The sequence below is a fragment of the Cetorhinus maximus genome, chromosome 19 (genome assembly GCF_964194155.1).
Source record: "Cetorhinus maximus chromosome 19, sCetMax3.hap1.1, whole genome shotgun sequence".
In the NCBI taxonomy this organism is placed as follows: domain Eukaryota; kingdom Metazoa; phylum Chordata; class Chondrichthyes; order Lamniformes; family Cetorhinidae; genus Cetorhinus; species Cetorhinus maximus.
The window spans coordinates 79,618,116-79,690,204 of record NC_135897.1 but is presented as its reverse complement, the minus strand read 5'-3'; the positions used below and the strand labels follow the sequence as shown (position 1 = coordinate 79,690,204).

Below are 72,089 nucleotides of genomic sequence, written 5' to 3'. Positions count from 1 at the left end.
TTTGAGGAGAGAATCCCAAAGGTCAGGGATATAGTAACTGAAAGATCATCTTTTGATGGTGAGCAGAGAATAGAATCTTCCAGCACAGAAGGAGACCAGCAGTTCATTGTACCTATGCTGGCTGTTTGAAAGCTGTCCAATTACTTCCACTCCCTGCATTTTCCCTATAGACCTGCAATTCCACACCCACCCATGTATTTATCCAATTCCCTTTTGAAAGTTATTATTAAATCTGCTTCCACCGTCCTTTCAGGCAGCGCACTCCAGATCTCACTTTAGAGGGAGCCCATATATACCATATACTGACAGCTGGAGAAGATGGTCAAAATGTATGGAGTGAGAACATACATGGATTTCAAAACGAGGATGTAAAATTTGAAATTCACATCAACTGCAATGCTGTTACATTCGACAAACAAACCTTTATTTAACCACTTACGATTACATAATTAAAATTAATTCTGTAGTTGTAAGAGGAAAGACTGAATTAACTGAATTATAACTAATTGGAAAATCAGTTCCTTGAAATGTAAATAACTGCAATTTTTAATATTGTTACAGCCATTTACTCTCAGTAACACAATGGCCATCTCCTCAATCACATTTCTCTGAGACATTTTCAGTGCTTTGCTTGGATATTCATATATTCTAACATTTCAATAATGCATTGTCAAACTATTGAAAATTGCTGTTTAAATGTTAGACTTGACTCAGTGTTTACTCTCACATCTGAGCCAGATGGCTCGTGGGTTTAATCCTATTCCAGAGATTTGGGCACATAATCTAGGCTGACACTTCAGAGCAGTACAGAGGAAGTGCTGCACTGTCGGAGGTGTCAGCTTTTGGATGAGATGTTAAACTGAGGCCTGGCCTGCGCCTCCAGATGGGCATAAAAAATCCCGTGGCACTTCTTGAAGCAAAGCAAAGGAGTTCTAATGTTCTCCATCAATATCACCAAAAACAGATTATTATATTACTGTTTGTAAGATGATTAAGGAAACCCTGTACAATATTGAAGGATCAATACAATGAGGTACACAGCACGGACTCTAATGAAGTAAACATTTGGTCTCCTTAAGAAATTTGAGAGGAGTGACAGCTTGGCTCAGTTGGTAGTATAGACACGTTGGAGTCAGCTGGGTGGGTGCAATGCCACTTGAGATTTGAGCACATTATCTAGGCTAATGCTTCAGTTCAGATATGAGGAAATGCTGCACTGTCAGAGCTGAAATGTTAAACAAAGCCCACATCTACTCGACATTATTCAAGGAAGAACATTGGAGTCCTTCTAGTGTCCTGGATAGCATTTCTCCTTTAGTCAACACCACCAACAACAGATATCATTTGTTGTTTGTGGGAGCTGCTGTTTGCAAATTTTCTGCCACATTTGTCTACATAACAACAGTGATGGCATGTCAAAAGTAACCCTTTGATTGTGAGATGCTTTTGGGTACCCTGATGACATGGTAAGGTGCTACATAAATGGAAGTTCTTTTTTCTGCTGCCTTGAATGCATCTAAATGTATTGCCATGTTTTCAGGACCAGTTGCATTTTCTGTGACATACAAGATGCACGCTCAAGTGCTTCACCCTAGCAATTGGATGTGAGGAGGAAAAAGCTGAGGATGTGCAAGAGGCAGCAGTTATCAATGAAGTTCAGCTTGTGCAAGAATGCTCTCAAGGATTTTTTGCAAATGAATGAATGGAATATTTCTATATATGCTCAACGAGCAGTTAGCCTGCAATACTTAGCTGCCATTAACTGTTGCAAATCTTTAATCTGAAACTTCCATGCAATACAGTTTTTAGTTCCTGACATCAAGCTTCTTCAGCAGCTCAAGTGCATTGTGATTGATTCCTCATGTGTGCATGTATTATGAGGAATGCAAGATTGAATGGAAAAGCAGTGAGTTCGTGCTTTCTCAGCTGTGGGTTATAACTCAACAAGACTATCTCCCAACAGGTGCATGCTAAAAGGAACATATAATAACCAACCCCTGTCACAAGTGAAACAGAAAACTGTCTAGTATCTGAATTTTTCAAAGCCATGTGAACATAATCAGCCATTTTCAATTGAGAAATCTGAGCAATCGGTTTATGGGTCAGTTTTCAGAATTTGTGGTCAAATATCAACATCTTGGATATCGAGCAAACCTACCTTGGACACCAATGTGATTTTCTAGGTTTTATTTTCCTCTATGGTAATACTAACAATATCACAACAGAAAAAAGATCAGGTGTGTTGCAAACATGAAGCAGTAGCTTTTGGAAAAGTTAATACAATTTAGATTTAAATAGCTAAACCTCAGATACTCAATCTATATTGGTCAGATTTCCCAGATCACATGGGGCTGCACAAGTTATAAATGAATACCATTACCGTCCAGAAGAAGTGCTTTATGACTATAAGAAACTGCAAAAAGTTCCAGGTTCAACCCCTGATCTGACTATCCTGCAGAGATAACTGAGCTCAAATGGGCCAAAGGTGGGAGCGGGGAAGGGCACTTGAGTTAACCTCAGTGTTTATAGAACAGTAAGGGGAGAAACAATCAGCCGAGGTTCCTGCTTCTTAGCAATATTCAGCGATCCCCCCTTTCCCTACTGAAAAGTGCTACTGTGTCGGTAAAGACAGAATAAGGTTCAATTGTGATACCCTCACTATCAAATACACTGCCTAGTCTCACAGAACAACAGTGTTTTGGGCAAGTTGCAAAGGAACTGGTGCCACTGAAAGTTTCCCCTGTCTGGGGAGATGTGGGAAGGGCAGGGAGAAAATTCAAAAGTCCTGCTAATCCTGTCACTAGATACCATTGTTCAAAGACTTCCTAAGCTTGTGTGAAATTCCTCTCTCCAGGTCTTCATTGATTCACTGACTCATTTATTTTAAAATGGTTTCTATCAGCAATAAAACATCAATAAAACATCAGAGGCATTTCAGATAAATATATGAAGTGTTTGTACAATCTACCTCTGTGACCAAGCTTTTGGTCACCTGAAAAAGTTTTGTTTCATAATGTTCCTGTGAAGTCACTGGGGATATCATACTACATTAAAGGTGCTGTATAAATGCAAATTGTTGTTATTGTTGTGTGCCTATGCCCAGGGAATAGTTTCAAGCTCCATTTTGAAAGGCCAATTAGTGGAAATTCAACTCATAGATATGCATATTCCGAAATATATTTGAATTAGCCAATGCTTGATCCATTATGATGCTTAGGGTCAGATTTTGGCTACCAAGATGGGGACCTCGAGCTGGGAAACTTCCCAATTCGTCAGACCTGCCTAAAAAGTGTCTGAATTGCGAAATTTTTGCTTGTGGGAGGATAGGGGGGGTAGTGGGGTAGGTGCAGTTGTGGGATGAAGTGGGGCCAACCAACCCCACAAGCAGATGATAGGAGGACATGAGGGCAGACAAGTGTCAAGGTGGGCTGGTTAGAAGGCCCAACTCAGTTCTCTGGGGCTTGGTCCCAGTTGTTTTAGAAGATTTTAGGCCCTCTAGCCCTTCACACCCCCTCACTCCCTCCCACTTACCCGCATACCCTCTCATAGCTTTCCATGTCAACTCATGCCCCCACTCACCCCCATGACCCCTCATATCCCCCATACCAACTCAATGCCAACTCATGTTTCCCACTCACTCCTCATGGCCTCTCATGCTCTGCAGGCCAATTCAATGACAACTCAGGCCCACCACCCACACCACATGCTCCCTCATGCCCTATGCCAACTCACTGCCAACTCACCCAGTATCCACCATGGACAGACCTCAGAAGCCATGTGAAAATGAAAAAACATCTCCAAAAATCTAATACAGCTCTCACTAAAAAGACTTGATAGTGGAAATAAAACTCAAGCTTTTAAATCTCCACAAGTGGTTAATCTATTGTAAAAACAAACAAACTTTTGTTCATACCCCTAATCCTTTAACAGCCTCTTTAAGCTGTCAATCAATCTGTGAACTCAGAACCCACTGTTGAGATAGTTGTAGCTTATGAAACTCGTCAAGCACCTATAATGAATAGCCCTTAAGGAAAGATCAATAAATAACTCTATTGAAATGGCTCGAACAGATGCTACACCGGCTGGCCTGTTAATCAAAGCAGTCCAGCAGATATGTTGTTTTAACAATCACTGACAGCTGCAGCCAGTTTTTTTTTTCAGTTTAAGGAGCACGGATTTAAAAAACATCAGATCGTGATAGTTAATTAGAATTTATCCACCCTTCAAGAGCATTTATGTCTGCTCCATCAATTTATGACTCCCTCACTGCTGGCTAAAGCCCTTGCAAGAGCCAAAATGGGATCTGTTTGGACTCCACGCTAAGTTCAAATGGTCCTGAGTTCGGGTTTCGCGCCTGTGTGAGTCCCCAGCAGCAAAAATGGGATCTGTTGGAAACGGGGGCGGGACTTCCACATCTGGGTTCTGCCCACCATTTTTATAGGTCTATGGAGTATTTCCAACTCCACGAAAATCCAGCCCTCGATATTAGTTTGCTGCTCATTCTAAATTGATAGATTGATGTGCCTGTTTTGAGAGTCTGATTTGAGCCTATGACTTCAGTAGGGTAAACTGACTGTGCTGGATTTTCTGCTGGTGTGGGAAACAGAAGTTGGGATTATTTCCGGGTCCTGAATCCAACCCCAAGAGAAACAGCCATTCACAGATGCGCCCCCTTAATTGGCATGGGGGGGCAGGTTCATAAATGAATTGAACTCGTTATTAAAGAGGAGCACTGGATTGGGGAAAAACATCTTTCAATTCAATGTACCCTTTTGTACCTCTCATATTGAATTTTAAATGACTTCTTTGTGAGGGAAAAATCTCCAACTGGCCAACAACTCTGTGAGCTCAGTATATGTGCTGCCGAAGTGAACCCTTTTTTTGGTGGGATGGTTACAACATAGCTGCCTCCCTGCGGGTAATTGAACCTCGGTCTCCTGCGTGACAGGCGGGGATACTGAATTAGAGGTTAAATGATTGCCCCAGATCAGAATCCAGGAATGCCAATCCTCATTCTTTGTGTGAAATAATAAAGTCACCCCTTGGCTGACCCAATCTCAAGATCGTGACTGCGCTTGAAATATTAGATCTGTAAGGTGTCAGAATCGAAAACTTAATGGATCTAAGCATTTTTAAAATAAATAAACTACATTCAGGGGCCATAAAAATGACAGGAGTACTTTAGCATCAGTAATGTCCAAATATTGAACCCTTCCACCTTACTGTAACTAGTATAAGAGTAGATTTTTAATATGTTAGAACCATTGAATGATGGAAGCCAGGAGCCTGTTTGGCTCATCGCGCTGCTGAAAGAGTTATCCAATTAGTCTCCCTGCCCTTTCCCCATAGCCCTGGAAATTTTTCCCCTTCAAGTATTTATATAACTCCCTTTTGAAAATTATTACTGAACATGCTTCCACCACTGTCTCAGGCACAGTATTCCAGATGATAACTCACTGTATAGAAAAACTTTCCTTTTCTCGGTCCTAGTGCTTATGCTAATTAAATTAAATCTGTGTCTTTTAATTACCGCCTGTTTTGTCACCGGATACAGTTTCTCCTTATTACTCTATCAAAACCCTAAATAATTTTAAACACCTCTATTAAATCTCCCTTCACCCTCTCTGCTCTAGAATAATCCCAGCTCCTCTTATCTACATAATTGAAGTCATCCATCCCCCATTCTCCTCAATCTCCTCTGCACCCTTTCTAAGGCCTTAACGTTCTTTCTAAAGTGTTGTGCCCAGAATCGGACACAGCACTCAAGTTAAGCCTAACCAATGATTTATAACGGTTCAACATAACTTCCTTGTTTTTGTCCTCTATGCCTCCGTTTACACTTTTTTTTTAAACAGATTGCTTAAATTGTACTGCCACCTTCAAAGGTTTGTGTGCATCTCAGGCATCTCCAATTCTCAATCCCCTTTAAGATTGTGCCATTTTGTTTATATTGCCTCTCCTCATTCTTTCTACCAAGATTCATCTCCTCACTCTTCACTGCATTAAATTACATCCACCATGTGACTGCCTATTTCAACAGTCTGCCCGTGTCTTATTGAAGTCAGTCAATAACTTCACTGTTTATACATTATTGGCCTGAATTTTTCAGTTGGTGGGCGGGCTTGGTGGGAGCGGGCGGGGGCGTCATGGAGCCGCCCGCCGCCCGCGATCCGGTCCGCACCGCCATTTTATGTGGGTGGGCCAATTAAGGCCCGCCCAGCGTACTATGTGAGCGGTAGCGCTCCTGTGCAGGGAGGGGGAGGAGGGAGAGTCAGGGCCAGCACGGAGCTGACTCAGGGGGATTGAAGCGCTTTTGAAATGATTAAATAAATGGATTAGAAATGTAATTAAACATGTCCCCTCCTGTGACTGTGTCACACGAGATGGGACACGTTTTGATGTTTCAGAAAAATTTTTTATTTAATTAATAAAAGCTTTAGGAAACCTCACCCCGCTCGTGGATGAGATTTCCTAAAGAACGTGAAGGCCGCTTGGCCTTTTCGTCAGCCCGCCAACCTTAAGGTTGGACGGGCAGCATTAACAATGACATTCATTACTTCCTTAATGGCCTTAATAGGCCGTTTGAATATCGGCCGGCGTGCAGCCGACTCCGGCGTGCACCCACCGAATGAAACATCGCGAGACTGTGCAATGACGTCAGGACCCACGCCCAACGTCATCGCGCGTCATTTTACATGCTGGTGTGTCGGGCCCGCCCCCACCACCAACTGAAAAATTCAGGCCACTGAGTTTCATGAAATCTGCACACTTGGAAATTATGCCCTGCATGCTCAAGTCCAGGTCATAAGAGTAATGGTCTTGATACTGGCCCCTAGGAAACACCACTGTGTATTTTCCTCTAGTCTGAAAAACAACCTTTTACAATTATTCTCTGCTTCTGTTTCTTAGCCCATTTCGTATCCACACAGCCAGTACCCCTTTAATCCCACGAGCTTCAGTTTTATTAAAAAGTCTATTATATGGCACTTTTTTGGATGCTTTTTGAAAGTGCATATATGCAACATCGACATCTCTTATCCCTCTCTGTTGCTTTATCAAAGAAACCAAGTAAGTTAGTGAAACAAGGTATACCTTTTAACAAATCTGTGCTGGCTGTCATTTATTAAGCCATATTTTTTCCAAATGATAGTTCTGTCTTAGACTGTCGCTTCTAAAAGTTGTCTCACCACCGAGGTTAGGCTGACTGAGCTGTAGTTGCCAGGTTTGTCCTGCTCTCCTTCTTTGACCAAGATGTAACATTTGCAATCCTCCAGCCCTCCCACCACTGCCATATAAGGAGGATTCGGAGATTATGGCCAGAACCTCTGCTATCTCCACCCTTACTTCCTTCAGCAGCCTAGGATGCATTCCATTCGGAGCAGGTTTTCTGATTCCGCAACTGAAAATGGTGATTCACGTCTTGGAAGTAGGATCAGGAAAGTAAGTTTTTGGGCTCCTACACCCCAGCTGAGCCAATGAAAATCATCTCCTTAATCAGCATGAGCAGTGATTCCAATGGCTTTCCTTCCAACTTGCACCCCCTGTATACTTGAGCCATCACCCCTGTGCTTGCTGGTCTATTTTGAGTTGTGGTCTGACACCATCTCAATTTTAATATTCTTATCCTTATTTTCAAATCTCCCCATGGCTTCAGCCCTTCCTATCCTTGTAACCTCCTTCAGCTCTACAATCCTCTGATCTCTCTGTTCTACAAGTCTGGCCTCTTGCTTATCCCCAATTTTCATCATGCCATGATTGGCTTCAGCTGCCTCGACCCTATGTTCTGAAATTCTCTCCATAAACCTCTCTACCTCCCTTCTCCCCCTTTTAGACACCCTTTAAAACCTACTTCGTTCACTAAGGCTTTGTTCACCAGTCCTGATAATCTCCTTATGTGGCTCAGTGTTATTTTGGTTGATAATGCTCCTGGGAAGTGCCTTGAGATGTTTTTAGTATGGTGAAGGATCTACATTAATGAAAGTTGTTGCTGACAGGCAGTTTCTTTCTAAGGAAATGTCCTTCTCCAATCTGCAGGGGAATGTAAATTGGGAATGTAAAAATGACTAAAAGCATTCAGACGATAGTAATGCTAGAATGGTCAGGTTTACAATTTGGATAGAAGCATATTTTTTTCAGTTACAACTTTAACAGAGTTTTACTAATATAACAAAGCTAAAACAGTTCAGGTGATTCAGTCAGCACTGAGGTGAAAATGAAAAGGTAAATTCTGGATTTAAAAATGACTCTATTATAGATTGGATATAGATTGGTAGTTGCAGTAATGTTAATGGCAGACAACAGTGTAAGCACCCTTAGTATTTACCAGTTTATCAGGTAAATCAGGAAATCTGTCATTTGCAGGGGATCTCGGTGACAGAGATTTGACTGTGGGGAGAATTCTCCCCCCATTGGGGGGGGGTTGTGCGGGGGTGGGCAGGAGCGAGCGCAAACCTGATCAGCGCCCCCAATCGGGTGCGTGCTGCCATTTTACGTGGACAGGCTAATTAACGCCCGCCCAGCGTAACGCACAGCTGGAAGCGCTGAGTGGTCCCTGTGCGGAAGAACGCAGAGATCTCCACGAGGTATGGGGGTGCCTCAGGGAGATTGGTTTCAGTGCTAAAGTTTGAAATGAAGGTTTGTAACACTTTTAAAACATGTCCCCTCATGTGACACTATCACCATGAGCTGGGACATGTCAAAGAATAAAAGTATAAATTGTAATTACATTTTAAAAACACTTCATGAAACCTCATCCCGCCCGTGGATGAAGTTTCATGAAAAACGTGAAGCCGCCCAGGCTCTTCACCTGCCCGCCAACCTTAAGGTTGGACAGGCAGCATTCTTAATGACTTTAATGACTTTCTTAAGGGCCTTAATAGGCCTTTAACAGTTCGGCGGGCGTGCAGCTGACACTGACAATCTAAATGATGCATGGTGACGTCTTCCCCGTGTGTGTGGATAATGTAACTGGCACAGTATTTGTACCTTGCATGGAGAAATAATCAAGCCATATGTGATTGTCGTAACCCAGGCCCTGTGCCCATTGGGATAGTGGGAGGCCAATAAAGTTTGCCAGGAGAGATTGCTTTTATATTGAACAATTAAATAGTTTCCACATTATTGATTCATTTGGGGTGCACAGGAAAATGACACATGAATATTGAAAAAATGCAGTGCAGCCTTTAGGAGATGTCATCATTTGGAACCCCAGGCCATTGAGCAAGGTTAAGAACATAAGGACATAAAAAAATAGGAAAAGGAGTAGACCATATGGCCCCAAGATCAATACGATCATATCTGATCTTCTGCCTCAACTCCACTTTCCCACCTGCTCCCCATCTCCTTTGATTCCCTGAGAGGTCAAAGATCTATCTATCTCAGCCCTGAATATACTCAATGATGGAACATTCACAACCCCCAGGAAAAGAGAGTTCCAAAGATTCACAACCCCTGAGTGAAGAAATTTCTCTTCATCTTAGTCAGTTAGTGGTTTTCAATGGTAAAGGTGGCGTACACCATACTCTGATTTGTGAGTAGGACTGATGCAAAATATTATTCTAGATTTGTATTAAAATCAACTTCCTGAGGGGATTGAAAGTGTGGTCAGCCTTGGTGAAAGAGTGGTGATGCTGGTATGGTCTAAGTTTCCACTGAGAAAACCATAAGTGAGCTAGATTTTTGACGAAAACTGAATCTGGTGAATCTGGTGCTCATTATAGAAACCACCCAAATTTCACTTCCACTCATTTTCATTTCAGCAGAGGCAGAATTGGTCCCGGAATGGTTTTGCCAGGAACATGTGATATCTGAAGCTGTCAATGCATTCTGGCAAAGCCAGGTAAACCACTGATGTTGCCTCACTGGCTATTTCTGTCTGAAACAAAGAGTAGTGATGACACCATTGGAAGGACCTACGTCTGAGGTGTTCCATTGTGCAAGGGAAGCTTATTATCTAAATAAGGGAGAGACGTTCATAGAACAGGACCAATTAACCCAGAGTACACTGGTGTTGTGTCATTTCAGCTGTGTGTGTTAATTCAAGTTCCTCACATTCAGTCACTCCCCTGAAGGCAATTCAATGTGATGACGTCATCAGCATTCACTGTATAAACAAAAGTATCCTGGAAGAGAAAAGATCAACAAAGACAAAACAAGAGTATGATACTGCTCCTCAAAAACTGTCTGATCAAACACTGTTTACCAATACGATAATTGCAACTCCAGGTCAAAGGTAGCTCATTTGATGCAAAGCATTTTGGGGCCCCTTGACGATGGGATGTGGTGCTATATAGATGCAAGTTCTATCTTTCTAAAAGATTTTTCGAAGCGCTCCTGTGTCAAGACGCTTTTTTGAAAAGGGCTTTTATTACAAAGGGCGGGGAGGTGGGGTACGGTGGGAGAAGTGAGTGGTGGCTGGGTGGGAAAAATATCCAACATGGCATCTTTTAGTACATCCAAATGCATAATTACTGTGAAACTAGTCGTGGATTCAGTATTCAACGTGAGATTGTGTTTGTTGAATTTTTTTCGGAGCGAATAGGATCCTTTAACCATGAAATTTATAATTTTTGCAATGGTTTAATATCCAAATATTTCAATAATTAATAGAATATTCAATTATTAAAAGATTCAGCTGACACAGCTGTACATCATGCATTCAGTGGGACTAATACGAAATATTAATCCAGATTTGTAATAAAACCCCTTTTTTTTGTTCTAACCATGCGCGGTTCTGTTTTAAAAAAAAAATCCCTGATTCTCAATGTCACTGTGAATTTATATTTTGCGTGTTTTGTTTAACTATTAGGATTAACTATAGTTGTGGAGCTGCCCTTCGCATCAGTCTTGAAGGATTGCTAGGTTTTGAAATCTTTGATGACTTCAAAACAGAACATCTTTTGAAGTTGTACTCAGTTCCATTACAAAGCAAAGCTCTAATCAGCCCTATACATTTATGTCACACGCTCGCACACAAACAGCTCTTGAAATTAGACATAATGCAAAGATTTTATAAGTTTCACGCCTCTTTTGCAATTAGACAGCACGTGGGCACTTGCTGTGTGCGTATTTACTGCTCCATATTCTCGGCGTCTACTTTGATGTGCTGCAGTGGAAAGCAAACTCTTTTCTTGCACTGCCTTCCTCCTGGGTCTTTATGCTGCTTAGCAGCTGAGTCCAGTCTTTGAGCCACAGCCTAATTTAAAGGCAGATGCTGCAGCTGCTGCTGTCATTTCAGCTGATTCTCTCCTTTGATGTCAGCTTGGAATACTTGGTGTTGCAGTAGTTCAGCAACCCCCTCTGTTCAGAACTAGCAGAGAAAAAAAAAATACCCTTCCATTTCAGATTGTTTTTTGCCACTTGCAAGCTGCCTTCCAATTACTAAAATTAAAGCTTTGATAGAGAAATAACAGAAATGACTTGTTTGTGTTGCTGCCCGAGTTAATTAACCATTTATATGCATATATGGGTGGCTTCATTAATGCAGAGTATCATTGCGTCGAACGATAGAACAAGCATCTTTAGCTTTCCTATGGTGCAGGCCAGTGCACGGCCTCCACAGTGCAATGTATGCTGCATTGTCTTAATAGGTACTTAGCGACTCCACCTTGCACTGCAGTCTGGAGTCAGCAGCAGTGGTCTCCAAGTAGAGAGATAAAATCCACATAATGGGGCATTCGGTGCACTGCTCAAAGTATTATATTTTTCGATGTCTAGTTTAGTAAGTAGATTGCTGGCAGCTAAACCTGCCATTTTTATGGCTTAAGACAAACCTTTGCAATGTTATAACAAAAGCTCATCGAACCACATCTAGATGTTATATTCTGTAACCCGCTAACTGATCTATGAACATACGAATCAGGAGCAGGAGTGTAGGCTACTCGGCCCCTCGAGCCTGCTCCACCATTCAATACGAATGTAACCTCAACCCCACATCCCTGCCTACCCCCGATAACCTTTCACCCCCTTGTTAACCAAGAATCTATCTAGTTCTGCCTGAAAAATATACAAAGACTCTGCTACCACTGTATTTTGAGGAAGAGAGTTCCAAAGGCTCATAACCACCAGAAAGAAAAAAATTCTCCTCATCTCTGTCTTAAATGAGTGACCCCTTATTTTTAAACAGTGACCCCCTAGTTCTAGATTCTCTCACAAGAGGAAACATCATCTCCGCGTCCACCCTGTCAAGACCCCTCAGGGTCTTAAAGGTTTCAATTAAGTTGCCTCTTATTCCTCTAAATTCCAGTGGATACAAGCATAACCTCTCCAGCCTTTCCTCATAAGACAACCCACCCATTCCTGGTATTAGTCTAGTAAACCCTCTCTGAACTGCTTCTAACGCATTTACATCTTTCTTTAAATAAGGAGACCAGTACTGTACACCATACTCTAGATCTGATCTCACCAATGCCCTGTACAACTGAAGCATAACCTCCCTGCTTTTGTAATTAATTCCCCTCACAATAAATGATAACATTCTATTAGCTTTCCTAATTACCTTCTGTACCTGCATACTAACCTTTTGTGATTCATGCACTAGGACACCCAGATCCCTCTGAATCTCAGAGCTCTGCAATCTTTCATCATTTAGATAATAAGCTTCTTTCTTATTCTTCCTGCCAAATTGAACAATTTCATATTTGCCCACATTATAATCCATTTGCCAGATCTTTGCCCACTCATTTAACCTATCTATGTCACTTTATAGCTTCCTTACACCCTCTTCACAATTTACTTTCATACCTATCTTTGTGTCGTCAGCAAATTTAGCCACCATTCCTTCGGCCCCTTCATCCAAGTCATGTATATAAACTGTAAAATGTTGAGGCCCCAGCACTGATCCTGTGGCACACCACTCGTCACATCCTGCCAACCAAAAAAAGACCCATTATTGCCAACTCTCTGCTTCCTTTTAGTTAGCCAATCTTCTATACATGCCAATATGTTACCTCTTACACCATGAGCTTTTATTTTCTGCAATAACCTTTGATGTGGCACTTTATCAAATACCTTCTTGAAATCTAAGTACAGTACATCGGCTGGTCCCCCTTTATCCCCAACATATGGGACTCCTTCAAAGAACTCCACTAAATTGGTTAGACATGATTTCCATTTTACAAAACCATGTTGACTCTGCCTGATTGCCTTGCATTTGTCTAAGGGTCCTGCTATTGCATTTTTAATAATAGCTTCTAACATTTTCCCCATGACAGATGTTAGGCTAACTGGCCTATACTTTCCTGCTTTCCGTCTCCCTCCCTTTCTGAATGATGAGTTATATTTGCTATTTCCCAATCAAATGGAATCTTCTTCGAATCTAGGGAATTTTGGAAAATTAAAACCAGTGCATCAACTATCTCACTAGCCATTCCTCTCAAGACCTTAGGGTGAAGTCCTTCCGGACCTGGGGATTTGTCAGCCCACAGCCCCAACAATTTGCTCAATACCACTTCCCTGGTGATTGTAATTTCCCTGAGTTCCTCCCTCCCTTCCATTTCCTGATTTACAGCTATTTCCGGGATGTTACGTGTGTCCTCTATAGCGACAACTGAAGCAAAATACTTGTTTAATTCATCTGCCACCTCCCTACTTTCCATTATCAATTCCCCGGATGCACTTTCTATAGGACCAATGCTCACTTTGTTAATTCTCTTCTTATTTAAACATCTAATTAAACTCTTAGGGCAGTATTTTCCCCCCCATCGGTGGGGTTGTGCAGGAGCGGGCACGAGCGGGCGGGTTCCCAGTCCCAGTCGGGAGCGCGCCGCTATTTTACGTGAGCATGACGTCTGCCCAGAAGCGCTATGCGCTCCCTGTATGGGCGGGGGGGGATTCCCGGAGCCAGGAGTGCACTGTTTTGCGCATATGTGTGAAAGAACGCACAGATCTCCCTGAGGCAAAGTGCTGCCTCAGGGAGATCAGTGTTACTTTTAAAAACCTAATTAAAGACGGAAAAAAATTGAAGGACGTGTCCCCTCATGTGAAACTTTCACATGAGATGGGACATGTCCCTTACTTTTATTAAAATATTTTCCTGAAATTTTAAATCTTACATGAAACCTCATCCCGCCGGTGGATGAGGTTTCATGCATTATCTGAAAGCTGCCTGGTTTCCTCGCCTGCCCGCCAACCTTAAGGTTGGATGGGCAGGCCCGTTAAGCTCATTAATTAGTTTTTTAATGGCCATAATAGGCTGTTGACAGAACTGAAAATCTAAATGACGTGCAGTGACGTCGGGACGCACATCCAATGTCACCCCGCATCATTTTATGTGTCGGCGAGTGGGCCCTGCCCCTGCTCACCAGCCAGAAAACGTTGCCCTTGCTATCCATCTTTATATTACTAGCTAGCTTTCTCTCATACTCTAATTTTTCCCTTCTTATTAACCTTTTTGTCATTCTTTGCTGTTCTTTATATTCTTTCCAATCCAATCTTCTGACCTGCGACCCACCTTTGTGTAATTATGGGGAGAATTTTTCCCACATCGGGTGGGCTGGTCAAGAGCGGGCACGGGCGGGCGCAGAGCCGATCGCCACCTGCAATCGGCTCTGTGCCGCCATTTTACATGGGCGAGCCAATTAAGGCCCTCCCAGCATGATGCATGGCCACTGGCGCTCAGCGCCACCTGTGTGGGCAGTGGGGAGAGGGAAAGTCGGAGAGAGTCGGCGCAGAGATCTCCCTGAGTCGTGGAGCTGCCTCAGGGAGATAAAGAACACAGTGTCACGTGAGCTGGGACATATTTATGAATTGTGTAAAAAATATTTATTTATTTAATAAAACCTTCAGGAAGCCTCATCCCACCCGCGGATGATGTTTCCTGAAAAACACGAAGGCCACTTGGGGCTCTTCGCCTGCCCGCCAACCTTAAGTTTGGACAGGCAGCCCTGTGAATTATCTAAATGAGTCTCCTAATGGCCTTAACAGGCCTTTGTCAGTCCGGTGGGCGCGCAGATGCCTCCAGCCTGCACCCGCTGAGCAAAAGATCGGAATGATGTGCGGTGACGTTGGGACGCACGCCTAACATCACCGCGCATCGTTTTACATGTCGGCGTGCAGGGCCCGTCCCCACATGCTGACGTGAAAATTCTAGCCTATATGTTTTTTCTTTAAGTTTAATACCATCTTTAACTTTTTTAGTTAACCACGGATAGTGGGCCCTCCCCTTGGGATTTTTCTTTCTCGTTGGAATGTATCTATTCTATGTATTCTGAAATATGTGCCACTTTTAATGTCTGCCACTTACCCCAATAACCTCATTTGCCAGTTCACTTTAGCTAGCTCTGCTTTCATGCCCTCACAATTGCCCTTATTTAAGTTTAAAATACTAGTCTTGGACACATTTGTTTCTCCCTCAAAATGACTGTAAAATTCAATCATATTATGATCACTGCTAACTAGGGGTTCCTTCACTAGGAGGTTATCAATTAATCCTATCTCGTTGCTCAATACCAGGTCTAGTATAGCCTGCTCACTGGTTGGCTCCAGAACATGCTGTTCTAAGAAACTATCCCGAAAACATTCTATGAACTCCTCATCTACGCTACCTTTGCCCATCTGATTGTTCTAATTGTAAATCAGACTCTAGTTTCCCTTATTGACCCAGTGTTTTTTTTTAATGTTTTGTTTGGGATATTATGTGGCTGCAAGGAGGGGTTGGGGGATATCGCAAGTGCCTGGTCATGATGCTCTAGGACCATGAGTGTGGAGCAGGCTTGGTGGACCGATATTTTCGCATGTTTCATGTGTTTGGATGTCCCAGTGGAACTTGCACAAAGTACAGGACAGGCAATTTCAGGCATACAACCTTTAATCTTCCATCATTCAATGTTACTGATTAAAAGTTAGTCTGCATGCCACCAATCTTACACCATGATCTCCACCCAATCACTGCTCTCCATCAGAAGGATCAGGATGTGAAATCAGTATTCCCTCAGAATACATTTACACAAGTTTAGTAGTTTGGTTTTTGCATCAGCACCAAACCTTTGGTGTAAATTGCTCATGAGGGCAATAGCTATCACCAGGATACTGTTCAGCAGATCATGATCCCCTTCTTGTAGTTCATTCATTATTTGTCTGTGAATCTAGACACGGAGAGCTAAACTTTCTACCTGCTACACCACGCATTATCGGACATCACAGTAATGATGAGCAGGTTACTGCCAGAATCTGACACCCCAAGCACTAGAAAATTTTCTCCTTTGTTCCAGTGGGATCTGTAGTATAAAGGGTTAACAGATGGGATATGCTAATACATGATGTAGATGACAATGTATCACTGACATCAGTCAATCATGTGTTGGACTCTCAAGAGAGAGAGGTTGGAACACCTTGCCTGGAGAAACATGCCTACTCTGTAAACTGTTTAGATGTAGTACCAATAAACAAGTGTTAAGCAGGTACCAGAGTATGATTACAGCCTGTCTAGCAATCAAGTACAACACCTAGGGCAGGATTTTCCCCACCTCGGGGGGATAATGAAGTGCGGGCGTGCAACTCTGATCGGCGCTCCCGATCGGAGGCGCGCCGCCATTTTACGTGGGTGGGCCAATTAAGGCCCTCCCAGCGTGACGTCCACATGGAAGCCCTGTGCTCTCCCTGTGCGGGCGGGGAGAATCCCAAAACCTGAGTGTGCGCTCTTTCGCGCATACGCACGAAAGAGCGCAGTCATCTCCCTGAGGCTAAGTGCTGCCTCAGGGAGATTGGCTCTACTGTCAAAAATAGAAAAAAAAATCCCTGACATGTCCCCTCATGTGGCACTATCACATGAGTTGGGACATGTCCACAACTTTTTAAAAAACTTTAATTAAATTTTTTAAAACCTACATGAAACCTCATCCCGCCCGTGGATGAGGTTTCATGCTTTTTCTGAAGCCTGCCAGGGATACCGGCCTGCCCACCAACCTTAAGGTTGGACGGGCAGGTCCATTAATTACTTCAATGACTCTGTCGATGGCCTCAATTGGCCATTGACAGGTCAGTGGGCGCACAGCTGATTTTGCTGCGCCCCCGCCTACCGGAAAATTTAAATGGAGCGTGGTGATGTCGGGAGTTCCGCCCGATGTCACCGCATGTCATTTTATGCATCAGCAAGTGGGCCCCGCCCCCCACTGGGAAAATCCTGCCCCTAGAGTCCACAGATAAGAGGGATCATCTCAGGACAGGATCCACATCTGCCCCTCTGGAGTCTGATAGGTCTCAACTTGAGGAGTGGGAACTGCTGGTATAGGGAATACCCGCTTCTGTGCACCCTTGCTATCATTTGCCTTGTAAGGTAGCAGATGCATGTTTAAATCCTTACAAAGGAACCTGGGAACAACTGGTTATGGTGGGCTATTGATGTGAAAACAGAGGAATTTCAGGGTCATTGTTTTAAAAACATAGTCCGGATCTTTCTGGTCCCCCGGTAATCAACGGACCTTCGGCTGGTCTGTCAAGTTTTCTGCCCCACCGGTGACGATTCCCACCATAGGTGGGACCAGAAAATCCCAGCCAAAGTGTAACTGGTACAGTTTCTGCTGTTGATATGATTGACTACCCTTTCAGGTTAATGGATGATCAACCACCTGAGCTCCGAAATGCGCTGATCACCTGTGTGGTCAGATTCCAATATGTGCTCCTGTCACTCAAGGCTTTGAAACAGGTATTCTAAAGTATAAAATTTAGCCTCAAATTACTCGGTTTAGTAAAAGAGCTATGCTTTGAGAACGTATAACACGGGACATTTCAGTTGTCTTCAAGGTAATCCGTTAAAAGATCACTGGAATATTTTTATGAATGAAAACCAACTACAGGCCATAAATTAGTACCCAAGTTTAGCTACAGTAAAATCTAATTAAAAACTGAGCTTTACATTTGGAATCAAAAACGAGTAGTCAGGGGTACACAGAATTCTGGAAACTCCGTTACAAAGAACTAGCCAGCTGAACTTAAATAGGTCAACACCTTTATTAAAATGACATTCAAAGGACTTTCAATCAAATGCATTTGTTACTGGTATGCTCAGCGAAATCTCAACTGCTATTATTCAGGGTTATATTAATGCCTTTTGTGATAGGCCTTGCATGAAGAAATTGAACATTGAACAGTTTAAAGCACATACTGCCCTGAACATTAGTCAAGCTCTCTACATAACTGCCAAATCACCCAACTAAACTATCCCTCAATCATTTTTTTTTAATATTCTTTGGGCAACACCATATGTTTCTAGTGATGTGCTCGAATCAGATTCTGGACACAGGAGCTCATCTAAAAGCAGCTATTCCCAGCGATTTTTTATTTTATTTTTGTAGTTCTATGGGAGAGATGAGGGCTGAACTGGATTAAAAAGGTGAAGTAGACCAAATTTACCTGCATGAGAAAATAGGAAGTCTGAAATCAGTAGGTAGAAATATCTGTCAAAAGTCCTGCGACATTAATCGATCTATTCTCATTACAGATGCTGATGAGTATGCTCTGTATTTCCAGCAGCTGCTATAAATTTGCCTGTTATTGGGTTCATCTAAAAAAGACCTGCCTCTCAAACAAGTCTGTGACATACTTTTCAGGTATGACTGGACTACAATCGATAGCTGTTTCGCTGCTGCTGGCCATGTGGTGCTGGAGTCAATCATTTCTTGGCTGCGGTTTTGGTGAGTTATGCTTCTGATTTGTGGTGACAGAGGAATGAGGAATATAGTTCTAAATTGGCAGGCACATATGTAACTTGGCAGTGTCGGAATAGTACCTCAGGTTTCCAATAGGGCTTAGCATCCTGTATAGGTCAGACTTCACAGGAGCAAACCACATTATAGCACAGCAAATGGAAAACACAAAACAGTGAGAACTTGTTGAAAAACATGGTTGCACAGCACATGCATTGAACAGAGTGTCATATTGCTCTCTCCAACAGTGGTATCTTCCATCACTGTTAGAATACTCTGCCTGCAGTGTCACACAGCTAATATAATTATTGTTAGCATCACCAAAGAGGTAAGTATTTGGAAAGAAAGAGTGGGCAAGGTGTATGGTGATCTGTTATACCTTGCCAAAGTAGAATTTCACCAACATATTGTGTAATTATAGAGGGGGGGGGGGTGCGGGGGGCTGGTTAGTGTGTGGATCAGAATACTAACAGTGCGGGTTCAATTCCTGTTCCAGCTGACGTAGACTTGGGACCTGCCTCCTTGCCTTGCCTCTGTGAGTCAAAGGCAATGGCAAACCACCACTGACAAAAACTGCCAAGGAAAATGGCTCAGAATGAAGCATCAGCAGACAATGAGCCAAGGGTCTACCATCCGGCAGAGTACCCATGGAATGGAATTGTGTTATTATTCTATAATATATATTGTGTTTATCGTACTTGTGCTTTATTTTCTAAACAGAGCATGTTATATGAACAGTGTACAATTTTAGGAACAAATAGAGCCCTTTTTTGGAGAAAAAGAGAGTGTGCCTTTATCAACTAGGTGGGACCTTTGAGAACCAGACATTCCCTGGTTCATTCCCCATGGCTATGCCTTGGCCAATCTGTGGCAACCTGCCTGGTTTGAATTTAACCAAAAGAATCATAACTGAAAAGTTAACTGCTCCCTGGTGCATTCTTCATGGCAATGCCTCTACCCATCAGAGTCCACTTGCTAACCATTCAGTAACCTCATATCATGCAGTATAAATTGTTGTTCCCTTTGAGATTTGGTATTCTTGCAAATCTGTCCTGGTGAATGCAAGATGAAAAGTTTTGATAGCATGTCTCTATTTACAGCAATACTGGAAAAAATAGCATTAATAAACCTCTCTTCTTTGGATGGTGGGACTATTGTGATTAAGCCTAGCCATGATGCAGTGATAATACTCCCAGCTGTGAATCAGGAAGATCATGTGTTCTAGGGCTCTAGGACTTGTGCATAATATAGACTGACACTTCAGTGCAGCGCTGTCTTAGGTGTCCATCTTTCAGAGGAAACAGTAAATGAAGTTCTCTCTGCCCTCTCAATGTTGACATGGTCACATATGGCACGGTTTGAAGAAAAGCAATGGCAATCTCCTGACCAATATTTATCTCTCAGTTAAAAAATCCAAATACAATTTGATAGGTCATTCATTTCTTTCATTGCTTTTTGTGAGATCATGCTGTGTGCAAATTGGCTACTGTGTTTATCTACAAGACAATAATTACGACAGCAATTTATTAGCCGTAAAGTGCTTTGGAAGATCCTTAAGATGTGAGTGCTCAGTAGCAGGCATTGGCTCAGTGGTAGTACTTTTACCCCTGAGTCAGAAGGTTGTTGGCTAAAGCCTTACTGCAGGCTTGCATCACATATTTTCGGCTGCAACTCCAGGTTGCGGCACTTACAGAATTTTGCAATGTCAGTGATGCAGTCTTTTAGATGGGATGATAAACCAAGGTCCTATTTGGCTCCCCACGCGGTCATAAATGATCTCGTAGTACTATTTGAAAAGGAGCAGGTGAGTTATCCCAGTCTTCTGTCCAAAATTTATCTCTCAACCAACAGCACCAAAAGTTTGCTTATCTTGCTGCGTATGGGTTTTGCTGTGTACAAGCTATTTAAAAGCAGTCACTGCACTTCAAAAGCAAACTATTTGCTATGAAGTGCTTTGGGACATCTTGAGGCCTTTAAAGAAGCTATATAAATGCAAGTTTTTTTTTCCCTTTCACTTTGTGAATAGAAATTCTTTATTTATATTAGAAGTGAGAACAAAGACAACTGAATTAAAATATAGATTGAATGCAAATTCCCATCAATTGATGTCAATCCCACATGTGCAGCCATTTGATTCTTTTTGATAGTTCTGTCGCATGCTTCTAATATTTTTCACATTGCTAGGTGGGGATGGGGTGGGAGGAGAAGTCAGTGCTATTTCGCCAAGCAAAACAGGCTTAAAACAGAAATAAATCACAGATTGCTTAAAAATGTGTGGTGTGAATGCAGGTGATGTGAAGATGTTATTGGTGAACATGAAAAACTCTGATTGTAAGAAAAGAAAATTTTCATTTAGCAACGCTGTCACATAACACAAACATTTTTTTTAAAATAGTAAAGGTATGAGCCTTAGTTTGAGAAATAATTCGCTGTGGGGAGGCAGTGGCGTAGTGGTATTGTCACTGGACTAATAATCCAGAGAGCCAGGGTAATGCTCTGGGGAGCAGGGTTTGAATCCCACCACGGCAGATGGTGGAATTTGAATTCAAAAAATATCTGGAATTAAAAGTTTGATGATAACCATTGTCATTTTTCATAAAAACCTATCTGGTTCACGAAGGAAGTCTGCCATTTTTACCTGGTCTTACCTACGTGTGACTCCAGACCCACAGCAATGTGGCTGAATCTCAAATGCCCTCTGAACAAGGGCAGTTAGGGATGGGCAATAAATGCTGTCCTAGCCAGCAATGTCCACATCCCATGAATGGATTAAAAAAATAAGCTGGCTTTGAAAAATCTAGTTCTAGGACAAGATCCGCTAGGCTACAGGCAGATATTGAAGTTACAGCGAGGATGGAGCTGCAAGATTATTCCTTGCCATCCTAGATGCTGTTAACTAAGTTTAACTTTAGTTCTGTAAAATTCATTTACATTACACTACAACATGTCGTCACTGAAATTTTGACAATTGTAAAAATCACTTGGCAGTTCAGGCAAGGACCTCCAAATAAAAAAGGATGATTAAAAACATGCAAAGAGCCCCTTGCCCCACTCCCCCAAAATCCCATAATAATGATGAAGTATAATTTTTAATTAATTTCTGCACAACACATAGCAAGATGATTTTTGCTGGTCGCTCTGTGAGAGTCATTGTAAACATTAGTAGGGAAATGTCCCCAAGATGATTTCTAGCAAAGTCATAAAAGTATCGGAAAAGAACAATGAATCTAACGTCACAAAATTTCATGGGCAAGGTTAGACCACACCAGAGATTTTTGCTGTTACATTTTATGCTGTCACATGACACAACGTTCTGGAAACACAATTAAGATTGCTGTTTTACTTCCTTAAAAGTCTTAAATGAGAGCAAAGCGTGAGGAAACACTTTAGATTCAAAGTACCCTCCCCTTTGATGGAAGAAAAAATTAGAATCACCTCATAATTATTCAACATTAAAAAAAAAATCAGTTTTAGCATCATTGTGGAGCCACTGATCGAAGGATGGGGCTTCGTTCCTGCAAGACTCTCAAGTAGCATCACTTACAGGGAGTGTCTCAGAGCAAATGTATTGCCAACCATTCATGTTACCCCAAGTCAACCCAGAGAAACAACACCGTAGACCACGATTGCTGTGAAAATGGACAAATAATGAAAAATCACTTGTGACGGTGGTGGTGGTGGTGTGTGGGGCCTGGGGTGGGGGATGTGGTGTGGTTGGAGACCAGGGTTGGAGACATGGGTATTTAAATTAACAACTTAGAATAAGCAGAAAAGGAAAGAGCTCTCAGAGCAGGCAGAGAGAGAGAGAGAGAGAGTGATCTGAAAGGGAGAGAGAAAGAGCACTGTGAGAGGCTGGAGAGGAGAGAACTATAGCAGATCTGTAATGAGACCTAGAAGGTGGCACGTGCCCACATTCAAGGGAAATGCTGACAATTTACCTTTATCAGATGATAAAGACATTCTTGCAGGTACAATGCCGGACGGTTGAAACCTGGAACTAAGATAATGAGGGGTACTGAGTGATAAAATTATGTAAGTACGTATGATATTCTCTGAAGTAAGTTTTACTCTCAGAGGCTGAGAGCACAGATTTTCACTGAAACCTAGCCTAAGGATCCACTTGCAGAATATCGGTCAACAGAGGTTAGGAATGCAGATTGCCATATTGCGTGACCAGAAGTGCCCTGGGGCAGAACTGTTGCCTTTTGCTTTGATCTCATAGTTTTACCCTAAACCCATGGGAATGGGAATAGAGGCAGGCACCCACACCAGGAATGGTCCATCTGCTATCCCTACACTGGAATTCTGCCCCCAAGAAGTGCCAGAATTTCTGGTCATTGTTCTTTAATATTGTTCTCGACCAGGCGATGCTAAAGTTTAATAATATGCAAGTATGGGAATTCCAGTCAATTAAAAGGTTACAAAGCTCATTGATAAATAGCATGGATTTACATTCTCATGGTTTACGATGCTGTATAAATCCCTCAATTATTTTCTAATTTAATAACATATTCCATCACAGCATTTATTCAATATACGTGTCTTTATGTACAACATGATTGCAGGTTGACCACGCAACCTACTACAACTCAACCTCCAAGTGCGAGAAGAAAAAGACTCAGGGACAGGAGCAAAGGAGTTGTTAGGTAATACTGTGGAACCAAAAACTCCTCCAGTTGTACCCTGGAAGCATATAATATCATTTGATGTACTGACACATTGTGATACGCTCTCGATTATTTGTCATCAGGAAATAGTCCCAAACATCACCGTTTAAGAACTGAGGTACACCCAGCCAGGACTACCAACGTTTGCCAGGTCAAGTGAGGTCTTTGCTTTTGCAAGGAACTATCAGGTTCCCACAGCACTGAGTGGCACATCTAGGGCAACCACCATTGCCCTCAAAAGCAGCAGCATGCCTGCCAGGGAGGCGGTATGAAGTCTGCACCGGAGATTCAGGTTGAGGTAACAGGGCTATTCATTCCACTTGTGATTTTCAAGGAACAAGGCCTTCACCGACAAAAGCAGGGCTAAATATAAGCCCTGTGACATGTTTCCTTTAAAATTTGTTATTGTGCGTGGTCAGTATTTTCAATGCACAGGACCTTTAAAATGCTTTACACAGCCACACATTGTGGTATTTATCAGGTAACATGGCCTCCAGCCCATTGTGCAGACGGGCATATATGCAGCTTAGGGGGAATCATTGCCTCAGGGTACAAATTCACCTTGGGTGATGGTGCAAAGCAGGCAATAGCAAACTGGCAGCCTGTTTCTCACGCTGTCCAATTTCCCATCAAAGTCAGAAGCTGCTTTTCTGTAAGGAGGCTGCAAGTAAAAATATTGTGGTCTCTTTAAGGTAACCAGGTCAGTATCTCAACCTTGACCCCCCAGGTATTTTGTTCAGTGGCTTGGCATGCCTGGCTTCACCAGGTGCACAAGCTTCTGATCCTGCATATCAATACCTATGCACGACTGCATCATTATTCCTATTAATATTGTTAAATATTTAGCTCACCGTAGGATAGAAAATGAAAGCAAAGACTTTGAATATTTTAACGCCTTGTCTCATCTCTCACACACAATGAAGTACTTTGAAGTGCAATGGCTATTGATATGCAGGCAAACACAGCTGTCACCTTTCACACAGCAAGATCTCACAAATGGTTGTATTAATTAAGGGAAAAATATTGACCAAAATATCGGGAGAAATCTCTACTATTCTTTTGAATGTTGCTATGAGACACTTAAAGTGCATTGATTCGCTAGAAAAGGTAAATGTTGCCTCTCATGGAGGGCATCTCCAACAATGTAGCACTCTCTCAGTACTGCACTGGGCTGTCAACCTAGATGACTTGCTAGGTTCTGCAATAAGGCCAGTGTTTCAACAGCACTGGAATAGTAGTTAGCCTGCTGTAACTTTAGTGGGAGTAATGGGTAAGGGCTGGAATCTAGGCCAGGGACCTGGGCACTCTGGATCCCAGCCCTATGTAGGATATACCTGCACAACTTTGTAAGGGTAGTAGTTTCAGAGGCAACAGGACTGGGTCTCCAAACATTGCAGTTCCTCAACTTCTCAGCGAGTGGCAATGGATCGGCAGCTGGTGAACCTGGTGAAGGTCAACTGAAAGTAAAATCAGACAGTAGATTCCATCCCATCAGTTTTCCCCCTCGGGGCAGGAGCGGAGGGGCTTAGATTAAAATGACTGCCCCCAATTAAGTAATTTTGAATATATGAAATTGACAGGCAGGGAAACATCTATTGATCCATCAAGCCTGTCCCACACCAGAAAGCCTTGCTCTCTGGAAGGAATAGGACAGTAGCAAAGCGCTTTGCTGTGAGGAATGAACACTGTTCAAATGGTGATTGTGATGAATGTGCCTCCAGTCCAACAGTCCTTGAGTAATCATTAAATTTCTTCAGAAACTGAGTATTCCCATGAAGGAAGCTGAACATTTATTGCCAATAATGACTGACAGCCACTGTTGCCATTGAAAACAAGTTGCAATCAATCTTTTCCACAAGGCTGTTTGCTTTCAGCATAATTGTGGGCCTCTTGAACTGATTCAGACCTCAAAAGAAGTTCAGTATCAGTTATGTTGCTAATCCCCACTAAATAATAGACTAGTAACTGTGAATGCTGTTTCCTAAAGAAAAGGAAAATGACAATATTTCCCATTTGTCAATTTTTCCTTTGTAAAGTGTAAATAGGTCATTACCAATGACACTAATAATAAATTACTCTTATTAAACTCACAACCTGATGTAGCTCTAGGCCCAGAAATCTGGCACTGGACACAGCCGACTGCAGCCAGTGATGGAGGGCTCTTCAAATCAAGGTTAAATGATGATGAAATGGCATGACCTCCTTGACAAAAAGCAACCCGACCAGAAGTGTGGCGTGTGCGTGTTGTGTGGGGGCTGGGTGACAGGCTAAGGATCACTGCAACAAAATTAAGCTTTCAATGTCAGCTGAAAGGTAGTTACAGAAAAAAAAATGCTCAGCTTTGATTTATGCCTTTCAGAAAACTAACTAAGGAATGGATTCTTCAGTTGCTTAATTCCAGCGATTAATATTTAAAGTGGATGGACTTGTTTTTGCAAATTGCACTGAATTGTAGGGATTGCAATGTATCTGAATTATTTCCTTCTCTCTTGTTTTCCAGTTGCCCTGATTTTTGCTCTACATTTTTTTTTATTGATTACTGAATAAAGAAGAACCCTTCAGAGAAAGGAAATCAAAGGCAACCCAAGGACTTCATAGCATTTGAATTTCAGTTTTTTTGTAACACAGTATTTCTGCACATACTGAACCCTTTCTCCTTATCTGATTTTGTTTATAGAATTATTCCTTTTATCCAGTATTCTACACATCATATCGACCTCGTTAAGGTTTTGAAGTGTTCCTCTAATTCAAACAAAACATCAAGGAGTCTATATCCTGAGTATCGGTAATTTTTATGCTGACTTACTGCCCTGAGGAAAATGGAAGTCCAGGCATTGAGGCTATTTTAGACAGGATTAACACCAGTTCATATACTCCAATATAGGTTTAACACATTACCACCAGCAAGCTGAAAATACCAATTCAGCCAGTTATTAGGATCCAAAGAATTTAGTAACACTATATGTACTGAATTTTAAAATGGAACATTTATCCAGTATTGTATCTGGCAGTATTTGCAATACAGGATGAACGGTGTCTATCGTGGAGATGTTATGCGGCAATATATTAAGTTATTATTATTATTATTGAGTGGTGCAGTATGTACAAAGAACATCTGGGTATTGTGTTGTATTAGTGCATTATTCTGAATGAATATTTGAATACAGAACTCCTCTAGCACCCTAGGGGAGACTGTCTGCAGGGCCTGCGCATGTGTGTGATTCTTTTAAATGTTGTGAGATTGGGAAGCTCAGGCTCTTCAGTCAAGGGTAAATGTTGCCTGACCCTTCAATCAGGAAAATCAATCTCCACATCGTCGAACTTCACAAAGCTGTACATGTTGCGTCACCCAGAGCTGTTTTTGCATAGGAAGGCTCTGAGGTCCTTATTTCTTGGTTGATGCTTCAAAGGGAGAGGGTTCATGGCAGTTCGTGGGATGCTGTATTGGTAGGATGTGAAGCTGAAGGCCTGGCTGCTCTTCCTTATTTTCTATTGATTCCTAGGGCTCTGGTTCAAGAGAAGAGGAAAAGAGTTTCCAATTATATTCATAAGAGTTGGCTTGAACTTGGAGAAATACTGCTTTGGAGGACAACTATGGAAACAGATGGAAGTGCAGCAGAATGTGAAGACAACCCTTCAGCTGAAAGTTGCCCTCATACTTGTCCATCTCCAATAACTTTAACAATGGCCTTTCCAGAAGTTCCAAATGATCCTCCCCATGGCGAGTCAGAGGTCAGATCTACCTGCAGCACACCACCAGTGGCTTTTCCCTCCCTCATTTTCTGTAAATGCAGAGATAAACACTAATTGACATGCTGAGTATAAAAAGGTTATGACTGATGCTCAAAACACAGACATGCTTTCAGAGGGAGTATGTGGGTCAGCCCAACCATCTTCAGCTGCTTCATCAATGATCTTCCTTCCATCATAAGGTCAGAAGTGGGGATGTTCGCTGATGATTGCACAATGTTCAGCACCATTCACGACTCCTCAGATGCTGAAGCAGTCCATGTCCAAATGCAGCAAGACCTGGACAATATCCAGGCTTGGGCTGCCCAGGGGCAAGTAATGTTTGCACCACACAAGTGTCAAGCAATGACCAGCTCCAAAAATAAAGAATCTAACCATCTCCCCATGACGTTCAATGACGTTACCATCACTGAATCCCCCACTATTAACATCCTGGGGGCTACCATTGACCAGAAACTGAACTGGACTAGCCATATAAATACTGTGGCTACAAGAGCAGGTCAGAGGTTAGGAATCCTGCAACCAGTAACTCACCTCCTGACTCCCCAAAGCCTGTCCATCATCTACAAGGCACAAGTTAGGAGTGTGATGGAATGCTCCCCGCTTGCCTGGATGAGTGCAGCTCCTACAACACTCAAGAAGATTGACACTGTCCAGGACAAAGCAACCCACTTGATTGGCACCACATCCACAAACATTCACTTGCCCTCCGCCACTGACACACAGAGGCAGCAGTGTGTACCATTTACAGGATGCACTGCAGGAATTCACCAAGACAGTATCCTTAGACAGCACCTTCCAAACCCACAATCACTACCATCTAAAAGGACAAGGGCAGCAGATAGATGGGAACATCACCACTTGGAAGTTCCCCTCCAAGTAACTCGCCATCCTGACTTGGAAATATATTTCCATTCCTTCACTCTCACTGGGTCAAAATCCTGGAACTCCCTTCCTAACAGCACTGTGGGTGTACCTACACCACATGGGCTGCAGCGGTTCAAGAAGACAGCTCACCACCACTTTCTCAAGGGCAACTAGGAATGGGCAATAAATGCTGGCCCAGCCAGCGAAGCCCACGTACCGTGAATAAAAAAAGGGCCGTGTGCTCTAGCAGGATGGGGTGACAGGTGATAGTGAATTTGGGAAAACACAGGTAGCTCACCAGGAAGTCTGGAGTACACTGTGGGTTAGTAGTAAGGAGACACATATTTCATGATCCAAATGCTTCTGGCAAGCTGCAGGTGAATCCCCTCTCCTTGCCCATTCTTATCAGATCATTAAACTTTTTCTGTCATTGCACTGCTGATTGCACAGTTGTAGAAATTAATCCTCCTCCTCCTCACATCTTCCAGAAACACTTTCAGCTTTGCATTATTGAAATTGGCCAATGTCACCCAGTCTCTGCCCTTTGCTGCTAGGAGCACTCAAGACCCGGTCTTCTCTCCATCTTACCGTCTAGCCCTCTCATGTCTTTCTAATTACTAATTTGATCCTGTAAACAATGAAAGTATGATTAATTTACCTTTAAATTCCTTACTTGTCTCTTTTGTGAAGAGAGGAATCACTTCAGTCCTCTAGCATATTTTTTTGTTTTCCATGGAGTTTTGGACAATTATAGTCAATTAAAAACTAAAGAGTTTTTGTAGTGAGGATTCCTGATTTTGGTTCAAAATCCATGTTACTGTAGGAAAAACACCAATAGTGGACCCATATTTCTTGTTGCTAATTTGCATAAGGGCTACTTTCAGAGGCCAGATTCAATGTTGTTAGAATGTAATCAGCATGAGAATATTTTGGATACATCAGCTCGATTTTCTGATCTGTATACTACAAATTCAGGATAATGGAAAACTTCTAAAGTCTGATCACCCGTATGGCAATTATAAGACTGAAAAGTCAAGTCTCCATATGAAGCAGTATTTGACACTATAAAAATACCAGAGAGGATGCTGTATATGGTTTCTTTATGGATTATTAAATTTAGAAGAAATATGCTATATGAGTTGTGAAATGTCACATTCTCAGAGATTGAAGAGAATGTGGAACTCACTATCTCAAATAGTTGAGGTAAATCAAATAAACGCATTTATGCAGGAGCTAGCTAAGCACACGGGGGAGAAAGGACTAGGAGTGTATGATAATGGGGCTAGGTGAAGAGGAGCAGGAGAATGCTCATGTTGAGCATCAACACAGGCTTGGAACAGATGATGGGCAGAATGGCTTGTTTCTAGCAGCATACTCCATGTAATAGCAAGGGATGTATTGTGTCAAAGGGTGTTATATTAACCAATGGGACATTATTACAAGTGTGTAAATATGATCAGAGTCAGACATGGACAGGCAGCGGTGGAAGAAATGGATTGCTATAAGTGCCTTTAGGGGCAACAGCCTAACTAACTGAGTTGTATCAAAGTGATAGAGTGTGGGGTATGTTATATCACCTTTTAAAATTGTGGGTGTGTCTGTTCCGTGATCTGTTGTGTATCAAAATATCATGAAGAATAATGTTACTAGTCTGTTACTGTGAGGTGTGTTGTATTAGTGTTATAGTGTTGAAACTGTTTTATTACCATGTTATAATATGGGACGTGTTATACAGCAAGTGTTACAGTATGGGGTGTAATATATTGAATAAGAATAAAAACAGACAATTTTTACCAAAGCACCAGACACGGCAGGCACACCAAGCCCTATCGACCATGTAAAGTCACCCTCACTAATATTTGAGGATTTGTGCCAAAATTGAGAGAGCTCTTCCACAGGCTAGTCAAGCAACAGTCTGACATAGTCATAGTCACATAATCATTCTTTTCATCCAATATTCCAGACTCCTCCATAACCATCCTGGGTATGTCCTGTTCCACCAGCAGGACAGACCCACCAGAGGCAGCAGCACAGCGGTACACAGTCGGGAGGGAGTGACCCTGAGAGTCCTCAACATTGACTCCGGACTCCATGAAGTCTCATGGCATCAGGTCAAACATGGGCAAAGGAACCTCCTGCCACCTACCGCCCTCCCACCCACAGCTGATGAATCAGTATTCCTTTGTTTAATACCAGTTGAAATAAGCACTGAGGGTAGCAAGGGCACAGAAGGTACTTTGTGCGGGGACTTCAATGTCCATCACCAAGTGTGGCTTGGTAGCACAACTACTAACCGAACTGGCTGAGTCCTGAAGGACCATGTCTGCCAGACTGGGCCTGCAGTAGGTGAGGAGGGAAACAACACGAGGAGAAAAATCTGCTTATCCTTGTCCGTACCTAGTTACCTCAGACAAATGCATCTGTCTATGACAGTATTGGTGGGAGTGGCCACCATACAGTTCTTATGGAGATTAAGTCCCATTTTCACACTGAAGCCACCCTTCATCCTATTGTGTGGCACTACCAAGGTGTGAAATGGAATAGATTCAAAATAAATCTCGTAGCTCAAAATTGGATATCCATGAGGCGCTGTGGAACATCATCAGCAGCAGAATACTATTCCACCGCACTCTGTAACCTCAATATCCCTCAATCAACCATAACCATTAAGCCAAGGCACCAACCCAAATTCAATGAGAAGTGTAGGAGAGCATACCGGGGCAACCAGGGCATGCCGAAATATTAGGTGCCAACCTGATGAAGCTACAACGCAGCACTACATTCATGCTAAACAGTGGGAGCAGTATTCTATACACAGAGCTAAGTGATTCCACAAACAACAAATCAGATCAAAGCTCTGCAGCCCTGCCCTATCCAGTCATGAATGGTTGTGGGCAGTTAAACAACTAAGGGGAGGATGAGGCTCCACAAAAATCCCCATTCTCAATGATGGCAGCACGTGAATGCAAATAATGAGGCTTAAGCATTTGCAAGGGAAATGCTGAGTGGTTGATGATCCATCCATCTTAGATCCTCTAGAGGTGCCCATCATTACAGATGTCAGTCTTAAGACAATTTGATTTACTGCATGAGGTATCAAGAAATGGCTGAGTGCATTGGACACAGGAAAGTCTGTGGGCTCCCCAAAACATCCTGGCTGTAGTGCTAAATATTTGTGCTCCAGAACTAGCCATGCCTCTAGCCTAGAACACTGGCATCAACACACAAAATTGAAAGTTGTCCAGGTATTCAATGTTCACAGAAAGCAGGAAAATTCCAATGCGGCTAATTCCCACCCCTTCAGTTTCAATCTTTAGCAAAGCGATAAAAGGTGTTGTCAACAGTGCTATCAAGTGGCACTTACTCACCAATAGTCTGCTTACCAGTGCTCAGTTTGGGTACCAACAGGACCACTCAGTTTGTGACCTCATTACAGGCTAGGTCCAAACATGGACTAAAGAGCTAAATTCCAGAGTGAAGTGAGAGAGCGACTGGCATCAAGGAGCTCTAGCAAAATTGAACTCAATGGGAATTGGGGGGGGGGGGAACTCTCTACTGGTTAGAGTCATACCTAGCATAAAGGAAGATCATTGTGATTGTTGAAGGTCAATCATCTCAGCCTCAGACATCGTTGCGGGAGTTCCTTAGGTCAATGTCTTAGGCCCAATCATCTTCAGCTATTTCATCACTGACCTTCCCTCCACCATAAGATCAGAAGTGGGGAAGTCTGCTGTTGATTGCGCAGTGTTCAATTCCATTCCTTATCCTCAGATACTGAAGCAGACCATGCCCACATACAACAAGACCTGGACAACATTCAGGCTTGGGTTGATTATTGCCAAGTAAAGTTCACGGCACACAAGTGCTAGGCAACGACCATCTCCAACAAGAAAGAAGCTAACTACCTTCCCTTGAAATTCAATGGCATTGTATTCACTGAATCTCCCACAATCAACATTCTGGTAGTTACCACTGATCAGAAACTTTACTGGTCCAGCTATATAAATACTGTGGGTAAAAGAGCAGGTCAGAGTCTGGGTATTCTGTAGTGAGTGCCTCACTTCCTGACTCCCCAGGGCCTGTTGACCATCTACAAGGCACAAGTCAGGAGTGTGATTGAATATTCCCCATCTGCCTGGATGAGTGCAGGTCCATCAACACTTAAGAAGCTTGACACCGTCCAGGAGAAAGCAGCTCGCTTGATTGATAACCCATCCACCACCTTAACACCCCCCTCCATCTACAAGATGCACTGCAGCAGCTCGCCCAGACTCCTTCGACTGCATCTTGCAAACCCATGAGCCCTACCATCTTAAGGAACAAGGGCAGCAGGCACATGGGAACAGCACCACTTCCAACTTCCGCTCCAAGACGTACATCATCCTCATTTGGAAATATATCGCTGTTCATTCATCATCGCTGGGTCAAAATCTTGAAACTCCCTCCGTAACAGAACTGTAGGTGTACCTACACCTGATGGGCAGCAGCAGTTCAAGAAGGCGGCTCACACCACCTTCTCAAGGGCAAATAGGGATGGACATTAAATGCTGGCCAAGCCAGCAACATGCACATCCCATGAATGAGTAAAAAAAAATCATATTATCATGTTATGATTTTTCACAATATTTAAGTGTTATTGTTGTGAAATGTACAAGGAAGTTCGGGTGTGGTATGCAAGTGTTACAGTGAATTGTATGTGCAGGAGTGTACAGTAAGGGCTATATAGTGAAAAGTGTGTTGTACATCAACAGACCGTCGCTGTAACTACGTCAGGTTACACACAAAAGATAACCCTTTATAAAACCATCTTGCTTGGATATTGTGCTGGCCAAACTAGGAACTTTGACAGAAAGCAAAATATGTGCTTTTCCATACAATGATTTTATGTCACAAGGAGCAGCCACATGGGAAGCAACACATCACCAGCTGCTTGGACATGGATTTGTACCACAACTTGCACTGCAGTGCCCTTCTGTTCTCAGCTAGCCTGTCATGGAGAGGCGCTGTGCAGATCTGAGGCACTCAGTTCTTCACAGGGAGGGAGGGTTAGAGGTGGGGGTGGGGGGGGGGGGGGTAGGGGGGGGGGGGGGGCGGTGGGGAGGAGTAGGGGAGCACGGTACGGGGGAGGGGGAGAAGTCAGCAGACACCTCCCAGCAGCTGACAGCACAGCAGCATTGCCAGAGGCTGGCAGCAGGTCACCAGGACCACCCTCTCAGGTGGAGAATTGGTTCTTAGGAAAAAGGAATTTCGTTTTGAATGGGGGTGATGATGGGGGGGGGGAAGAGGAGAGAAAGAAATATCTACATTTGAATGCATGCTTGTAAAATGGTTGATTCATAAAAAAAACTGCCACAAAAATCATTGGTTGTGAAACTAGCTGTTTTGAAAAGAAAAGACTTCCTGATATTTGCGTCAGGTGCGACAAACATTAATTTTTAAACAGAAATGAGAGGGAGCAATTTGTAAGATTGTTGCATGGCTACATTTAAGGCTGTACTTCAGCTGAAATGAATGCTTGCATAAAGAATGGCTAACTTTTCACAGCAGCGCCTAAATAAAAGACAAAGATGAAATGCCTCGCTGCCGAAAGCGGGGTGAAATTAAACTGCCAGTTTGACCCAGTAACCAAGTGTGCCTCTTGAAACATTGATGTGAATTGAAAATAAAATAACTGTGCTTGACAGATATAATAGTTTAAGTGATTTCAAATTAACCACATCCCACTGACCATAAGTGAAGAATGTGTTCATTCTTGTGCAGTGAAACAGACTCGAGGGAGTCATACAGAGTGCAGTAAGTAAAACCAGTGTGTAATAACTGATGCTGGAGCAAAGAAAATGACATTTATTTAATGATTCTTAAACAAATACATAAATATATCAGGAACAGGAATATATTACCAGCCCACAGTTTATAGACTAAGAAGCCTGTCAGGTTGATGCAGCGAAAGCTTTCCAGTCATGGCGTACTTTATGGGCTGTTACCTCATTTTATGTGACAATAATGCTATGTCCCTCTTCAAAACTGGTGCAGTTGCACCCTATGTATTTATGTGCGGCTTTTTTAAAAAAATGAAAATGCCCCTTCTTCTTTCGCTGAGCCGTTTTCATGTCTGAATTGTTGTGTCCATTGGAAAGGGTGAAGCCCCCCCACCTTTAAAAATAGCCATCCAGATCATTTGGTGCGGACTAGGGTGCACTTTATACTTGCACAAAAACACTGTGACTATTACTTTATTACCACCCCCCCCCCACCCCCCACCCACCTACCACCACCCCACCGCATGAACTAGGAGGGGTTGTAAGTATTTCTTTTTTGTTCATGCATAGGATGTGAACATCATTTTAAGGCCAGCATTTATTGCCCTTCTTTGCCATTTTAAAGTGATGTGTAGAGGCAGTGGGAATTCAGAAATGCTGGAAATGGTCAATTCTTGACCAAACAGCACAGCCCACCGTCAATGACATTGTTTAAATCTTTTTAAGTCGGGTCACCTGTTGAATATTTTCTCACATAGAATGTGTTTCTAGATGATATGTTTCAGGGAACCAATGAAAAAGGCTTGCAGTCATAGAGAATGCTGCACTGTATGTTTGCAACAATTTCACACGAGTCCAAACAAACGCTATTAGGAGGTAAGTGGTGGAGCTGGGTTGCAGATCACTCAGGGAGTCCGAGTTGCTGTGGAAACATGCCCCTTTTACACACATGTTGTCGTCTGGAGCTACTGATAGTGATGGTAGAAGCTCCAACTTCCTTTCCATTACCTGACTGACCAGGAATCTCTCCCACTTTTAACCACCTCCTACTGGCATGCTGGAAGGATTTGCAGGTTGATAATCAACCTGTTTGGCCATGTTACGAACGCACTTTCCTTGGCCATCGAGCCCTGAGGTAGGACTCAAAACCAGAGCTTCTGACTCAGAGGCAGAGAGGGACGCTACCCACTGTGCCACAAGACCTCCCGGAAGGTAAGTAGCCGTTCATAATAATATATCTCTGTATTGCTCATCCCCACACTGAAACAAAGAGCTCTAATTTTGTACAATGCTGGCATTTGTGCTCTGAAAGCTTCAATAGAAAGCCAAGTACTGACCTGGTCACAGAAATAAAGTACAATAATGAGGAACTAACGCAAGATAGTTTGAATGCTGGAAATCGGAAATAAAAATAGTAACATGCTGAAAGGTCATCAACGTGAAACATTAATCCGAGAATAATAAGGCGTGTGTGTGTATATATTGTTAGTCTTAAAGGAGTGACTAATAGAGAATATTAGACAGGAGCAATTTAATATACACATTGGGTGGAATTTTCCATGCCCTTTGGCATTAGGCACATGGCGGGCGTGAACAGAGAATATGGCAGCAAGCCCGAAAATTGAAACCAGTTTGTGATTGTCTGCTCTGCCCATCAGTCGCGGGCCACATTTCCCACCGCTGCACGTTGGGAACTTCATTTTAATACTCCTGCATATCATTATTAGTCTTGCTCGCTGGAATCATCCTCCCACGTCAAATTTACCACCCACATCGACGGGAAAACAAGTCAGTGCAGAACACCTCTTGACAAGTGTGACGTGCAGATGTCAGGACTTACCGTCAGGGCCTTGCTCACATCGCGAACATCCGAGGGGCAGAAGATGCTGGAGTCCGACAACAACCGGGCCCTGGAGGAACGTCCATCACATGCTGAGTGGGTTCTCATGGACATGGCTCCGCCGCGAAGCAGCTGACTGAGGGTAGAAAGTCCCCGTTGAGGGTCTGCTGCAGGACATCAGTGTCTTGGCCATGGTCTGCTATGGATGATCATTAAGGATGTGGATAGGCAAGTGCAGGTTTGACTGGGAGAGGAAGGTCTAGGTTTGACTGCGAGAGGAAGGTGTGCCGGGGGGGCGTTGAGATTAGAAGGGTAGGGAATGATGGTGTAGGGGTGGGGGTGGTGAGGTTGGGAGGGCGGGAATGACAGTGTCAGGGGTGTGAGATTGGGAGGGGAGACCAATGGTGTCAGAGGGTTGAGGTTGGGGGGGAGGGAGTAGAGGGTGGAGGAGGGTGTAATGGGGGCAAAAATGGCATCTGGGGAGGTAGGTGTAAGGGGGGAGGAAGGTAGGAGTAAGGGAAGGAGTTCAGAGTGGGGAAGGACGTCGGTTGGAGGAAGGAGGTCGTAGGGGGGAAGGAGTTCGCAGGAGGGAAGGAGTCCGGGGGGAGGAAGGATTCCGGGGGGAGGAAGGAGTTCGTAGGGCGGAAGGAGTTCGCAGGAGGGAAGGAGTCCGGGGGGAGGAAGGAGTCCGGGGGGAGGAAGGAGTTCGTAGGGGGGAGGGAGTTTGCAGGAGGGAAGGAGTCCCGGGGGAGGAAGGAGTAAGGGGGGGGGAATATCCAGGTGAATGTGCAAGGGAGAATCTGTGGAGTCGATGACTGTCTCCTGGGGACCGAAATGAGGATGGGTGTGGTAGAAGGGAATGGTGAGAATGAGAGAGAGCAGAGTGAACCATTAAGGTGGGAGTGTGAGGATGCGACGGTGGTGGTAGAAGGGACAGCGAGGCTGATTGATGGGGTCTCGGACGCAGACATGGACCCTGGGTGTGGGAAGGAAGAGGTTGGGGAGGTCAATCATAGGCTGGCTGTGTGCAGCTGAACTGCTAGTAGGCTGAGGGGGAGGGGGGATGGGGAGGGGGGCAGGGTGGTGCTGGTGCAGGGGGAGGACTTGCAAAGCCTGTAAATGAAGCTGAAAGTCACTATTACACATTATTCAGTGGAAGTGAACATGTTTTCAGATAATAAAGTGACAAAATGTATTAACCCAGTGATCAGAAATTCTTAACTTTTCTAGGCCTAACGCTTCTAGGTGCTGCCCTGACATCCGCAGCAGAGATGGAGACAGCCTGTGCAATGGTTGACTCTGTTGCAGCTGATGACTTTGGCATGTGTCCTCTGGAGAGCCAAGGCTTTGAGGACCTCAGCTTGCTTTGGCTGTCCTCCTGCGGGTCAGTTGCTCCCACTGCGGTGACAGGGGATGAGGTTGAGGGGGGGTCACAGACAAATGGGACTCAGAGGGAGAGCCTCGGGGATTCCTGAGTGGGTGACCCATGGGTGTCCAACTGCCACTCCCCCACCCTTTGGGTGCCCGAGGGCCCTGGCCTGACTCCTTGAGGGGAAGGAGCATTTAGAGGGATGTCAAAGTGCCGTTTCCCTCTTGCTTTGCCACTGCAGGAACTCACCCATGGCTACCACGAGGGAGTGCAGGTCTGCATGCATCTCCGTGTTCTGCTGGACCAGGGTCTCCATGGCCTCCCCCATCCTCCCCATGTAGACCTCCATATGCACACGTGGGCACCACTTAATCAGAGAACAGGTGGACGCATTCCTCTGAATTACATGCCACTCTGCTGTGGGCTTCTAACAGCTCTGCATGGTGTTCCCCCACCTTCTCATGAGTTGGAAGACTGAACCCAGAGGCTTGTCATCTGACTCGGACCTCACAGATGCCTCTTCCCCAGCAGTCCTCCGAGTGTTAGGGCGCTTGGCTGAACCTGCCTCCTCCTGCTATGGACACATGTCCGTGCAGTGACCACTAGATTGTGAACCCAAGCCTGCTCTAGATCTAGGCCCCATCGAGATGTGTGTCTCTGCGCTGGTGGAGGGTGTGGGTAAGCGCTGTGATGGGTCTTCCAGGCTGCCTATTTCCAGCTCTTCAATGGAGGAGGTGTCCTCTTGGCTGGAGGTGAGGACCTGGATGGACCTGAGGGACTGGCTGGCTGAGGGTGTTGGTCGCTTGGCAGAGCTCCCTGTGAACCAAAGTAGAGATGATTAGTGTATGGCAGCAGAGTCAAAAGCAGGAGAGAGACCACTCACAATTGAATTGAGAGAGGGATGATGTGGTGCAGGATCCTCACATGGGTGTTCTCCACCGACCTCACCATCGCCGCAGGCACGGTCCACGTCCTCACCTGTCAGTGTGATGGCACACTCCTCAAAGCGACTGAGGGGTCTAATGTGGGCCCTCCACCCCCAGTCTGGGACCTCATCCTGCTGCTGGGAGCCAGCTTTTCCTGCATGAAAACAGATGGAGAGAGTGTGAACTACCCTGGCGGAATGGAGGAAATCATTCATCCTCTTTCGGCATTGGGTAACTGTCCTCTTCTGCAGGGCGTTGGCGCTGACCACTGCTGCCACCGCCTCCCATGCTGGATTGGTGACCTTGCTTGCTGACCTTCACCCAGAGTGGGGGTAGAGGGCATCATGGCCTTCCGCTGCATCCATTAGGCACATGAGGGAGGCGTCGGTAAATCTGGGGCCAGTACTTTTCCTCCCTTTAGTAGCCATCAATTCGCAGCAGCTTCCTATCCCTTGAAGTATGCTTGTTCTTTGCAGGAGCAGCCTTGAAATATGGTGCCTGGTTTACTGAAGGCCTAATGTGATGGTGGGGTGGGGCGAATGAGAGGATGCCCTGCCAGCGACCCAGCACGTTTCCCGGGAATGCAAGGTTAATGAGGCGGGATCGGGACGATACAGCGTGAAAAGCTGCCATTGTAGCCAGTGGGTAAAACGTCCTTTTTCTTGCCCACTACCAGACTTAGTGCCAATCTGGGACGATTCCACCCAGTGAATTAATATTCCAAATAAAAGCAGGCACTTCACTTCATTGCGAAATGCTTGTGCTTCTTCCCTAACCTTTTACTTTATCTTACTTTTTTATTCTACTTCCTCTTTCTTAAAATATTTTTGCACTCTTGCAGACTACACATTATTCTTGCGGATGTAAAGTTGACTCTGTCTCAGCTGAAGGTTGCTCCAGTTAGGCAATTCTATCATTATCCAGGAGGAGGTGCTGTTCAAGCAGTAGGAGCATGACACTATCCAGGTGGGAATAGGCCGAGTTTTTAATGCAATAATGAAATGGAACTAACAGAAATATACACAAATTATGTAGTGCCAGCTGCAAGTGATGTTTCATCTTTTACACTGTATTCATTGCACACATTATATTCTCAAGGTAATACACAAGATAAACAGACTGCGTGATAAAATGTTTCAAGCATTATCTTCCATCGTTTGATGTTACAGTTATAAAGCAAAGTTTATGCCAATGTGAAAACATTCTCCCTGTCACATGGAGAGGAAGAGGTTGGAAAAGTTCAACTTCTGCCCAAAACAAGGCTGCTCTGCCTACCTGTTCTTGCAGACTGAATTTGATTTTAGGAAAATAGGAACATAGGGAATAGGAACAAGAGAATTCCATTCGGCCCATCGAGCCTGCACCCCCATTTAACTAGATCATGGCTGATCTTCCACCTCAATGCCATTTTCCCGCACTATCTCCATATCCCTTAAGATCTTCAATATCTACAAATCTGTCCATCTCTGTACTGAACATACTCAATGACTGATCCTCCACAGCCTCCCTAAATATAGGATTCCAAACATTCACCACCCTCTGAGTGAAGAAATTGGGCCTCATTACCATGCTACCAATCAGCTGCAGGCAACAAGCATGCAGCAAGGTAAGTCCAGGGCAGTGCGGAGGTTGGGGAGTGGGGTGGGGCTGGGGGTGGGGAGGTGGGGAGGGTGGGTGTGGAGGTGCGGGGTAGATGGTGTTAGTTGCGGACAGGAAGGTGGGGAATCAGGATGACAACAGCCCAACTTATTCTTGTGAAGCCCACAGGAGGACTTGTACTTCCTCCTCTTTGATAAATATAATTTTTCACTTGCCTTTCAGGGGTTTCCTCCTTTTCATCGCCTGGTGTGAGTAGTTGGAGCCTGCATGGGCCACACTCCAGCCATTTGTACCCGAATTTTGCAATCAGGGTCCTACAACCAGCACAGGATTCCAAAACATAAGCAGTTGCATGTTTGTTTCAGGTAGGCAGGCTAATTGCCCATCTGAATGCAGCATCATTCAGGCCTTCGACATTAAGTGGGGCAGCCAAGGTGTCACATTTACCCCCACCTTCCCTCGCAATGTTCAGCTGCTGATGCAAAACGGGCAGCCCCAGTTGAATTTCTCGCCTCAGGTGTGAAATCTTACTGCAACAGAGGCTGCAGTAACTTGCGAATGGTTTGGGAATGTTTCCAACAAACGAAGACCACCTGGAAAATGCAGGCTCACCTGCTTGTCACCCTGAAGGCACTCATCACCTTTCCGATGCCCATCCTGGTGCCTAACAAGCACATTATCTGATGTTCAGCTACCAACTTACCTGGTACTTGCCTGGCAATTTGCCTAGTTACATCTGGTACACATCTCTACCGGCTCTACCTTCATGCTGGCCTAAACCACCCTCAGTGCTCTTCTTGTACTTTCTTAGTAATTGCTTGGGACTTTACTTGGTGCTCACATCATATCCTACCTGGCTCATCTGACATTTAAACTCACGACCACTTACCAACTTAGTTTCTCTCATGTGGCTTCTATCTTGAGTCACGCTAGTAAGATGATCAATACATGAAATGCGCAAGCCACCAAAGTCGCTCACACTCTTGTGGATTATAGAATCAGGGACGCTATCCCCACAGTAAATGGATATATAAATAATTAATTTCCCCACAACCTTTGCGCCTCCCCTTCCCCAATTAACCATCATAAATTATTACATAAAATCACACTTTTTGACCTGTCATCTTCTGACTGCTAAGTTAAATTGAACTAATGCTAAAAAAATTCAATTCATTTTTCATCTCTGTTCCATTTCATCAATTAATAAATAAACCAAATTCCACTGCCCTCCCCTCCTGTGGTTCAAACCACCAATGATTATAATCTTTCTCTCCCTCTTTACACAGTAACTCATATATTAAAGGAAAAAAAATCACTTGCCAACATTTCTTTGAACAATTAATGTAGGTTTTATTACTGTCTGTCCTCTGTTTCTACTTTTTTTAATTCATTCTCAGGATGTGGGCTTCGCTGGCTGGGCCAGCATTTATTGCCCATCCCTAGTTGCCCTTGAGAATGTGGCGGTGAGCTGCCTTCTTGAACCGCTGCAGTCTTTGTGGTATAGGTACACCCACAGTGCAGTTAGGAAGGGAGTTCCAGGATTTTGACCCAGCGGCAGTGAAAGAACGGCGATATATTTCCAAGCCAGGATGGTGAGTGACTTGGAGGGGAACTTCCAGGTGGCGGTGTTCCCTTCTATCTGCTGCCCTTGTCTTTCATGATAGTAGTGATCATGGGTTTGGAAGGTGCTGTCTAAGGAGCCTTGGTAAATTCCTGCAGTGCATCTTATAGATGGTACACACTGCCGCTACTATGTGTTGGTGGTGGAGGGAGTGAATGTTTGTGTATGTGGTCTCAATCAGGTGTCCAACTTCTTCAGGTTAAAGGAGCTGCATTCATCCAGGCAAGCGGGGAGTATTCCATCACACTCCTGACTTATGACTTGTAGATGGTGGACAGGCTTTGAGGAGTCAGGAGGTGAGTTACTCGTTGCAGGATTCCTGGCCTCTGACCTGCTCTTGCAGCCACAGTGTTTATATGGCTAGTCCAGTTCAGTTTCTAGTCAATGGTAACTCCCAGGATGTTGATAGTGGGGAACTCAGTGATGGTAATGCCATTGAACATCAAGGGGCGATAGTTGGATTCTCTCTTGTTGGAGATGGTCATTGCCTGACACTTGTGTGGCACAAATGTTACTTGCCACTTGTCAGCCCAAGCCTGGATATTGTCCAGGTCTTGCTGCATTTGGACATGGACTGCTTCAGTATCTGAGGAGTCGCGAATGGTGCTGAACATTGTGCAATCATCAGCGAACATCCCCACTTCTAATCTTATAATGGAAGGAAGATCATTGTTGAAGCAGCTGAAGATGGTTGGGCCTAGGGCACTACCCTGAGGAATTCCTGCAATGATGTCCTGGAGCTGAGATGTCTGACCTCCAACAACCACAACCATCTTCCTTTGTGCTAGATATGACTCCAACCAGCAGAGTTTTCCCCCTGATTCCCATTGACTCCAGTTTTGTTGTGGCTCCTTGATTCCACACTCGGTCAAATGCTGCCTTGATGTCAAGGACAGTCATTCTCACCTCACCTTGGGAGTTCAGCTCTTTTATCCATGTTTGAACCAAGGCTGTAATGAGGTCAGGAGCTGAGTGGCCCTGGCGGAACCAAAACATGCATCAATGAACAGGTTATTGCTAAGCAAGTGCCGCTTGATGACCCCTTCCATTACTTTACTGATGATGGAGAGTAGGTTGATGGGGTGGTAATTGGCTGGGTTGGATTTGTCCTGCTTTTTGTGTACAGGACGTACCTGGGCAATTTTCCAACATAGCTGCGTAGATGCCAGTGTTGTAGCTGTACTGGAACAGGGGCGCGGCAAGTTCTGGAGTGCAAGTCTTCAGTACTATTGCCGGAATGTTGTCAGGGCCCATAGCCTTTGCAGTATCCAGTGCCTTCAGCCATTTCTTGATATCATGTGGAGTGAATCGAATTACTGCTTGATGATTCCTGTTTTAGGTTCATTGTCTTGTTTCTATCCTTCAAATTGCCCAATCTATTTAACAAACTGTCCTTCTTGCTCTCACACCCCATTTCCAGAATGTGATCATACAACTTGTCGCTCCTGTGTTGAGAGTCACACACAGCTCCACCCATCCTCCTGCAGCTCCCTTGTCTTATACAGTCTCACTATATTAGGCTTCTAATAAGCTTTCATACCTGTTACTTTCAACTGAATCTAGTTGGATTCCTAAAGAAAAGAAAGACTTATATTTATATAGTGGCTTTCATGACCTCAATGCCCCCCAAAGCATTTTACAGCCAGCAAAGCACTTTTGAACTGTAGTTGCTGTTGCAAAATTGGAAACGCAGCAACCAATTTGTGTACAACAAGGTCCCACAAAATGTCCGCATAATCTGTTTTGTTAGTGATATTGCTTAAGTGAACAATAATGGCCGGGACACATCTTCTTTGAACGCCTCAGAGTGCAGAATCAATTTAACCTGCTACAAGAACGCACCAAGATTAATCAGAGAGAATTTCCTGAGATCCAGTAACATCACAAATCCCACCTCACTGAAGACCAGAAAGTCTTGCTGAACATCTCCATCTGCATCTGGCACACACTGTCTTTATAAAAATAATGGCCTGGATTTTGCAGTCAGCGGCAATGTGATAGCACTTGCTTTTGACCTCGAAAAAAGTTGCCAAAAAGATCTAGCAATCTCTGAGACTTAGATTTCACATCTCCTGTCATTAATTTCAATCTCACAGAGTTTTAGGGAATATCTGGCATCCAGCAACAGGGATGTCATCAAGCAGGCCAAGAGAGCCTGTCACACTGAAGAATTCTCAGATGGCAAACCAGGAAGTGAAAAAAGTAACTAGTTATTCTTCCCTTTTTAATCATTTTACAGGAAGTGAAATAAATTTTTGGGCATACACATGGCATTAAGGTAGAAGATGAAATATCATAAACACATTTTTAAAAAATTATAGATTTTATCATAATGGAGAAATTTGGAATTCCACAAATATAAAACTTGTTTTTCAGGGCTAGAGAGGTTGTTCATCAATAATTATGACTTAGTAAGTTGTTAAAACCCAGGTACACCTATTCAACAAGGCATAACTTTTCCAAAGGTTTTTATAATGAGACTAAAAGCATAAAAAGCAAAAGTTCATGTCAATTCAGGTGATTTCTAAGATTTAATTCCATGTGGACTTCAATAGCTTACCCTGTGGAGGAGGAGGAGGAGGAGGGAATCAGTAACAGCAGCTTCTGGATTTTGGCCTTAGCAAATACTGGCGTCCGTACAAGTTATCGGTTTCACTGAGTAATGATGGCAATCGCTAACAGTCCCTCTCTTTCTCTATCAAAAAACGTAAAATCAATAAATCAACAGTAGCCCAATAGTTCCTGTATTGCTGCATTTATAGCCAGCTTTCATCCAAATGCCTTCATTTACTATTATCCAATACTTGCTTTCATCTAGCCATGAATAACATCCATTTTTACATCCTTATTCACAATATTTTTTGTTGAAGAAGTCATAGACTTTAAATACATTAATATCATCAATAGTTTTTCAGAATCATTGAATCGTAATGGTGCAGGAGGCCATTCAGCCCTTCATGTCTGTACCTGATCTCCAAATGAGCAATGCACTTAGTACCACTCTTCCACCTTCTCCCTGTAACCCTGCAAATGTTTCCTTTTCAGTCAACAGTATAATTCCTTTTTGAATGTTCCAATGGAACCTGCCACCACCACACTCTCAGGCATTGCATTCCAGGCCTTAATCACCTGCTGCATGGAGTTTTTTCTCATATCGCTTTTGATTCTTTTGCCAATTACTTTACATCTATGCTCTCTGGTTCTCGATCCTTTCATGAGTGGGAACAGTTTCTCCCTATCTCCTCTGTGGACAAAGATTTTGGAAGATGTGTGCCAAAATCCTTGATTTGGGCACCAGGTGTGCGCAGTTCTATTGTCTAGCGCTGAAGATGGGAATTTAATAGTTTTGAAAGACAATGGGTGGAATATTAGGGGGGGATGGACAGCACGCCCTCCCCCATCAGAAATCACGTGGGCATGGAGTCGACAAACTCCATGCCCACCAGACGCGCAGCCATGAAGAGCTGCGGAATGGACTAATGAAGTTGGAGTGGGACTTCCGTTCCTCATTGAGGCGGAAGTCCCGCTCTCTGGAACTGACAGCTAATCTGATTAACCGGCTGCTCAATCAGTCCTGGCAGTGCCAGGAAGGTGTCAACGGCAGCTGCCGGGACTGCTGCTGAAGAGAGGAGCCCAAGACCTAGGAACCCTGGAGCAGGTAAGTCCGGGATCTTGGGCCGGGAGGGTGTGGGTACATTAGGGAGAGGGGCAGTGGGGTTGGTTTAGTAGAAGGAGCAGGTAGGAAGGGTGGGGGGGTTCAGTCTAAGGGGGGCCACCCCGCGATCGGCAAAGGGCAGCTCCTGAAAAGCAACTCCCCCTTCCTTCCCGCCCTTTAAACGCTGTATGCAAAAAATTGGGCTTCCTGCTCCCACCCTCCTGCCCATGCCAAATGTATTATGGCATGGGCAACATATTATCAGGGTCAATAGGCTTGATAACAAGCCTAATAGACCCTTAATTGGTCATTTAAATATGGCGGGCAGGCTGCCAATTTGGGTGCCAGCCCACCACCCCCCCCCCCCCCCCCACTCCCCATTATGGGGCGAGCTTGGGATTGGGTGTGAAGGTGGTAGGATGGGAGCCTACCCCATTTTATGTGCCCCCCATGGGGGACACACACACACCCGCCGGGGGCACGTAAAATTCAGCTCCATGCCTTCCATTCCTAAAGAGATGCTGGCTGAGAGTCTATTCCATATGCGCAGTGCTCTAAAAAAAGTTTCTTCTAATCTCTAGTCAGACGTAATTCTTATTAATTTTAAATATGTCAGCATCACAGTGGGAACACAAACAACACTTTTTGATTTTTGCACCTAACTTCAATATCACTTATAGAAGGTCTATTAATGTGCCTGAACATCAGCTTCAGAAGAGCACCTCCCAAATGTCATGATGCATACATGATGCCAACTCAAACAAGCTATTGACCTAGAGTTAGAGGGTGCATGTTTAAAACGAAGAAGTTTAAGTGTGACGAGAGATCAGAAGAAATATTCCCCTCCTCAAAGTAGGGGATATATGTAACAGTTCAGGCTATGTTACTCAGGCCCTTCACAGAGGAGCTGGAAAAATAAGTTGGGAATGGAATTGGAGGTTAAGGTACAAACTGAGATCAGTAAATACTCCACAGCTCATGATGGAACTCAGGGTGGGAGGAAGGCGACTAAGGTTGTCCACGTAGGGCAGCATGTCAGGATTGCAGAAAAGAGAGCAGATATAGTTTGACTAAAATTGGAAGTTAGGAAATAGGCAGAGAGCACTTTCCTTCAAAAGGTGAATTTGTTATGCATGGTCGTGTTGGTTATCGGTGACTTCAGGGGTGAACCTGATGGGTTGTTTGGCCTTTATTTATTCTATGCTTTACGTTCTTAAGTAATATTTTCAACTCTTATATTAGCTACCCTTGCAGTCACTCGGGGTGACGGTATCAACTCAACACTAATTATGGCCAGTTTTTGTGGTGTGACTCATGACCTCAATAACCTAGGGTAGACTGCTTTTACTAGTTTATTTTAGGACCCTTTACAGCTGGTAGAATGCGCCTTTCCATTCCATAACTCTGGGCTGCATTAAAACCCCATTTACAGAGCACAAAGGATAGTGTTTCATCCAAGTGCAACAGCTAGTCCTTAGATAAATGGCTGAATTTGCAAATCCCACAATCCTCGGGCCTGATTTTAGCTCACTCAAACTGCAGTTAGGCAGAGTTAAAATAGGGCCCCTTGTGTGGAGTCATCAGGAGCAGAGCATGTATGAGAGAAAAGGCTACAACACTAGGCTGAATATTGCGTGCTCCCTGCGGGCATGTTTCCCGTGCAGGAGGGGCATATAAAATGAGGTGGGCGACCATCCCACCACCTTCCCGCCCACCCCGAACTCTCCCCCAAAATACAAGGGGGGGACAGGCATTGAAATCGGCAGCTCGCCCGCCATATTTAAATGAATACTTAAGGGTCAATAGGTTTGTTATCAAGACAATTGACCCTGCTATATACTGCCCACACCATAAAACAATTGGCACGGGCAGCAGGGCGGGAGTGGGAACCCATTTTAAAATTAAATGTATAAAGGGTGGGAAGGAATTTGGGGGGGGGGTCCCTCTTCTGGGGCTGCCCTTGGTTGATCGTGTGGCAGCCCCCCCTGTCGAATCCCCCCTTCCTTCCCACTCGCTCTATCCGTTAAACCCAACCCCTCCCCCCCAGCCCCGCTACCTAACCTACCCAAACCCTGCCAGCCCAAGTCCCCGGACTTACCTGCTCCAGGGATCCATGGGCCTTGATCATCATCTTTTCCTGTAGTCCCAGCAGCTGCCACTAATGTCTTCCTGGCGCTGCTGAGACTGATGGAGCAGCCAGCCAATTGGCGTGCCAGCCGCATCCTGCCCCCAACCCCTGAATTATTTTGTCTACTGATTCTGCAATGTACTGGGAGCATGAGACCAGCATTTTTTTATATATTCCTTTACACGATGTCGGCATTGCTGGCTAGGCCAGGAATTATTGCCCATCCCTAGTTGCCTTTGAGAAGGTGGAGGTGAGGTGCCATCTTGAACCGCTGCAGTCCATGCAGTGTAGGCACACCAACAGTGCTGTTAGGGGGTTCCAGGATTTTGACCCAGTGATAGTGAAGGAATGGTGATATAGTTCCAAGTAAGGATGGTATGTGGCGATGAGGGGAACCTGCAAGTGATGGTGTTCCCATGCATTTGTTGCTCTTTTCTTGGCATAAAGTAGAGGTCATAGATTTGGAAGGTGCTGTCGAAGGAGCCCTAGTGATTTCCTACAGTGCATCTTGTGGATTGGTACTCACTGCTGCCATTGTGCATCGGTGGTGGAGGGAGTGAATGTTTATTGTAGTGGATGGGGTGCCAATCAAGCGGGCTGCTTTGTCCTGGATGGTGTTGAGCTTCTTGAGTGTTGTTGGAGCTGCACTCATCCAAGCAAATGGACAGTATTCCATCACACTCCTGACTTGTGCCTTGTAGGTGGTGGACAGTGTTTGGGGTGTCAAGAGGTGAGTTACACGCTGCAGAATTCTCAGCCTCTCACCTGTACTTGTAGCCACAGTATTTATATGGCTGGTCCAGTTCAGTTTTTGGTCTATGGTACCCCAAAGAAGGTTGATCGTGGGGGATGTAGCGATGGTAATGCCATTGAATATCAAGGGGGGATGCTTAGGTTCTCCCTTGTTGGAGATGGTCATTGCCTGGCACTTGTGTGGTGCAAATGTTACTTGTCACTTATCAGCTTGAGCCTGAATGTTGTCCAGGTATTGCCACACATGGACTGCTTCAGTATCTGAGGAGTTGTGAATGGTGCTGAACAACAATTGGCACTCCAGGGCAGCAAAGACAGCAAGCTGCCGATCAACTTTTCTATCAAGGGTTGGGGTGCAAGCAATACACCACCCCCCTGTAAAATTCACCCCAATGTTTCAGGTCAAGAAAAATTTAGTTCTGCTTCTCTCTTCACAGATGCTGCCAGACCTGTTGAGTATTTCCAGCATTTTCTGATTTTATTGCATTAGTCTAACCTGTCCAAAGAACAGATGTGTACTTTGGCAATGGTGGATGCAGAGTTGAACAGCCTGATGGTGCACACAATGCCCTTGAAGTGGTAAAGGATACAAGGGAATCCTTATCCGGGTACATTTTGCCAAAATCCTACAGAGAAGGAGCATCACAGCAGCTGTCACCTTCTTTCACAGAATCCGCTCCTAAAAAAAGAACAGGCCTCTTCCATCACCTTTAATCTTCAAAGCCAATAGAAAACATTCAAGTGCAGTGTAACCAATGTGACTTTGGACAAAGTAACTCGTTCTTTTTGGGCATAGAAAGAAGACTGAGATACAGTAGTGAGTTCTAAATCATAGTCTGGACATTTAACATTAACCTTTAGTCATTCTTCACATTGTTGCCCACAGCAATCTGTTTAATAACAACAAGAACGTTGTGCATGTATAGCACTGTGCTGAACATGATCCATCCCTTTTAGGCCTGAAAACGTAACTGATGTAAAATATTCTTGGGGAGAAACTCAACTTGTATCCAGAATGATCAGAGTGTTGGCAGAGCGATTGTTCCATGCATCAGACCGCACTCGCAGTTCGGCATCAGGCATCATTTGAAGGGAAGTGGCAAACTGTGGGCACCCCGATACAACTGGCTGGTACAGGGTCTGTTGAATTCTGGCCAGCACCAATGGTGAGGCCGCCCACAAGTAGCTCTTGGGAAGCGGAGTGAGGCAAGCTAGGGCAGCAGAATCTTGCAGTACCTTCTGTGGAATGAAGAAAAGTATTTCAGGTCCTCCACAAAAATGTAACTTCGGAAAAATTTTAAGACCGTTTCTTGGATGGCCCTCCCGCAGTTACTTTAAAGACCATAGGTTAGGCTGCTCAAGACCTGCAACAATTGTTACACTCATTGCTTTATTGCAAATGCACCAATCATACAAAAAGGATTGGTAGAACAATAATGTAGATTCTTTCTTTATACATAATGGTAACTGGGAGGCTATGTAGACTCATATGTCCTGTAGGACTGCTGCTCTGTTCTGTCTACAGAGTACATGGGATTATCCATCACATCCTGTCTTGTGGTGGATAGTGATGGACAGCAATTTAGGATATATTCCCTTAAAAGGTACAGGTACATCAAGACAACAATAACTGAGCAGAGCTTGCATGACACAAGCTCATCTGCCCATTTAGCCCTGAATTTTGCATCTCAATGACCAGAATGGAACCCTAATTCATGTAGTAAAGCAGCCTTACACCTTTTCCAGGTGGATAGGCTGCTTCCCAATTACAGACTCAATTGAACATAATCTTTTTGGGCCTTTGCATTAATGGACTTTTGAGGTGCCCTTTCCCCTCCCCCGCCACCCTCCACCCCACCGCCCAATTTCCAACATCTTACTGCTCATTTCTCAATACAAAACAAATCACCATAAGTCGAATTTCGCCATCGCTGAGTTCAATTGGAGGTAAATTGCTGTTGTGGGGGGGAAGTTTACAGATTCACAGGCATTTATAAGCTACTGGCTCCAGGTCAAAGCGGGAATTTAATGGGGGCAAGGGGTTATTTCTTTTGACATGTCCAAGTATTTTTTTTTTCTCTTCTTGGGATGTTGGCATTTATTGCCCATCCCTAACTACCCTTGAGAAACAGTGGCAGGATCTGGAGACCGGCATTTTTCAACCCCAATGCAGGTTGAACCTAGAGTGGCCAGATGTCTGGTTTTGTACTGAAAAGTCCAGCTTGTAGCCAATCTGGCTACTGTTTAGTACCTGCTGGCGTCACATCTAGTACTTTGACCCTTGGTCCTTTCACCTTAGTAAAGCACCAGCAGGGGCCTGTGCCCATCCCTTTCCTGACTGTAGCAGCATTGATGTGACAGCTATGGATGCAAAAGTCAGGTTTTATACTTTTATTCCACCCATCCCCTCATTGTCTCTCCAAATGCGCAGAATCTCAAATGTGGTGATGTGATCCTGTGTGTAATGACATCACCAAGCACACATCATGAAGGTGCCCGGTTTTGTTGGCTTCCAGCACTGGCCACCTCAGTTGAACCTCTCTCCAATTATCATCAGTTGGTCCCAGTGTCTAGTCAATATCATATCCCACAAAACCTCTCAAGTTTCCCTTTCTCTTCAGCTCAGAAGCAAGAGGAATTCCCAGAGGAATGTGCATTCTTTCAGTTTGACATCCTATGTGACTGTAACAAAGGTAAACTTTCCCTTCTCAGCCTTCCCTACCTGTCTGCAGCCTTTGACATGCTTGACCACACCGTCTTCCTCCAATGTCTCTCCAATCTCTTCCAGCTGGGTGGATCTGTTCTCACCTAGTTCCATTCTTATCTACCCAACTGTAGAAAGTACTTATAATGGTTTCTCTTCCTGATCCCACACCGCTACCTCTGGTGTCCCCCAAGGATCTATCTTTGGCCCCCTCCTATTTCTTATCCATATGCTGCTCCTGGGTGTCATCATCCGAAAACACATATATGCTGACTACACCCAGGTACATCTCACTACCACCTCTCTTGACTCCTCCACTGTTGCTAAATTATCAGACCTCTTATCTGACATCCAATTCCTCCAATTAAATACTGGGACGACTGAAGCCATTACTTTCGGTCCTGTTCCAAATTCCATTCCTTGACTACTGACTCCATTCCTCTCCCTGGAAACAGTATGAGATTAATCCAATCTATTCACAACCTTGGTGTCACATTTGATCCGAAGATCTCAAATTTGCACCATCACTGAGGCCACCTATTTCCACCTTCAGAACACCACTCAACTTGACCCATCTCAGCTCATCTGCTGCTGAAACCCTCAATCATGCCTTTGTCACCTCTAGACTTGACTATGTCAATACACCCCTGGCTGGTCTCTCTCATTCTACCCTATGTAAACTTGAGATCATCTAAAACTTTGCTGTTCCTTAACTTGCAGCAACTCCCATTCCCTGATGCTCAATGACCTACATTGGCTCCTGGTTAAGCAACGCCACAATTTTAAAATTCTTATCCTTGTTTTCAAATCCCTCCATGACTCCACCCATCCCTATCTCTGTAAGATAAAAACAAAAAGCTAAAAGCTCACCCCCCCTGACGGCATTCCGTAGGGATCGTTCCCTCCGGGACACCCTGGTCCACTCCTCCATCACCCCCTACTCCTCAACCCCCACTTATGGCACCTCCCCATGCCCACGCAGAAGATGCAACACCTGCCCCTTCACTTCCTCTCTCCTCACCGTCCAAGGGCCCAAACACTCCTTTCAAGTGAAGCAGCATTTCACTTGCATTTCCCCTAACTTAGTCTACTGCATTCGTTGCTCCCAATGCGGTCTCCTCTACATTGGAGAGACCAAACACAAACTGGGCGACCGTTTTGCGGAACACCTGCGGTCTGTCCGCAAGAAAGACCCAAACCTCCCTGTCGCTTGCCATTTTAACACTCCACCCTGTTCTCTTGCCAACATGTCTGTCCTTGGCTTGCTGCATTGTTCCAGTGAAGCCCAACGCAAACTGGAGGAACAGCACCTCATCTTCCGACTAGGCACTTTACAGCCCTCCGGGCTGAATATTGAATTCAACAACTTTAGATCTTAAACTCCCCCCCTCCCCACCCCGTTTTTTTCCCGCCCCAGCTTTTTTTTCAATAATTTATATAGATTCCTCTTTCCCCACCTATTTCCATTATTTTTAAATCTAAAACTAAAACCTTTAGTCTTTCCACCCCACCCCCACTAGAGCTGTACTTTGAATATCCTGTCTTCCATTCTTAATTAGCACTTTTCTCAGACAAAGACCACCACCTTCAACACCTCTTTGACCCTTTTGTCTGTGACATCTTTTGATTATCTGCTCATCTCCACAATCACACCACACCCTCAATGTGTCTCTTCCCCCACCCCCCCACCCCCCCAAAACCAATTTATATTTCTCCCTTCTTCTAACTATGCTCCAGTTCTGCCGAAGGGCCATGAAGGCTCGAAACGTTAACTGATTTCTTCTCCGCCGATGCTGCCAGACTTGCTGAGTTTTTCCAGGTAATTCTGTTTTTGTTTCCTATCTCTGTAATCCCTTCCAGCCCCACAATCCTCGGATTTCTGCGCTCCTCTAAGTAGGCCCTCTTGTGCACTCCTGATTATAATTGCTCCACATTGGCCTATCTTCAGTTGTTTAGGCCCCAGGCTCTGGAATTCCCTTCCTACATTTCTCTACCTCCCTACTTCACTTTCCTGCTTTAACACAATCTTTATAACCTTTGACCAAGCCTTTGGTCATCTAACCTAATATCTGCTTATGTGGTTCAATGTCATGCTTTGTTTTATAATGTTCCTATGAGGTGCCTTGGGGTGTTTTATTTAAATGCACTATATTTTTATTTTTCTTTTCCCACCTATTTCCATTATTTTTAAATGTATTTCCATGCATTGTTTTATCTCTACCTTTTAGCCTGTTTCGATCCCTTCCCCCCACCCCATCCCCACTAGGGCTATCTGTACCTTGCTCGTCCTGCTTTCTACCCTTAATGTCACCTATTAGCACATTTCTTAGCTAATATCACCACTGTCAACATCTCTTTGTCCTTTTGTCTATGCCATCTTTTGGCAATCTCCACCTATCACTGGCCCTCTATCCAGCTCTATTTGTCCCACCCCCCTTAAACCAGCTTATATTTCACCTCTCTTCTATTTTTCCTTAGTTCTGTTAAAGAGTCATACAGACTCGAAACGTTAACTGTATTCCTCTCCGCAGATGCTGTCAGACCTGCTGAGTTTTTCCGGGTATTTTTATTTTTATTTTTGATATAAATGTAAGTTGTTGTTTGTGTTCATTACGAATGGAGAAACAGCAAAAATTAGCTTAAAAGAAAAAAGATAAACCGAGAAGCAAAACAATGAAGCAAACTAACTGCAACAAAAGCAATCTGAAAAGCCCAAAATGTCACTTTCAAAACAAGTCCACAAACCCTTAAGAAAGCTCACTCTCGAAGGCCAGGAAGCGATGATGGCTTTTTGCTTCTCCGAGTGTCTTGACACTGCTTCTCCTGGACAAACCAGACATTTTACATAGAGATAAAAACAAAAAACTACTGCGGATGCTGGAAATCCAAAACAAAAACAGACTTACCTGGAAAAACTCAGCAGGTCTGGCAGCATCGGCGGAGAAGAAAAGAGTTGACGTTTCGAGTCCTCATGACCCTTCAGCAGAACTGGTTCTGCTGAAGGGTCATGAGGACTCGAAACGTCAACCCTTTTCTTCTCCGCCGATGCTGCCAGACCTGTTGAGTTTTTCCAGGTAAGTCTGTTTTTGTTTCAGACATTTTACATGGTGACCATGTTACTGGGCAAGGCAAAGTGTAGCTCATGCAGGCTTTCCTGCATTCAGAATTCATAAATCTTTTGATGCCACATCTAACAATGATGAACCAACAACGTATTTTCTCTGAAGGCAATCAAACCTCTTGTTATATCATTGCTCTTTGCATGTGACTCTCACAATGTTCAGTCTGTAAAAGGTATCTGTAGCTACTTCCTTTAGTACATGAACCATACACTCAGATACTGGTAAGCGCCATGAATCAGGTGGAGATGATTCGAATGGCGCTTATGGTTCTGTATTACTGCCAGCACCAGTCATAGTGGTGTTGAATGTTCCTTGGGAATTATCAGCTTCAGTTGGTGCCCTTGGAATCTCTGTTCCCAGAATTTTCTTTCTCCGCAGATCACTAAGTACCTGTGAATTATATAATGAACTTGCATGTTCATATAGCAATAGAATATTTGTCACATATGTACACAGTTTAGCAACCTGCAGTGCTAACGATATGTAAGTTTATGGTGAACATCATATGGTATCTACTAAGCATTATGGTTTGTTATTTGTATGTGAGCAGAAACAATCCTCGTGTTACCAACCTCAACCACATCTTCCTTCATAACGAGAAATACATTGTTCCACATTCTATTTGAGATAATGTAATTGTTGGCTTGCTCATTGAAGAATCCTGTTTAAAAAGAAAAATCTCATGCTAAAGTAAAATCGAAACACTTGCCTGCATACCTTTTAATGGGTCTTATCCTTACTATTGTAGATTATTAATATAATGGTGTCACCTGTGTAATGAAAGGGAGGGATTTTTCGGCCCCGCCCGCCGCCTGGATCGTCCAGTCCCGCCGAAAGTCGCAACTTAAATGATGGGACCCTCCTCAGATGCATACACAAGTTCCTTGAAATAATGTTTGATATTTTGCCACATTTTGTTAATACGAGAGGCTAGTTTTATTCGGCAATGTTCTTCTGTGGTAGTTGCTTGCTCCCCATCATCTCCCCCATAATCTGTTATATTTCCTCAATTGTAAATATTAAACCCTTTCAGACGAAGATGTAAGAGTGTGTATTTTTTTTCGATGAGTTCATTTCCGAAGTAAGTGGCAATTTACAGGGGCCACGATGTCATACTTCAGGGTGATTAGGGAATTCAAACCAATTATTGCAAAATGAGTTATCTATTGAAATGTTAGTAGCAAGTAACTATTCAGGGTTATGGAAATGGTTAACCAATGGTTGGGCTGTTTGTTCTTGTCTAATTCCCACACAGTTGCTGATTATCCGGAGCAGAACTTTTAGGCTAACTTGCATTTTTAAAGAACATTACTTTCACATCAGTAATATAATATGTTGTATCTTGGGATTGCTGTGCCCCATAATCTCCACCACTAAACAGAAAATTCCTGAAAACTAATCACATTAACTAAATGATTTTTATTTCTACAAGGTAACCTTTCTTTAACTCTGCTGTAGCCATAGTGCATTACAACAACTGATTTAAAAAAAAAATATTGTGATATAAATTCCATCGATATGACCACTGGGTAATTTGCATAGGACGAATACAACACAAAGCTTTTCCATCCGTCGAAAAAATGTATTTCCATAAAACAATGACCTCTAAGATTTTAATTCCCCGACATCAAACCTTTAAGACAGCAGTTTTAAATGAAGACAGATAAACTTCAAAATAGTGAAATAGTTAAATAAGGACAGCACCGAGAAACTAGGTTTAAAAATTAGGTAAGTTGATATTTAATTAAAGGGATGTATCTGAATGTTATCACATTAATAGTTACCTTCGTCATTTGTACCCTTTACGTTGTTCTTGATTACAGTCTGTGTGTAACCCCTTGGACAATCTTGAACCAGCGGGAACCTGTGCAGTCCGGCTGAGTGGATAATGATATCAGCTGCTTCTCACTGGAACAACAGGTGCTTTGGCACAAAATGCCAAGCCGCCATACTGAGTAGATGACATCAATTCATACTTTCTGAGTTTAATTATAAAGTATCTGTGCTAATCCATTAATAATGGAAAGGGTCAGAGCAGTTCATATACACAGATTACAAAAACTGTAGATCACTGTAATACCTGTCATGCAGAGAGATTATAATTCCTCTCCAACTATCATAGCAATACTCTGTGTGTATTTTACTAAAATAAACTGTAATTCCTAATTGTATTTTTTGCTATTCTGTGTAATTTATGTTTCTTTATTTTTGTTAACTTCTCACCCCTCCACTTAACAAGCCATTTTCTTTTGTTTTTCTATCCCTGTCTTGCCCTTTCATCTTCAAGTAGTGTACTCTTCCTATGCCCCCCTTACTTTGAATAAGGCTATGCTCTTAACATGATTCTTCATCTCTAATCGGTTCTAGTTTCTCTGCTCCAAGACATCATTTCACATCTGACAAAAGTTTCCACAACATGCTCTACTCAATGAGTCAGTTAAAGTGAGAAGCACAATATGTGGGTTTTCTGCATTAACAAACAGTAACAATCTTATTTTGACCTGTAGAACAATTTGAGTAATACCATTTTTTAAAAAATGCACATTTTAATCAGCTGATTTTTTTCATTATCCAAATGTGATCACTGACTTATTCATGACACCTTAAAATTCAATACTAAGAGAATTAATTTGTTACTAAAGCATGTGGTTCTGTGGCCAAATATCACTGGTGTTAACTCAGTTATTAATAAAGGCATCTTATTTGATCAATGATGTTCCACACTGTGTGTTTTGCCCGTTTGGGATTTGAGGAATTGCTTATGACTGAACTCAGCAATGTCAAAAGGGACAAGGACTGTTTTTATAGAAGAGAAAGAGTAATGCTTCTGAAATGCATTTTCACTGCAGTTTAAGACATACAGATCAGGGGAATACACGTACTTCATGATTTGTGTTGTTATTTGTTTGTGGCCAGTCCACATGTGTATCTTTCTTGGAGCGGTTTCCGATTCTCAATGTCCTCATTGCCATTGTCTTTTAACAACTTGCATAAAATATTCTGTTCACTCAGATGGATGACCTAGATGTGTCTGGTTTATCTCTGATTTTAGGACACATGCTGCCTTCTTGTGAACCACAGACATGCTTATCCTCTTTTTCTGAATGTCATAAATTTTATTATAGTTTATGCTTTCCATAAGTAATGATGCTGATCCTATGACCTAAGATTTTACAAAATGCCATCATAATATGCACTTAGGTTAAAAGAACGGTGTGTTTTAATGTGGTCTAATTGATGCTTTTTAATGTAAATAAAGTGCTGGGGTGCTTTTCTTAACATTTCGTTCCAATTTTAACAAACTATGAACTATTACCTGGTAAAGGTATAGGGATTGCTGCAGCACCATATCTGCTGTAAGTTTGTCATAATCAAACTGCCTTTAAAAGGAGAAATGAATAGAAGAGAAAGAAAAAGTGAGCTGAGGACTTATATAAAACCATACCAGATTTTCAGGACAGCCAAAATTACAAATGACAGCTAATCTGCACACAGCAAGTTCTCAAGGCTACATGAGGCCATGGAACTAGTTTGCCATTGTCCTGGCACTGCCCCAGTTAGCCATGCTGCACTGGGATCATGCCTTGATTCGGATGACATCCAGTTTCCAGGCCCAAGTATCTCAAATTGCTCCTTAATCCGTAAATTTCCGTCCCTGGCATCTTCATGGTGAAACTACAGTGAAAATGTTATGTGGTTTTAATCTTCTTCCTTTGACAAGAGCATTCAAAACTGCGCACTACTGGAACTGTCCTACCAATATTTTGTATCGTGAGTTCTTTATTCTTGTAGACTGTGCCCCTATTTATGAAACCCAAAATGCTGTAAGCCTTAGATTTTTCTGTGCAATTAGACTTCCAGAAAATTATGTATCCAAATCCCTAAGTCCCAGTATTCTTTCACACTATCATTTTTCACTATGTATACTCTCAAACTGTATTTTTACTCCCAAAATATGCTATCTTACACTTACCAACATTAAAATTACATTTTCCATCTGTTTGCCAATTCTGTTAACTTCTCTAGGTCTATTACAGTCCTCCATGCTGTTTGCCAGACAGCATATAAACCATCCACCATAAACAAAAAGATGTTTCATTTTTGTCACAGAGGGTCAATTCATCCTTGGCAGGGAGCATAGGTTGGGCAGGAAGAATGAGTCATGTGTTTCTTAATCATTGAGTTTGAAAATGGTTTTTATAAAAGAGCTACTTCAAAAAAATATTTTTTTTAACATGGTTTGTTCCGGCAGGGGTTACATATCAAATCAGCGATCCTTTAATTGTGCTACATAAAGGTTGGACACTGAAAACTCAAATCACTTCCCACCTGCTGTAAACCCTTTGATGCTTATACCTTTGCAGCCTTCAGATTAAATAATTTCTCTTGCTGAAACTTTACACGTTCATTTTATAACATAATTTGGATGCGATAAATGTACAGATCCAAGCAGAGCATCCAACGTACAACAACATCTATTCCAAGTCACTGTTGTTAGATGGAACATTTGATGAAGGATAACACTCAAACACGTAATTCTGATCCAAGCATAATATCCTCCCAAGTGTTCATATTTTCAACGCTTAGCAAGTAGAATATTGCCAAATCATTACTAATTTCACATAATGACAAGAACACATGCTGGCTATTGGTCTTCAACATATCAACATTCTTTTTAATAAAAGGAAAAATATTTCAAAAAATCCTTTTTACAGTATCAAAGTCTCCTGATTTCCCCTGGTTTGAAAATCTGTGATAAAAATATTTCATTGGCTTTGTAGAATAGAAATTCCAAACCCTGAATGGGATGGGCAAGATTCTGTTAGAGCTTTGTGGGATTTGCGATTTAGGGAGATCCCATGCATCCTTTTGGGTTTCTGTCCTATTTCAACTCCTCAGCAAATCCTTGTCTGAGTATAATGGGCATTTCTGCCCAGCCCCTTTATGTTGCCACAGTGCTTTGAAAGACCAGTATATTCACGTACATGTTCTGAGAGCAGACATAGATGATATTTGGGGCTTAGTGAAATCCCAAACAGTGCATGACACAAATGGTAATCCATGCCAAAGGAATTAACTACCATTACTACATGGCCCACATTAATATGCTTCTTCAGCGTTAACAGGGTCTCTGGTACCACACCATGATTCTGATGTGACCACAGACAGGCACCTCCGCTATGGCACTGAAAGTGTGGATGCCTGTTTCCATTCTCTAAATGACTCTCAGGTGATGAAAGATCATTGACTTGAAACATTAACTCTGTTTCTCTATCCACAAATGCTGCCTGACCTGCTGAGAACTTCTCTCCATCTTTTATCTTTGGTTTTATTTTTGAAATGGGGTCAGTGAAAGCAGCAGACTGAAATTCCATATTGCTGTGCTTCCAACAATGGTAGCATGAAATTTCTACATCCTAGTTAGATATATTTATCGTGTGTTTGCTGATTTACACCTTATGCGCATGTCTCCTAAAATATGGTTAGTTTATGCTCACCACAGAATGATGACAGTAATACAGAACGGAACACCTTTTCCACTTTGGTGCCCATGTTAGCTATATTGTGGTTTAAATGCAGGATACAACTTCCTTTTATTTGATGCTAACAATAGGGAGGGGCGGGGGTGTAAATTGTTTTTGTTTACTATTGATAGCAAAATTGTAAATCTGCTTTTTAAAAATGTATTTATGATTTTGCTATACATAGGACATAGGAAATCTTCCCTGAAAACACCACAAGCACAACGACAACTGCAATCAAAGGCACATTTACAATTACCACCATACCAGTCTTCATGATATTGCTGAAAGACACTGTCAGTTTAGTGCCAATTAATCTACACTTATTTGGGGGAGTGGGAGGGGGACATAATTTGTACCTACATTCTTTGCGAATTGATTTGAGAATGCCCGTATTTTATTTTGTATGCTCTACTAATACCTTATGTATGCCAGAGAGAAGCAGTGCATTTCCATCTGGATTTAAACACTGTCCACAAAGATGAAAATATAGAACACTACATTCTCCCCAAAATCTCAAATAATAAAATGTATAAAAAAATGCACAAAAATCCTCCATTTTGGAGTATTTTGTATTACTGGTTAAGCATTACAAGGAATAGAGTGAATGTGGAACATTTTTTATATTTATAGTAAACCTCGCTTCATTGTACTGATTTGCATTAATGCCAGGAGCCTGATGGAATACTCACCAGTTGCCTAAATGGATGCAACAGCAAAAGCACTTAAGAAGCTCAGTACCATCTAGAACAAAGCTCTTTTTTGGTAGCCCGTTCACTGATATCCATTCCCACCACCACCAGTATACTCCAGCTACTGTCTGCATCAGCTGCAGAATGCATTGCAGCAACACCCCAAAGTAAGGACAAGAGCAGCATTCTCATGGGACTACCATCTGCTCACATTCCCTGCCAAGTCATAGGTGGTGCTCCCATGAGCCTGCTGCCCTTGTCCTTGTAGGTGGTAGAGGTCATGATTTTGGAAGGTGCTGTTAAAGGAGTCTTGGTGAGTTGCTGCTGTGCATCTTGTAGATGATACACATTGCAGCCACAGTGCACCAATGGTGGAATTAATATATAAGGTTGTGAATGGGGTGCTAATCAAGCAGGTTGCTTTGTCCTGGATGGTGACAAGTTTCTTGAACGTTGCTGGAGCTGCAGCCATTCAGGCAAGTGAAAAACATTTCACCACACTCCTGACTTGTGCCTTGTAGATGGTGGACAGGCTTTGGGGAGTCAGGAGATGAATTACTCTCTGCAGATTTATCAGCCTCTGACCTGATCCTTTTAGACATAGTATTTCTGTAGCAGATCCGATTAAGTTTCCAGCCAGTAGTGACCCCAGGATAGGATAGTGGGGGATTCAACAGTGTCAATGTCATGGGGAGGTGGTTTGACTCTCTTGTTGAAGATTGTTATTGTCTGGCACTTGTGTGGCTTGAATATGACTTGCCCCTTACCAGCCCAAGCCTACATGTTGTCCAGGTCTTGCTGCATGTGGGCACAAACTGTTTCATTATCTCAGGGGTTGCAAATGGTACTGAACATGTGCAATCATCACTTCTGACCTATGATGGAGGGGAGTTAATTGATGAAGCAGCAGGTGATTGGGCCTGGGGCACTGGTCTGAGGAACCCCTGCAGTGATGTGCTGGGCTGAGCTGATTGGCCTCCAACAATACAACCATCTTCCTTTGTGCTAGGTATGACAGCAGAATATTAAGAAAAATGTAAAGATGGTATTAAAATCCAAAATCCATAAAGTAAATCAATTATGAGTGAAATGGTAGAAGTTTAAAGAGGGTGCAGGAAGAGAGGACAGAATCTTGTGCCCTCTCCCATGGTGAGCTTGGTGGTGGGTCATTTAATAAGGTGTGAGGGTGATGGGTGGGAACGCCACTGTCTTCCCGCTACCACACCAATTAAGTCCCACTTAAGGGCTTCATCCTGCTCCTGCTGGTTTTAACCTAGCGGCATGTTGTGCTCACCATGTGGGGTTGGGGGGGTTCCCTCATTGATGGGTACACAGTGCCTGATCAACAGACCTGCCTTTGGGAAGGTGGGACCCAGTGAGAGTGAGCCCCTTGCCCTTGCTGCCAACTACCGCCCCCCTCCAACCCAGCAACAGCTACTGCCCCCCCAGTGGTGCTGCCATATAGTACAGCTGCAAGACTCTGATTGGCCAGCAGACCACGGCAAGTGAGGCTTCTAACCCCAGGGCCCTTGATCCCAGAGAAAGGCAGAGACAGGCCGCTGGCCTGTCAAGTGCCCGGGTAGAACAAGATGCAGCAGGCCTTCCTGAAAAGAGGAGATGCAAGGCTGTCGCCAGCTATTGAGCCAGCGGCCGAGACCACTGTTGCCTGCACAAGATTCTGCGCATGGGGTATGAGTACACAAGTCTCTGAAAGTAGTAGGAAAGTTGAGAAAGCCGTCTTAAGAAAAAGTGCAAAGGACTCTTGGCTTTAAAAACAGACACATGGGTCTGCAGCTTAGCCAAATTGGCACAGGAGCCCCGATTCTGGAAATCCCACCCACAAACCTGGCACTGACCAGTGTTGGGGTGGGGAATGGGCTCGGGGCATATTTTGCACACTCGCAGCTTACCGAGGCTGCAGCACATTTAAAAGTACAGCTGCCTCCAGTTGGAAGCAATTTTCTTCAATGTTTCTGATACACAACTCATGTGTTTTATGAATTTGAGGAAAAGATCTAAACCTGCCGGAGTTCTTTGGAGAGGTTCAGGCACCCCTTTGGGGTTGTTAAAGTGGATGAGGTCTTTTGAGCAGTCAAGTTGTCGAGTCATTTAAATCCCTTGTTCTTTAAATTTTGAGAAGAAAAGCCTGCTGTTGAAAAAAATCAGTGCTTGCAATTTGAATAGAAGCCTGTTGACATAAGCCTGAAGATCTATCATTATATTATTAGTGCTGCTTGACTGCTTCCACAACCTATATTATCACAGTGGGGGGCTTGCAATTTCATAACTTGATTGACAACTTCAAGTGGTTATAAAGCAATAGCTGTCTTTGATGTGTGGCTATGAATAAAAAATTTTGTTTATATAAGGGATTAAGTACTTGAAGGGATTACAAGTGCCAGGCAATGACCATCTCCAACAAGAGAGAATCTAACCATTGCCCCTTGACATTAAATGGCATTACCGTCGCTGAATCTCCCACTATCAACATCCTGGGGTTACCATTGACCAGAAACTGAATTGGACTAGCCATATAAATACTGTGGCTACAAGACCAGGTCAGAGGCTAGGAATCCTGCGGTGAGTAACTCACCTCCCAATTTCCCAAAGCAAGTCCACCATTTACAAGGCACAAGTTAAGAGTGTGATGGCATACTCTCCACTTGCCTGGATGAGTGTAGCTCCAACAAAAGAAGCTTGACACCATCTAGGACAAAGCAGTTCACTTGATTGGCACCCCATCCACAGCCATTCACTCCCTCCACCACCCATGAATGGATTTTAAAAAATGCATTGAATAGGCTTTTATCAATGAATTTTTCTTTAGTAAAGTGAAATCTGTAATAGATACTTAGAAGTTTATTTTATTTCATCTCAGCATGGTTTCTGGAGGTGCCCATGGTGGGTACCAGATAAGTTGGCATGGAGAGTATAAAGGCAAGGGTTGGTGGGTGGGGGCATGGGTTGGCCTGAGTTGGCACTAAGTTGGCATGGAGGCCACAAGGGACCATTAGGCTGGATAGAGGAGCATAGATTGGCATGAAGGCTATGAGGGCCATGGTGGGGGGGGGGGGGGGGCATAAGTTGGCATATATGGAGGATGGGGAGTGTGTGGGGGTTAGAGCAAGAGGACTTTGCTGTTTTTATTATAACTGGGACAAAGTCCCACAGCACCAAGGCGAGCCTTTTCACCAAACCGCCTTGGCACTCACCAGCCTCTGTGGCTGTCTCCACACTGTTTCCAGGGTGGCAGGCCTGACTCTAGAACACACCCATCACCCAGAACAAAAATCTGAACATTTGAGGAAGTTTCTCCTGAATCAGTTTTGGGAAGTCAGGAATTTTCCTGACTCTATGCACCCAACTCGGGAGGGAAAATTCAGCCCATGGTGTAAAAAGCAATAAAGTTATGCTAAGCCTTAATAAATAGCTGGATAGATCCAAGTTTGAGTATTGTTGTGACCAATTCTGGACATCACATTTTGGGAAGGATGCCAAGGCCTTGGAGAGATGCAGAGCAGATTCAGGCATGGTACCCGGGATGCAAGATTTTAGTTACGTGATTAGACAAAAGAATCTGGGATTGTTCTCCTTAGAGCAGAGAAGATTTAATAAAGGTGTTCAAAATCATGAAGGGTTTTGATAAATTAAATAAGGAAAAACTATTCCCATTGGCAGAAGGATCGATGAGCAGAAGAGTCAGATTTAAGAAAATTTGGCAAAAGAAAGAGAGTCAGATGAGAATTTTTTTCTATGTAGCAAATTGTTATTATCTGGATTTCATTGCCTGAAGGGATGGTGGAAGCTGATTTAATCAGATACATAATTGAAGGGGCAACATTTTGTACTATGGGTAAAGGGCAGCAGAAAGTGAATAAGTTGGAAAGGACTTTCTAAGAGCTGGCACAGTAACAATGGGCCAAATGGTCCCCTTCTGTGCTGCATTATTCTATGATCCATAATATTTTTTTACATGTATCCTTATAGACTTTCTCTTTAAAGTGTTTAGAGTTTGATACTTATTCAACATGGTCTTTAATATAGTAATGAACTGCTGAGGATTGAGTGTTAAATGAAAATGTGGGCGGCAGAACTGACTGCAAAACTACATACTTACTGTCAAATGTCCTTGGCTGTTTCCTCTTAATGTCTCAGACTCCCAAAGAAATAGATTGAAAGTTGATTTAAAAAGTATAAGCAAAGCAAAGACTTCATAGCTGCATCTGCCTTTTATTAAACTAACTTTTTTGTAGAAAGAGCATCTGAAACCTTTGGAGTGTTTGATTATTCATCACAAAACATGTCCTAGAGCAGTTTTGTCAATATATAACTTCATATTTCCATACATGGTGAATTTTTTTGAAAAACTCAGGGAGGGAGAGGTTATGAGACTCTAGAAATTAAAATAGTTTTGCAATGCATACCCTTGGAAGGCTTAGAATAAGACTTTTAGAAGACATTCATTTGTGACCTTAACAGCGATTAATGAGAAATAACCTTCATCATTCATTCCTAAACTACCTTTAGACATAGATCTCCAGAGTTGAAGGACTGTGTCTAAGACCAGTGTCAGCCATTTCATCTAGTAAATGTGCATCTGACATTAAGATTTATTCAGCACAGCACCGGTACCATCTCTTAAAGGCAATGTCCTCAGTAATATTAAGCTGAACTGTTGATAAATTGCTTGACCAGATTTATCCTGGCCAAATGTAATAATCCGAAAGGCTTGTAAGTACAATGGAACATGACTGTAAAGCTTTCACCCACCATTATCAGAGTATATTATAGAGGATTCCTGACTTGAGATGATATGAAATCATTTATTTATTCTAATTGTTGATTTACTACAATCATAAAGATTAAGTGGACCACCTGGAAAAACACTACAGCACATCAGCCATGAGAGCTGCAAGTTCAATCCTCACTTTCAGCTGAGTTAGCTGACATCAGTTGGGGCTGTTGCTGGAATGCTTTTGTTTGTCTCAGCACTATGTGTGTGCATGTGCCTGTGTGTTGTGTGCCTGTGTGTGTGTGTGTGTGTGTGTGTGTGCGTGTGCCTGTGTTATCTGAGAGCAATGATCAGGCTCAATTCCAATACACTCATAATTGACAAGGCTCTGATGGCACTGATTTCTTGTACGTGATGAGTGGCCACTTGATCAAGATATGGATGGCTGTTGGTATCTGTGGAACAACATCCCAGTAGAAATCAAATAAGCAGAGGAGAACATGAAGAAGAAAAATGCTGATCAGGTACAATATGCCAGGGCAATGCAGTGCATGGTACTCCAATGCACTGGGCTGTGGACCAGTAGGATCTAGATTTATAGCAGTGCTTCTCCAGATAGTACATTTCTTGAATCATGAGGGCCCCGTTTAAGGGACAGCAGCGAGGGAAAAACTCAAAGCCTCCACCATCGGAAAGGGACACGTGGATGACTGAACCATGCACATTTATGGCAGCCTCTTTAGCAACAACTTTGACAGAGGCCTAGGAACAGGGTTAGCCTCTTAGTTTGGACAAATGATGCACTGTATAGAACACACTTAAATGATGGAGTGAAACAGCTTAAAAGTGGTAGAAAATAAGCTCGCAAAAGTCACATTGGAAATACCTACATCTAGTAATTTTGCAAAGAACCTCAGTGTTTCAGTATGAAGGGAGGTGCCCTTAAAATTACTAATCAGCGAGAGTACATGAAAAAAACGTCATTAAAAACTCAAACATCACTACCAACGGCCCACCACTGCACGAAAGAAGTTGAGGATTTGATCAAATAAATTTGATAAAAACTCTGACTGAAAGTGTGACCAGATACAGGTGAAGCATTTGGATGACCATATGGAACTCATTGTGGCGCCACGGGACCATGGAGCTAGGAAATCTGATCAGTATCTCCCTAGTGACAGCTGAAGTCTTTGCACCATCAGAACAATGTTGGACTTCTAATTTGTCATAACTACCTCCTGTGGAAAAGAAATATGTTGTGCAGTTAGGTACAAGAGGCTGATACTACACAGCTAGAAATGCAAGCTGCTTGTATTTTTTTTTAAAAAAACAGACATTATTTTTCATCACTGCCTGCATTTGGGGAATTCATTTTAAGCTTCAGTGAAACGAAAGATTTTTTTGAACATTGCGTAACAATGCTGAGAATGGATCCAGCCTTCTGAATTTTGTTTGATAAAGGTAATACGACTTCACCGCTATTGATATTTTTTAAATATTTCTATTTCCCCACACCTAATGGACGACAACATAATGTTTCTGCAAAATCCACATTTTTCCAAATTAATATATTTTTTTAATGACTTGTTAGGCACTTTTCAATTGACCCCCATTCCATGGATTTACAATATAGATTTAATAACGGAGGTATTTTTATTTTCATATGACATTTTTTTTTTGGAAGATTCTCCATATCCTTTTGTCTGAATATCAGAAAAATCCTCTGTAGTTCCAAACTCCTTTCCCAAAATGTAGTGACTCAAGCCCGCAACACTGACTGGGAGGTTATCCTTCATACTTGAGCTGAAACAATGTGCACTGGCAGGGCTCATTCAGCATTAGGGACATCACAGTGGAGTCCAGGTTTATCCTTACCTTTTGTCCATGCAGTTATCCTCAGGATCACCAGTTAATGCTCAGGCGCAAGAACTCTGGCTGCTGGTCCGGAATTACAACACCGTCAAAGCCGCCTCAGTTAAGACCATGCAGCTAACTCACCACAGATCGGACCTTGTACCTGGCATCTTCCAGGCCAGGAGTGCACCATAAGCAGCATTACCCTCGGGATGGCAACTTTCATTTGTATAGCTATCATCGGTGATGATAACAAATGCTTAATGGTGTGGAGAACAGGTTTTGAACCGCAGGGTACTTCGAAACTAGGGATCTGGAATACAAGATAGTCACTGACGAATCCAATGAGGAATTCAGGAGAAACTTACTTCACCCAGAGAATGGTTAGCAGTTTGAGGTGAATAAGGGGAAGATTTTACTACAGAAGCCAAATAAGTATATAAGAGGAGACAGGATGAGAAGGAAATGCTGATCCGGTTAGATGAAGAGGATTGTGAGGAGGCTCATGGAGAATTAACACCAGCGTAAACCAGTTGGGCCAAATGGCCTTTTTCTGTGCTGTTAATTCTATAGGCTGGATTCTACGCTCTCTGGTGGCAGGTTGGAAGGCAGGAGGGGCACCTAAAATCCAGCACATGCCTTTCTTGCTGCCTATCCACCCGCCCCCAACCTGTCTGAAATTTTACAGGGACTGGGGAGGCGTCGAGTGGCCAGCCTGCCTTTGGTCCTATAAAAGCGGCCAATTAATGGCCACTTATAAGAGCCTCATCTTCCCGCTGCTGGTATTTTACACACAGCGGGGGAGGCCCATGCCATGTGGGAAGCCTGGCAGCTTTAGGTCCAACAGTAAATTGCTGTGGGGAAGCCATCGGGATTGTAGGTGGGGCTCCACTCTGACCTTTTAGCCGTGTGGGGTCTGGGGACCACGGTGCCTGTAAAATCCAGCATTAAGGGGGCATAGATTTAAGGTAAGAGGTAAAAGGCTAAGAGGGGAGTTGAGAATACATTTTTTCACCCAGAAGATGGTGGGAGTCTAAAACTTACTGCCTGGAAGGGTGGTTGAGTCAGAAACTCTCTTAACAGGTATTTAGAGGTATTTAGATATTCACTTGCACTGCCATAGCCTCCAGGGCTATGGGCTAAGCGCTGGAAAATGGGATTAGCGTAGTCAGATCTTTTTCAGCCAGCACGAGCATGATGGGCCAAATGGCCTCCTGTGCTGTAAACGTCTATGAGTAAGAAAAAATCCATGGATACTTCACAAATATGTGCGAGAAGAACAGGCACTAACTGGAGCAGAGAGATACGGATGCTTAAGTGAAAGCTTGATTAAATAGATTGAAGAATTTTGGCTTACATGTGTCTGCTTTTAAGGAAGCAAAAAATGGAATTGGTAAAAGAGTGAAACATAGTTAACATTAACACCAAAAGATCACAGTTTGGGCAAAAATCAGAGTGCAAAATGGTATTTGCTGACTGTCCAGGATGCTTGGGAGAAAATGCATTCAGCAAGACTGAATTGGGTTACCAGGCCAGGAAGGTAAACATGCTGATAGCTCCAGAGATAAGAGACAAAACTGGAAGTATCGATAAGCAAGTCCGCTCACCATTACAATGTAAAACATGCCTAAATATAGCATTCACAAGCAAGAAGAAAAACATATAAAACATCTCAGCTTGGAAGGATTTTTAGGAGAACCATGTGATATTTGAACAAGATGGTATAGCAGAGGAACTTTCTTCCCCCCAAGGAATAGGACTTGATCCTTCCTTCATTTATGAGTAGTGCTCACTGGGTTGTACAACGATCTACACTTTCTGATTAAAAAAAAAGGTTATATCTTAATTTCAAATTAATTCTTTAGCATTAGAAAATAACTAGAATCCCACTTTCTCAACTGACCCTTGACCTTTCACATATCCTGAACTGGAGAGAGGGGGAAATCCCGACAGATTTTTTTGGTTCTCTCTCATATGTGCACACTTCAAATTAAAATGCTGCAAGTAGGATGGAGTTAGTTTATCAACAAGTGAATTTGAAAACAGAAACAAAAACAAAAATTGCTGGAAAAACTCAGCAGCTCTGACAGCATCTGTGGAGAGAAAGAGTTAACGTTTCAAGTCCAGATGATTCCGGAGTCATCCGGACTCGAAACGTTAACTCTGTCTTTCTGTCCACAGATGCTGTCAGACCTGCTGAGTCTTTCCAGGTATTTTTGTTTTTGTTTCAGATTTCCAGCATCCGCAGTGTTTTGCTTTTAATTTGAAAACAGAGTTGGGACAGTCAAGATATTTTGTTCTAAATGACTTTACTGTGCTTTGGTAAATACATTACATTTGCCAAATGCGTTGACATCTGATAACAGAACATGAAGACCAGGGGGATATTTAAAAACATTGTAGTGATTGTAAGGCTTAGTTCAGACAGTTGGGACCCTTAAAAGTGTCCAGTTTGGATGGTTGGGCAAATGATTAATTGAACTTTAGAGTTGGTTAAATTCCAGGCCTACTCATCACATACACAGAGGCTGGAATTTTCCAGCCCCGTTGGTGCTGAGTGTCATAGCAGATTGGGGGGGTGGTGGCGCGGGGTGGTGGTGCGGTGACTATATGGCGAGAAGGCCAAAAATGAGTTTTACGCTTTTGTGAAACCAGTTTGCGATCGTTCGCTTGACTCGTCAATGGTGGGCCACGTTTCCCGCCACTGCACGTTGGGAATGTCATTTGTCATAAGTCTGCATCCAATTATAAGCCCTGCTCACCAGAATCATCCCCCCCTCCCACATCAAATTTATTGCCCACGGAGTCGTGGCTTCAGAACGGCGTGCGTCACGACTGCCTTTAAAAGGTGTCCACCTGGCGACCTGAACTTTAAGGGGAATTCGAAGGTGAGAGCGCACAATCTTGCGCAGCGCCCATGAGCATCGCCCGAAGGACATCAAGGAAGAAGTGCCGCACAATCACAGGGTGCACAGGCAATTTGATTTTTCCTGGCAGGCTTTCAGTGCTCTGCCAGGGCAAGGGCGGGGAGTGGGGGCAAGGCAGCACAGACAAAGGAAATACTCAAGGACATGCTGGGGGGTGGGGGGAATGGGGTGAGGGAAGCAGCCACGCACTTGGCAAAGTTTGTCAAAAGTGAGCATTCTACCACAGCTGGGACTGTTCAGCAGCAGCTCCATTGACAGGCTTGGAGACGGAGCCTCTGAAGCTTTTCCATCCACTCAAGCAACGCAAAAGCATAAAAGTGCCATCAAATGTTCCAGAACTTTTCACCCCTTGGGCGCAGACTGAAAATTAATATGCATTTTAGGAGGCAACAGAGCAATTGGCCAACTGGGCAAGTTGTACAATCCCCTTGCCAAAGGGGGCATGGCACAGTCACTGGTGGAGGCGATCACAGCCCCTTGCAAATTTTTTATCAAGGTGTGGACCAGTATCCGTTATAGTTCAAGCTAACAGTGCAGCCTTGCAGTGCGGGTTAGGAGAACACCTGTGCTTGAGCTGAGAGCACAGCATGAGATGCAGTGGGTAAAGCTGCCAACAGTCAAGCGGAGTGGGTGGGATTTCAGACAGCCAAAGATCGCACTACACACTGGCCATCCAAGTGTTGGCAGCACTCTCCTGCATGCGCAAAGGAGCCTTCAGGCTTAAACAAGAGAGGGTTTTAGTACACCTATGCTAACCCGTGTGTCTCTCTCTTTGATCCTGCAGGAAGAGAACAGTGGGACAATGGAGTCTGGTGATTTGGCGGTGTGCCTCATGGTTTACAGGGAGCAGAGAAGAAGAAGAGAGCGGCAGAGGCCCCTGGCTCAGCAAAGGGAGAAGCACCTCCCTCAAGATGAAAGGGCGGCAGGGCCTGCTGCTGATCCTGCAGCTGAGGATCCCTGGTGAGCTATCGCTCATGGGTGCCTCATGAGGCCCAGGGTCTATAGACAGCACCTGTCATTCCTACAGCTGACTGAGAACCAGTGTCGCTGAAGACTGCGCATGTCTAGGGAGCTGGTCGGTCACATATTCCACCTGCTACAGGATTTGGCGTCATGGGGATATGAGGGCATCCACTGCCAGTGGCTGTGAAAGTGACCATGATGCTCAATTTTTACGCCAGTGGCTCCTTCCTGGGACTGCATAGGTGACCTATGCAGGATCTCACAAGCCTCCATGCACAACTGTATCCAGGAGGTCTCAGACACCGTCTCCGTGAAGGCTCAGAACTTTGTGCATTTCACCCGGGATCAGGAAAATCAGGAAGCAAGAGCTCTGGGATTTGCGCAGATCTCAGGTTTCCCACAGGTGCAGGGTGCCATCAACTACACTCACATGGCGCTTACATCTCCATGGCAACAAGCAGTCCACTACGTCAACTGCATAGGCTTCCACTCATTGAATGTTCAGCTGGTCTGTTACCACCACGAAACGCATCCTACAGGTCTGCACACGATTCCCAGGGAGTATGCACAACTCCGACAAACTGATCAGGTCTCAGATCCCTGACATCTTCCAGGGTCCAGAGAAGCTGCAGGCCCTCGGGGACAAGGGCTATCCACAGAGGACGTGGCTGATGACGTTCGTGCAGCAGCCTCAGGCTGCAGCAGAGTGACAGTGTAACGAGTTTCATGCCACGATCCGGACTTTGGTGGAGCAAATGATAAGCCAATTGAAAACGAGGTTTCAGTGCCTCGACAGGTCCGGTGGGGCACTGCAATACAGCCCCGCATCAATGTTGCTTGCTGCGCGCTCCACAACCTGCCGCTGCAACAGTGGGCTGACACGGAGATGAAGAAGCTGCACCTATCCTCCAATGAGGGGACGTCGAAGGCGAGGATGCCAGTGATGAGGCCATCCCACTGCCCAGGCAAGGCAGGCACACTCGAGACGGCCTCATAGCTGTAAGATTCGTGGAGGATGATGACGAGATGCAATGAGGACAGTCCTGACATCCTCACCTTACATCTGTGAATGTTTAACTCCTGTCTGGCTGATGACAGCGCACATACCCTCAGTGCTCAGGCTCATGTCATGGAGATGCGGTGGAGGCCCTAATAGTCACTAAATTACAGAAGGATGATGACAACATGCCGTGAGGATACTCCATAGATCTCCACATAGCCTCTGAGAATGTCTGACTCCTGTCTGGCTGAGGGCAGCTCTCTTGCGCTCTGTAATCAGTGTCATATCATGGAGATGCAGCCATGGAACTTTAAATGCTCCTGATCCTTTGTCAGCCTTCAGCACCTGACCCCTTCAGGAGCACATGTCACCGGTCACAGATGCTGAAGAGATTGGGGGCCAACCCCATCTCAAAAGGTGCTGAGAGCACACAGAGAGAATGTCGGAACTCTGTGACGCCTGGTCTCGACAGTCTGGCAGCAATGACAAGCACCATCGAGGTGCAGGCATCAGTAATGAGTGTGAGGCTGGACCATCACTTTGGCCTGAAGGTTACACACTGCACAGGGAAGAGGCCCTGGACTGAGACACCTGCCTTTACCTTGTGCAGGAACCAAGGTTTCACATCAGAGCGACACAAACACTGCTCATCACAACAACGAGCCATAGGCAAGGAGACATTCTTTGAAGTTTATTTACAATAGTAAACATTAAGTACAAGTGATTAACACCCATGCCTAGGGTGTGCAACTACATCTTTTTAACCTTCCTAACCCTGCCGCTACATCTTGGTGCTCCCCCGACATCGACAGTGGAGTTGGAGACAGCCTGTTGAATGCTAAGCCCTGTCTGTGGTGATTAACATACAAAATGGAACAGTAGTAGGCCACTCGGCCCCTTAAGCCTGCTCCGCCATTCATTAGGGTCATGGCTGATCTGTTTGTGTTTCAAATTCCACAAATTCCCATCTATCCCCGATAATCTTGGCAGGCGTCCTC

The 72,089-nt window shown here is 43.7% G+C and overlaps 1 long non-coding RNA gene across 1 annotated transcript; it reads right to left on the bottom strand.

Annotated features, from left to right (window-relative positions):
• Positions 1 to 15,896: 15,896 nt before the first annotated feature.
• Positions 15,897 to 55,270, bottom strand: LOC144694227 (uncharacterized). Its single transcript, XR_013579691.1, has 3 exons — positions 55,186 to 55,270; positions 53,974 to 54,062; positions 15,897 to 16,214 (listed from the first exon to the last, which is right to left on the bottom strand). It is a non-coding gene; the product is annotated as an uncharacterized LOC144694227 (long non-coding RNA).
• Positions 55,271 to 72,089: the final 16,819 nt, after the last annotated feature.